This window comes from Phalacrocorax carbo, chromosome 3, assembly GCF_963921805.1.
Source record: "Phalacrocorax carbo chromosome 3, bPhaCar2.1, whole genome shotgun sequence".
Taxonomy (NCBI): Eukaryota; Metazoa; Chordata; class Aves; order Suliformes; family Phalacrocoracidae; genus Phalacrocorax; species Phalacrocorax carbo.
In genome coordinates this window covers 111568806-111640894 of record NC_087515.1, presented here as the reverse complement: position 1 = coordinate 111640894, position 72089 = coordinate 111568806, and positions in this window count along the sequence as shown.

The window sequence follows — 72089 nt, the reverse complement described above, 5'->3', positions numbered from 1 at the left end:
TGTGTTTTGTAATGCTTTATTATATAAATGTTGCTTGTGTATATTGGAAGAACAAAACAAAAGACCCCATACACTTCAGTGTGTTCTTACAATGCATCAGATATAGAAAATGCACCTCATTTGATTACTATTTGCTATTCAAAAAATCCCAGATGGTACATTTGTTCCAAAACAAATTACCCTTAGGGATTTTTATAGATTATAATATCCAGGGTGTTCCTATATATACAGCAGAAGGGTTATTAAAAATAAATCAGATTCTTAATAATGGAATCATTCCCTTGAGAACAAGGGCTGAATGGCATTTGCTAGTTGAAGGACAAAACTTCCTGTCAAAGTGGAGATTCAGAAACTTCTAATCAAAGCCAGTGAGACCCCTTCCTCCTCTCCCCTCGATGGAGACAAACACTAGTTAGCTGCTGCAAGGCAGGCAGGAGGTGTATTTAAACCCACAGTAACTGCGGGTGTGATGGTTTGGTAGGTGACAACCCCACCAGACCACTCCGATTGCATGACAGCTGCCTGCAGTCAGCCACACGCTTGTAGGTATAGATAGATACATTCTCCTGGCGGGACCCTGCAGACAGCCGCATTCTTCCAGTCTTGTGCTATAGTCAGCTCACTTTCAGTGGCTTATATTGTAATCAACTACATTCTTATATTAATATGTTATAGCCCTCCCTCCTCAGGGCTGTATGTTGCCCTGCCAAAGTCACTTGCTGTAGTCAATCAGACAGACACAGCCTGATAGGTGTATGAAGGAGATGCAAGTTTTTACTGGGAGAGAAGCACATACGCTATGGGCTGTTGTAGTGTTATAAACCCATGCTATTACCAGACCTCTGTCCTTTAAAGTATAATAAGGAGTCAGGTGGCATAACCATATGCTGGTTTCCACACATTTTCACTGAAGTCACTTTAGTATCAAGGACTATGCTGCCAGTTCCCGGGGGCCTCTTCTCCATCTGATAAGCTGGAGTGTCACACTTGATTTGTTGTTTGTCCCTAAGGTATAGCTCCCTTATCCACCTGCATACTGGTGGCTGTGTAGATGTTGCCTAATGAGCAGCTGAGGCTTCTTAAAGTTTGCCAGGACTTTTACATTAACCTCCTTCCCCTCTATCCTGCACCCTGTTCCCCAAATCTTTTTTTAATTACAGGAACTGTCACTGAAAGAAGAAAATGGACAATTACCTTTACCAGGTAAAACCAAGTAAAGGGCCAGAATGGGGAAGAGCTACAAACTTCTCTGGCCTCCAGATTTTAATGAGTCTATTAGTATGTGGAAATGCCTAATGCTCAGTGTGCAGTGCTGACAAGCAGGTATCATTCATTAGGTTGCCTTGCTTTATATACCAAGACGTTGTCTACAAAAGGCTAAGAGTTTTGGAATAAAGCAGTTCCTTTTTTTCCCTCATGGGTTTATAAATAAGTGGCAGATTATCTTTCAGGCTGGAAGAGTTTTGGACACGCTTTTATCTTCCTGCATGACACCTCACCCACTCTAGAAGAACCCACAAAAGCCAAATGTCTACCACAGACAGAGTTATAATCTCAAGATACATAAGGTACTGTCTGGGATGCTGCTGCCCTTACACTGATCTAATATAAGGGCAGTAGGAATATGAGAAAATTGCTGTTCATTTGTCTGTTTCTAATTCACCTCTCACTGATACAGTCAACTATTGCTGTTTTGTCAACCATCGCTATTTTCATTCATGTTGCACTTAGGTCATGGCTTGACCTTTGAGATGTCAATGATAGCAAGGTGCGGGACCTCAGCGGCTCCCTTCTGTAGACAACATTGTGCACCCCAATGAATTAATTTTGTTTACCCTTTTTTGTTTAAGACAAGAACCTAGTCTATATTTTGGTTTTTTTGTTTAGCACAAGATACATTTTTTGTACTATATATAAAAATTACCATATATACCATAATTAATAACATAATTACCATACATAACAATTACTGCAACTAAGAGATGATAGTTCTTTGAATCAGTAATACACCTTTGGACCATTATTTGGTGTCACCTCTGAATGACTCAAATTGTCACCTTTAGGACACTATACCAAAGAAGCTGTCTTGTCTATATGGTAATGAGACAAGGCCATCATCAAATATCATCACTAAAGGCTCCAAAGACATTTCTTGTAAGAGTAGAGGTGAAGTGCCTCCATGCTGTCCAAAGTCCTATGCAAGCAATTGTAGTCTGCTTCTCCAAACTCTTTCTGTAGCTTTGATAAAAACTTTTATTGTTGCATGAGCTTTCTGAAGCTGTTGGTTAAGAATTGTTCAATAGTAGATGCTTGTAAATAAAGCAGAGCCTTGTGTAGTGCATCTTTTACCAGGGCACCTGGAGGTACACTGGAGTTGAAAGGTGTTATGTAATTGTAAGCTCACTGTCATAAATAAAGTAACCTAGTGCAAGTGTCCCCTTATTTACACACGGTGTAGCTTCACTGCCTTTACTGCAGCTGCACGTTGTGCAAATTGGAGTAGAATCTGGTTCATTAATTCTAATTCTGTTCTGGCTGGACAAACAGATGATACATCCAGACAGAATTATCATTGCATATGAAAGAAGTGCTCTACATACTTTCAAAGTGTCATTAAGACGCTTATTTGGGCTGCAGTCTAGGAGCATCTCAGAACACAACCCCAATGACATTGCAGCTGTTGTGCTTGGGCATTAAAAAGGCAGTCTTTCCTTTCATTGTAATCATTTAAAAATTACCAGTCATGTGCGAACTCTTAGAGCCTGACCCTCAGCCCATGTGAGTCAGTATGGGAGTCAGGGCCTGTCTTTCCATTGAAGTTTGCATGCTTTGAATCACTCTGCAGATTTCAAGTGCTCGACCACTGACACCAGGTAGTGGACTGTTTATTGAAATAAGCCAAAATAGTCAATATATGAGGACTATGTTCATGATGACAAGTACAGCATATGTGGGAAAAGGGGCTTTTTGAGCACTTTGGTTAGTATAATGTTGGAATTCTTTCTCTCAAGTGAAATGAGGCAACTCTGGTGCTGTTAGCAGTAGGACAACCACCCCCACAGCCTTCTACGCTACAACAGCCCTTTGAATTCGCAGGAATAACATATCGGTTAATCTGTGATTCATTACAATGTGCAAGTGTGCCTGTGTTGGAGGGGTAACGTCTTTCTTCCTGCAAGCAGCAATGCTGTATGAGTGTAATCTTATCTTATGTTATGCTCCAAGCAGCATTCCCTTTTGCCACACGCTGTATCTGTTGTTAAGCGTTGGCTCCTTGCACAGCTTTGTCAGCCCTATTTTTGTCATGGAGGGGGGTCCCATTCTGATACTGCTCCAAATCAGTGTTGCACAACTGTTGAACATGGCTGAGAGCTGTGCTGTTCCTGGCAGTATAGCCCTGGTTGCTGTAAAGCCCCAGGAAAGGCACTTCACGTTCTGCCTTCATGTGTGGGCTTCTGCTTAAAGGATGTAGCACGGTGCACAGACATTGCTGAATTGTCAAAGAGTTGCTTGGATTTTATTTTAGCTTACACTGTCTTCACTAGATTTTGTCGTGCAGGCTTATATAATGAATTATATTATTTATAATTTATAGGTATATAAATTATAAATAAAAATATATTAGTATTTTATGTGGAAAAGCATATTAAAAGAAGGCAATTCACATGATCAGGATGTTAGTTCATGCAGCACCTCACATCAGATGGCAGAACTGTAACAACGGCTTGGTAGTAATAGACAGTAAATCCTCAGGTTTATGCAGTAGGAGCAGTTTCTGTCTCATGTACCACATTGCCACCTGTCATAAGATCATAGGAAAATTCAGGTTTGAAGTGACCTTAGGAAGACATTTAGTCCAACATCTTCTTTGCAATTGTCTTTACGACTTACTATATAGAATGCTCATTCACGACAGCGGAGCAGATCTGAAGTAGTTTCAGGATCTGTTTGCAGTGGTGAGGTTTTGTCTCCCACAGTGATGCTTGGCAGTAGGTTAGTGGTCAGTGAGTTAGTTAGCCTGTAGGAATCAGTGGTCTTTAAAAGAGCTACAGCACACACACACCTCTGCAAATAACTGAACATCCAGAGAACATTGTGGATATAAACACATCCAAAGAAGCCTACCAGTAATATGCAAAAAGAGTTTGGAATTATTCTAGAACAAGTTCTTCACAAAGATAAGTGGTGGTTTAGGAAGTGAACAACAGCGCCTACAGAATCATTCCCTTTCTCACCTGCCTTTATGCAGCTGGATTTTCTTCCAAGATATGCATCTGTCTGAATGAATTATTTCAGTTCTGTCTCAGATATTTACTGTGTTCTATAAGGGTGAGAAAGTACCCTTCTCACAGAAATGTAAGCATTGCGGAGAAAAAATTGTAGTGAATGTTACTGTAAGAAAAACTGACCTTTCAATTTTTTAGTTTGTCATAGATATAAGGTTTATTAAGCATCACAGAAAAATGCTTTAAGTCCACAGATATTTCATAAGTCAGGATGAACACACTGCTGTGCTTATTGGTTCAAAGGATTTCTCTTCATGTCCATTACATGCACAGCATTTTTCTTCTTCTTCACCAGTTTTCAACTGAGGCAACACCTATTGGATCTCTCTTAGATCACTCAAGAACACTGGAAAACAGATCAATCCTGGGCCTACAGGATTGTAGACCTACAGAGGTCTACAAACAGGCTGGTTGCTATAATTTCCTGATACAGCTGGTGAGCGAGCCAACTAGGCAAGGTGTCCTGCTGGACCTGTTGTTTGCAAACAGAGAAGGACTTGTGGGTGATGTGATGTTTTGAGGCCATTTTGGGCATAGTGATCATGAAATGATAGAGTTTTTGATTCATGGAGAAATAAGGAGGGGGATCAGCAGAACTACCACCTTGGAATTCCAGAGGGCAGACTTCAGCCTGTTTAGGAGAGTAGTTGACAGAGTCCCTTGGGAGGCAGTCCTGAAGGGCAAAGGAGTCCAGGAAGACTGGTCATTCTTCAAGAAGGAAATCTTAAAGGTGCAGGATCTGGCCATCCCTATGTGCTGAATGATGAGCTAGTGGGGAAGAAGGCTGGCCTGGCTGAACAGAGAGCTATGGGTGGAACTCAGGAAAAAAATGAGTTTATGACCTTTGGGAGAAGAGACAGGGAACTCAGGAGGATGACAAGGGTGTCATGAGGTCATGCAGGGAGAAAATTAGAAGGGCCAAAGCCCAACTAGAAATTAATCTGGTTACTGCTCTAAAAGACAATAGAAATGTTTCTGTAAAAACATCAGCAAAAACAGGAGGGCTAAGGACAATCTCCATCCTTTATTTGAAGTGGGAGAAAACCAAGATAAGGAAAAGGCTGAGGTACTTAATGCCTTCTTTGCCTGAGTCTTTAATGATAAGACCTGTTGTTCTACAGGTACCCACCCCCCTGAGCTGGAAGGCAGGGACAGGCAGCAGAATGAAGCCCCCATAATCCAAGAGGAAATGGTTAGTGACTTGCTACACCACTTAGACACACACAAATCTCTGGGGCCAGATGGGATCCACCTAAAGGTACTGACTGAGCTGGTGGAAGTGTTCACCAAGCCACTTTTAACCCTTCATCAGGAGTCCTGGCTAACTGAGGAGGCCCCAGATAACTGGAGGTTAGCAAATATGATGCCATCTACAAGACAGGCCAGAAGAAGGATCCAGGGAACTACAAGCCTGTCAGCCTGACCTTGGTGCCGGGGAACGTTATGGAACAGATCATCTTGAGTGCTATCAAGTGGCATGTACAGGACAACCAGGTGATCAGGCCAAGTCAGCATGGGTTTTTGCAGGGCAGGTCCTGCCTGTCTAACCTGTTCTCTTTCTATGATAAGGTGACCCACTTAGTGGATGAGGGGAAGGCTGTGGATGTTGTCTACCTGGACCTTAGTAAAGCCTTTGACACTGTTTACCATAGCATTCTCCTGGAGAAACTGGCTGCTCATGGCTTCAACGGGCGTACTCTTCACTGGGTAAAAAAACTGGCTGGATGGCCAGGCCCAGAACGTTGTGGTGAACAGAGCTAAATCCAGTTGGTGACCAGTCACAAGTGGGGTTCCCCAGGGCTCAGTATTGCGGCCAGTTCTGTTTAATACCTTTATCAATGATCTGGATGAGGCGATTGAGTGTACCCTCAGTAAGTTTTCAGACAACACCAAGTTGGGCAGGAGCGTTGATCTGCTGGAGGGCAGGAAGGCTCTGCAGAGGGACCTGGACAGGCTGAATCGATGAGCCAAGGTCAACTGTACTAGGTTTAACAAGGCCAAGTGCTGGGTCCTGCACTTGAGTCACAACAACCCCTTGCAACACTACAGGCTTGGGGAGGAGTGGCTGGAGAGCTGCCTGGCGGAAAAGGAGCTGGGGGTGTTGGTTGACAGCCAGATGAACACGAGCCAGCAGTGTGCCCAGGCGGCCAAGAAGGCCAACAGCATCCTGGCTTGTATCAGGACTAGTGTGGCCAGCAGGAGTAGGGAAGTGATTGCCCCCTTGTACTTGGCACTGGTGAGGCCGCACCTCGAATCCTGTGTTCAGTTTTGGGCCCCTCACTACAAGACAGACATTGAGGTGCTGGAGGTTGTCCAGAGAAGAGCAACATGGCTGGTGAAGGGCTTAGAGCACAAGTCCTATGAGAGACGGCTGAGAGAACTGGGATTATTTAGCCTGGAGAGGAGGAGGCTGAGGGGAGACCTTATCGCTCTCTACAACTACCTGAAAGGAGGGTGTAATGAGGTGGGTGTTGGTCTCTTCTCCCAGGTAGCAAGTGATGGGACAAGAGGAAATGGCCTCAAGTCGCATCAGAGGAGGTTAGGAAAAATGTCTTCACTAAAAGGATTATCGAGCATTGGAACAGGCTGTCCAGGGAAGTGGTTGAGTCACCATCCCTGGAGGTATTTAAAAGATGTGTCGACGTGGCACTTAAGGACATGGTTTAGTGATGGACTTGGTAGTGTTAGGTTAATGGTTGGACTTGATGATCTTAAAGGCCTTTTCCAACCTGAACGATTCTATAATTCTATAATTTTGATTTCTACTGGCAGAGTGATCGCAACAAGGTAGTGAATTGAACCTCAGCTCTGCTGAGCTAATCTGTGATCTTTACTTTGATGTTCAGATTTATCTCGTTTTGATAGAATGCATGCAAATCTGCAGACAGATGTTATCCAAGAGCAAAATTTTAGCTTCATCTTTAAAAATCCTTGCAACGTTAAATAACAAGAAGTAATGCATGGTTTTAATTATGTGTTGAAGCACTTAAAATTTAGTATGTTTGAATCTGGTATCATTAAGCCTGAATCAGATCTTCAGTACTGAGGATACAGGATGTAGGATTTAACTGCTAGAGAAGAATATGTTTCCCAGAGAGTGACCAGGAATGGCATACACAACATATCTAATGTTAACAGTTTCAGAGCTCAGTTATGCCTTGCCTTTAACAGTAGCAGTTTGTTCCAGACAACCAACCACTTTCTCTCCTTGTTTTGCTTCCTGTAGATAACAGTGTCATGTTCTGCACACAGTTGGAATCTGAAGGGTTCTGAGAAGAGGAGAGGCGTTACGTTATAGCCACACTGTACTTGAAGGAATTGCCCTTGTTTGGCTTTCAAGGATCCTACTCTTCTGTACAAATTTGGTCTTCTCCTACCATGTCATTGGAAATTATCTTCATTAAAGAAATATGAGCCTTAGACAATTAATAGGGGTTTTTATATCAAAGGATATAAAGCAGCTTGTTTATTAAATGAATAATGCTTTGGTGGTTCACCCTTTTGGACTTTTGTCATTGGAAAATGCTATTTGAAGCAAGCTGAAATTTATGGAATCATAGAATCCCTCCAATTGGAAGGGACCCATATGGATCATCGAGTCCAACTCCCTGAAGCAGAGATCTGTATAATTAATTCTTTGGGCTGCATGCAGGTGTGATGATGTTGGTGCCACATGTCTATGTAATGAGGAAGTGGAACTGTACTAACTGTTTTTAATGGGGAAAAAAGGTGGCTAGACACGTTGCCTATCGCCCCTGGGAGATCCTCCCATGGTTCTCTTCTGTAACAGCTAAGGTGACCACTGCTGCTCCCAGGGAGCTACTTAATGTTTGGCTGCCTAGACATAGTGTTGGTCTTTCTGGAGACAGCAAAAGGCTTTTCTCTGTAACTAAAAATTATTTCCATGTGCAAGTAATATCTGATCAAGGACATATGTCTGCAGAGGCCTGTTGTTTTTTGTCTGGTGTGCCTGCTTACTGATTTAAAGTAAAATTCTGCAACATTGTATCAACACAAGCCCATTGTCTCCAGAGACTGAGAACAGAATTTGGCTCTGGCACCAGAGAGGTCTACCACAAACCATGTAATTCCAGTGTATGTATGATGTGCGACTTGTAACCTTGTTCTCTGCAGAATAAGTGGTTTGTACATCTCTTATAGACACACAGTAAAGAATTCCAGCACTGCAGCTGAAATTAATTCTATTTTAAATTACACTCCTGCATTTACAAACAACTGAGTTTCCCGTGCCCACTTCTCTATAAACAATGATTGTGGTATAAATAACCTTGAATACTTTGTAGACTGAGTCTGTGGTGGGATGAGTGAAAGGTCAGAACAAGGCTGAGAGAAAGTACTATCCAAAAAGGATAAAGAACATCTAACACAAAAACTCTGTTAAAAAGAAAAAAATCCCATTCTGCACTGGTGTAAACTACTACTCTTTAAAGAAAGGAGTGATATGTGAATTCCAAACCTGGGCTGTAGATTTAGAGGCTTTCCATTTCAGAACTATTTTTTGAAATGTCAGTCTGGGATGCTTTTTTCAATCAATGTGGTTTTAAAGAGTTTGAAACCCAAATTCTAAGTAGCATTTTCTCTTGTATTCTAAACATCTGTGCTGTTTATGAGGAATGGCATCAGATTTTGGCAATTCAATCTTATTTTGTGTGTGGAGCTTGAAAGACTAGCACCACTCTTTCTTCAGCGCAGTTGCTGGGGTCTAGGGATTTCCTAAAATTGCTACTAGAATATCATCTTGGAAGTAATTTATCTGTTTGGGTTGTTTGTTTTTTTTTTCAAAGGGGCAAGGACACAAAAGAGAGGAAGAAAGCATAAGATACGTTCCTGATTTGTGCAACATCCATACACATTGTGGAAATTGTTTGCCTCTTCAGTTCTACTGCCACTTTCCTATTTTCTTAAGGCAGAAGTGTCATTGTATTTGAAAAAACAGCTGATTTGTAATAATAATTACTGTAATATTACCAACTGTGCTTTTTGAATAGATTTTTAAATTCTCTCTGATATCTTTCTCCTTCAGTTGGGGTAACAGTAAAGAAAGAGGGTGGATATTATTTCTACATTACCATTAATTTAAAGCTGGGAAGCCTCATTAGAAGTTTAGTTCTGTCTGCAGTAGAAAGTGCTATGCATGCTGTGCACGCAAGTGTGAGACATACAGCTCATTATCAAAGACAAGACTCAGAAGCAACTCAGAAATGGTTATGAAAACTGGCTTTACTGTGTCGTTTGTAGTGCCTGCAGTTTAAGTATAGACCTTTTCTTGAAAAACAGGACACAAACCAAATAATATCTGCAAAACATATCAAGATTTTAATGAAGTTTAATGTGTTTTATGCATGCATTTTGTGGAAGCTAGAAGAATCCTGCACAGGATATTGAATCCCAGTGTTTCCAGCTAATCAGACTAATACTACCTCTCCTTAAAGCCTGTCTTATTGTATACCTCAAAGCACCTTTTATTTCTGTATGTAACCTACTTATTTCTATATGTAACCTACTTACCCACTCCTTTCCCCTTTGCACTGTTAGGATGCATTGCAGCCTTGTCTTCATTTGAAAAATATGAAGCTCTTTGAGCTGAAGAAGCCTTGGCACTTCTTAGGTGCTCAACTTCTCACATAACCAGCCAGGGGATGCCTCCTGTGGTATGTGCACCTCAGGAGCGGAGGCCCTGGGAACAGCTGTCCCCTCATTATCATTCACAGGGGTGAGATTTGATGATGAATGATCAGCTGCAAACAATGCGTAACATCAACAGAAAATAAACACATGTCACTCTAATTTCATTTCCCCCCCCCAGAGGTGGGGCAGAGCCCCTGTTGTCTCCATGGCAGGATAACTTCAGTGATGGAGGAAACTCAAAGTCCTGGCCACTGCTTTCCATTGACCCCATAGGTCTTCTCAAGATGTCTCTCAACAGAAGGAGATGAAACAGCAGTGGTGATAGGGTAAGATATTAGGTGCAGACTAGGAAACAGAAATATTTGTTCATGCCTTTAACTTTTGCTGTATTCCCAGATTTTTGGAAATTCATGAAATATTAAATGGGTGACTATTTTCTGGCTGGCTGGGGAATGCCAAGTCACATGTTGTTGTTTCTGCTCTTTGACTGGCTGCCTTCTATAGCTAATCAACACAGTGTCATTTTGAAATTCACATCTGGGAACTCTTTGAGCTAAATATGCACTTTTCATAAGCTCTGGCAACTGTAAAGCTCCAAATGCTTGAATATTCAAGCAAAATAAACACACATACTAAGAACGTGACAAAATGGAAATCTGTGTCAATTTTGAAAGAACACTCTAGGATATCCTCTGCTCTATACTCCCTGCTCTTCACTTGGCTGTACTCAGTACCAGGAGTAGATGGCAGAAACGTATGTCCCTTACGTAAGAAGTGCTTGCAATGCCCCTGAACTTTTGGCATCAGTACAGAATGTAGTGAACTGGATCATGCCAGTTTAAATATATCTGGTCATTTTCCAGTACACTGCTCAGCTGTCTACCTTTCAGAGCCCTAGCTGGCATCTGAGAAAGCTCAATCTGCATTTCTGTGTTTGCTAATGCTACCAGGTTCTCTAGTGGGAAACTGGATATTATTATGTTGAGAGCATGGGACCGGGAAACACAAGATCCGGAGTAATTTTCAGTGGCTACTATGTTTTTCTACAAACTTCTGAAGACATTCTTCTTGCTTTTAGTATTCCGAGCAGATTCACAGACCCCAATCTAATGAAGCACACTTTTAATTTTGAGCATGTGAGCAGTCATATAGCACTTAGACGGATGAGGCTTTGATCTTTTTAGAGTTCAGTACTGAACTCTACTGAAGCACAACAAAGTTTGGAGACTATTAGGTGTAGCCATACAGTCATGGGTCGAAATGACACACTCCAAATTTCTAAAACAAATCTGCAGACTTTTATATTGTTTGCTATTACTTGTACCAGAAACAAGAAGATCCTTCTGAGTGAAAGAAATGTTCTCAGGACCTGCTGCTGACTACATCAGACTAATTCCTTGCTCTGGCCAGTGGACTCCATGAAAGCATCATGACTCTTTGCTTATATCAATTTTTTTCTTTTTCCTATGATACAGTGTATTACAGTATGGACCCATGCACAAAGACTGTGACAAGAATGACCTTCAGTGATGCAACAGAGACAGCTATAGAGAGGCATAACAGTCACTGCCTGCAAAATTTCGCTGTCCTGTGGAGAATAATTCAAATTCCAACCTGCTCTGAGCATCTTCAGTTTTGCTTTTCCACTTTCCTTGAAAGGGTAATACATATAGTTCTTTAATAATAATCATAAAGTACAAGACAAACATGATATCAGTGGAAATGGTTAAGCCTGAATTCCTTGCTATGGCTGAATGAAAGTGCCTGTCATACCTTGACTCCATGGCAGAACACATTCTGGAATTAAGCTGAATAAGTTAATTTTTAGCTGTGGATTCTATAGATCCTCCTTGTATACTGCAAAAAGGCCAAAGCAGAAGGGAGGGAGGAAAGATTAAAAAGACCAGTGCCAGTTGTTTGGGGAAGTCATTGTTTGTCCACATTTAGGAAGAAAGGGACACAATTTGGCAGCATGGGGTGCCACGGTATTGGTTCCAGCTAACGATCATTGTGTGAATTGAGCTGTAAGGAGAGCTGCCCATTGACCAGCGTTGATCGCTGTCGTGGACAGGTGCTGATGTTCAGAGGGCAGATCACAGCTGATTGCACAGGGTTCCTATTATCCTTTGCTGGGTATTGATTCTCCCTGTGGGATGTTTCTTTCCTAGCTGTGTTAATTTTCAGACCACATATTTGCATTGGTCTGTGCTGAGGGGCTAGGCAGAAGTGCCTTGGCTATGTTTAACAGCCTTACCCCCTTCCCTTTCACAGCCCCGATCCCTTGAGCCTTTAGAGACCATGTCTGTTGGGATCCAAGTTTCCTCTTGCACATTAAGGGACAGGCTTTATGAAGAATATCATTACTACTGTTGTAATTGCTTCAGGTGCACTAAAAAATTAATCAGAAAGTACACAATGGGGTTTTTGTTTTGGTATTGGTTTTATTTTGAAACCTCTCTAAGCCTGAAGACTTGCTGTCTATGTGTAGAGCTCATACAAGTGTAACATGGAAGGGTTGGGGAAGTAGTTCATGAGGTTGCCAGGGCTGGGACTGTTTTGTCCCTTCACTACTATTTTGGTGCTGCACACAATTGATTAACTGATGGACCTCAGTTGCTATCAAACCAGAGTGGTAGTATAATACATTCATTTTGCATTGGTATAAATAGCTTTCAGGGTTGAGTGGATATATAGATTTTTCCATTGGTAGGTGTCTGCACTGTGCCTAGAACTGTGCTGGGATCTTGCAGAGTCCTGGTACTACATAAAACTATTTATAAGAGTGCTGTCTTATCTCTCTACTGTAATAAGTCAAAGAAGCCTAAAACAGAATTTTTGCAGAGACAGGAGTAATAGCGGGTAACAGCAAAAATATTCAGCAACTGAGGCTTTTGCTTGTTTTGGCAAGTATAATTACTTCAGTGCAAATGATGCCTCCACATATGAAGAAATGTTATTAATTTTGTCTCTGTAACGTGGAAACGAACAACTAATTTAGGTTCTCTGCATAAAGTATACCTTTGCACTGATAAATGGATCCCAGTTTCCAATCCTTCCTTAAGGCATCTTCGTTTATGTGGTCTGTGCAGAAAGAAAAGGGTACATCTGAACCTAGTTAGACCTAGGGCTGAAATAGTTAGATTGTGGTGTTTCTGTAATCAATAACAACCAAAAGATGTAAGTAATTATCTTCAACTCCCTAGTTTAAATGACCAGGTAGTCATTTATAGCAGAATATCCTTCAGCATGGGACCAACAATTGGATTAAATCCTCTGGAATCGTATCCCAACATTTGCGATTTCTGCATGGAGTCAGCAAACATAGCATTATTATAAAAATAGCTCTTCTTCAAGTTCAGGGTACCAAAGTTGTTACCTCACCCTGGAAGTATGATGCCCGAAAGGTCATATTCCAACACTAGGAATTTTCTTGTTTTTCTAGAACATGTTTCCTACACTGTATGTGCATGGTGAGGTCTATAGATATCAACGCTGGAGTGTCCTTTTTAACCCTGGTATGTTCACAGTGCACCTTTCATAAATGACACATGGGTGGGCGGATTAAAAAAGGATGTGAAAATACACCAAATAAAAAGTACATTTGGAAAAAACAGGTAGGGGATTTCAGCAGCATCTGAACAGCAGGCAGAGGATGTGTTCCTCTTTTCATTTTTTCATTGCTGAAGTTGCTTTACCTCTAACGCACAAGGGTTTCTGCCCATCTTGACTTTCCCAGGACTGCAATCGCTTCTGTGGTTGCTGGAGTGAGTAGCTTGTGCTGCAGTGCATGCAGGATTGAAAGACACTGTTTAATCCTCAGTTGCAGCACATCAGCTCATTTAAGCAGTCGTAGTGATGCAAGTGTGGAGAAGGGTACAAGTCATCTCATTAACTGATAACTGCTGTATGCTGTTGGAGAGTGCAGACCTAAGCTACTCCTGAAATGAAAAAAGCCAGCTGTTTAAGATCAGCTGGGACATCTAATTTAAAAAGTAAAAGAAAAAAAAAAAAAAAGAAAATCCCAGCCCAACAGAGAGCCTGAGTCTGCTCTTGCTTAAGCTTGGATAACTCAAGAGAAATGAAACAGAAGTTAGCGCAGTGAAGCCAGTGTAAAGGCAGTAAAAACAAGATCAGAATCTGTGCCCAAGAGAGACAGCATATGTGAATTTTGTAGGAAGAAGGGGACTGGGAAGGGAAATGTAGTACGGAATGGATAAAGACCAGAAATATTTATTAACTGCTTATTGCAATGCTCTTCCACCTTCCTGGGATCAGGAATGTGAAAAATTTTCCGATTGTTTGTCATACTTTGAACAGTTGTTTCCCAGTCTGTTCAAAAGGAAACATCCTAGTTTTGCTGAGAAAAACATTCCAGTTTTCTTTACTGGATTTGCTTTGTGGCCCCGATTCTTCTCTACACTGGAAGGGTACAGATCTGGTGCTGCTCATTTGGGACCTACAGCATTGCATCGATGTAAAGGAAGAAAAAGGGGAGAAACCTAGGCCCTGTGGCTGGAAAGGAAACTCATGAGTTAAAAAAGAATTATTGGGGGGGGATTAGAAATGCAAAAAATAAATTAGAGATTGGAGACTTAAAAGAGGCAGGTGAAGCTGAGAGACAGAGCTTTATTGAAGGGGGTGGTGAGATAGTGTGCTGTGTAAGACAGGAGTTAGCTGAAAGAGAAGAAAATAATTAAATTCAAATAGAAGGCTAATTAAAAAATAAGAGAGAGAAAAGAATATATTAAAAATTAAAAAAGGAAATAGAAAGGAATATGAAATAAGAAAATGTAAGTACTGAGAGGTAAGAGATGAAGGAAAATATCTTTATCTAAAGCAATTGTACAAAATAAAAAGCAGCAGCAATTTTATTCAAGTCTTTACCTTTGGATTGACAGCCACCCTAAAAGATCTCCAAGAAAAGCAATTCAATTCAAATTTGACTCTAGTTAATTAAAACACCAAAGTAGATTACTGATTTGGGCAGCAATTCAATGCAGTTGTAGTAGAGTTGTCAATCAGTACAAATGCAATCCAAATTAGATACCAACAAAAAAAAAAAAAAGAACTTGATGTTGCTTCTGCTGAAGTTATTAACAAAGCTCTCATTGATTTCAATGGGACAAGAAGAAACCAACCTAAAGAAAAGCCCATTACTGGGAATGAGAACAAAAGACAGGGGTTAAAGTCAAAGAGATGATTTGGGCTGCAAGCCATGTTGTGAAGATGGAAAGTGAGAGCTTCCTTCACACCAGGCCCTTGCTTGTTCCTGGTCCATTCTGCCACTCTGCCTCTAGGTCACGTGGAAAGCTGAGGATGGGGCATTATTTTCATAGAATTATAAACTATGCTGAGCTGGAAGGGATCCACAAGGATCACTAAGTCCAACTCTTGACTCCACACCGGGCAACCTAAAAGTTAAACTAGGTATCAAAGAGCATTGTCCAAATGCTGCTTGAATATCCAAGAAGTTTGGGGCCATGACCAATTTACCGGGGAGCTTGTTCTAGTGTCCAGTGCTTGACCACCCTCACAGGGAAGAATTTTTTCTTCATATCCTCTCTGAGCTTCCCCTGATTCAGCTTTGAACCATTCCTTCATGTCCTATCACCAGACACCAGGCAGAAGAAATCAGTACCTCCTTTTCTGCCCCACCTCTTTAGGAGGTTGTAGACAGTGTTGAGGCCACCCCTCAGGCTCTTCTCTAAGCTGAACAAACCTAGTATCCTCAGCCACTCCCTATTGCCTTTTCGCCATCTTTGTTGCTCTCTTTTGGGCACATTCTAAAATTTTTATATCCTTCATATGTTATTGGGGCACAGAACTGCACACAGTACTAGAGGCGAGGCTACACCAATGCTGAGTATAGTGGGGCAATCACTTATTTCGACTAGTTAGCTATACTATGCTTAATGCACCCTAAATATACAGCTGGCCCTTTTGGCTGCAGACCGTTGACCTAGATTGAGTTTATCAGCAATCAAAACCCCCAGATCCCCTTCCGCAGCCTCTTGTTCCCCAATCTGTATGTACATCAATTTCTCTCTTCTCTTCAAGTCAACCAGCATGGATAGGGTAGGAAGGAAAATGTGCCTTCTTCCTCCAGCTCAGCACACATAGGAAAGAGGCTTGACAGTACCTCAAAGAAGCAATACTGAGCACAATACTTCCTGGAGCTACTTCAAAGATGTTGCAGATTACTCACCACCCATTATTTCAAGCTTTTCCTGAAGATGCAATTTAATATCTAAACATTATGGGATGAAGTGTTGCAAGTCCTTGACCACACAAGTTATTATCCATGGACTGAAATGGAAATAGTCACCTATAGAACATGTCATATACTGATGTCCCTACTGGTTGCAGCAGTAATGGATCTGGAAAACAGCCTCTAGCCAGAACGCTGCTTAGGGCTCAGGCTGCGGGAGGAATTTGCTGTGTGCAGATCATATCTTCTGTGTGTGCATCAGTTCCACTCTGGGGAATTAAGTTGCTCTTTTTCTTCTTCAGAAATGTGCTGTGAGAATAAACCTGTGACATTTTAGGATAAAGTGATAAATGAAGCCGTTTCAATCTACGGCACAGCCACACAAGGAAGTAAAGGTCTGTAAGTGTCTTTTGGACAACTCTTGTTCTTGTGCAGAAGAACATTACATGGGCTATGTCTCAAAACTTTCTACCTGTTAGTCATTAGGTGCAGCTGCAGAGCTTTGTTCTTTGGTCCCTGCTAGTGCCAGGGGAAGCAGGGGCAGGCTGTACAGCTCAGGTACAGAGGTGTGGGAGAGGGCATGCTGATCAGGGGGAGTGGAGCGTACAGGTGTAATTCAGGATGTTATATAACCCAATGAGTTTAACAGCCCTGCTGATGACATCGTTACCATACTACACAAACTCCCATTGAAATTAATGGCATTTCACATAATAAAGTACTGTGCAAATACTCAGTTATGTAGAACATTAATGTCATAAAAACATAAAATCAGTTTCTTCTCTGTAGTTATATTTGAAGTGGGGGCTCAAAATAGAAGCACCAGCACACCTAAAAATGGGAGTCCTCAGCTTCTGAGGTTTGTAGTCATTTGTTCCCAATCACTTTAATCCTGTTAGGGATTTAAAAATAAGAATTCTTTCCTCTCTGTTTTCTTTTTTTTGCCTGTCAAACATAGTTTCCTCTTGGGTTTCTCCAGTGCAAGAGAGGACAACATAAATCTATGTTGTTTTCCTGTGTATACGCCTGACTCGCAAGTGATGCTAGCAATGAAGTATTTTTTGGTTTTGAGTGAATTGAAAAAAAAAACCACAAATGAAACATTTGTGCTCATCCAAAACAACATTTGTTTTTGTTGCCTCCACTAAACAAAACACCAACTCTTTACACTTCCCAAATTTAAACATGCTTTCCTAGAAATCACTACTGGTAAGTGTATTAGCACGCTGGTTTACATTGTAAGTATTTAGGACGGCATGGATGTATTTACTAATATCTTCTCAGAGGGCTCTGTTCAGGTTTTCTGAACTCTTTTGTTCTTTACTTACTAGCACAAAATAAATGTGATAAATCCTATATATATATTTTATTTTTGCCTTTTCCTTATTCCTCTGGTACATCATTTAGGCTGGAAGCAGGTCCTCTGGTATCCTTTTAGATATTTCTTTTGCTGCTTTCTGAATAAGGCAGTGAGTGTTTCCACATCTTGAGCTGATCCATTAGCTATGCTAGGTCCTCCCCGTCACATGAGCATACATGTTTCTTCGTCCTGTGAGTTTTGTGACCCTTATCCCTCACTGTTTTTTTTTTTTTGTGTGTCTAAAATCCTTCTTGGGATTTTTCTATTCCTCATTCCTTTTGGCAGAAAGGCAGTTAAAGCTGTTTCATCACTCAATCTCTTGAGCCAAAGTTGGTCAAATAATTGTTGTTAAGAATAGCAGTTCCTCAGGGTTCCTCATCTTGTGAGAACAGCTGAGGTGAATTCATAGAAACATTTCACAGCCCAACAATTTTCCTTGTAACTTCATCGGTGACCAGAATTTGTCAGCCATACTGGGGCAGATTCACCAACTCATCGCAGGAAGCACCACTGCAACATTATTCGTCACCTCCTCTGCAGATGTTTTTTTTTAACAGAAAACTGAGAACTATAGTGCCTATAATGAGAGAAGCTAATGTCAGAAGAAATGGGGACTTGAAGAAGTATCAAATGACAAATAAAACTAACTCTATGTAGATACAACTAAATCTTTGAAGATTGCATGCTGGGAAGCTGGCATCAGGTCATTCCTGTGACAGGGCACACGTCTGTGATGCAAGTCTCCGGTCCCAGAGAGATGGACTGTTGCACGAGTCTGCCCGATAGCCTTATGAGGCAATTCATTCCTGAATGGAAAAGAAAAAGTAGGATCTGAAGGGAGGAAGACAAGAATTGCAGAATGTGCACCTAAGCACCCAGAAATGCTCCCAGCAGTAGTGAGGTAGTGATTCACTGTGCTTTGAGTCTAATGCTCTAGAGCAGGGCTATTGCATTACCATATTTTCAGTTCAATTATCATCACCCCAGATGACCCACATTTGCATAAAATCAGAAGCAGAGGCAGGGTGTTGCAATGGAGAGAGAAAACAGACCGTAGGGAATTGAGGAGAAAGGGCTTAATGCAAGAATTGAAACAGTCAATGGTGACTGAAAAAATTCTGAGGGAAGAAACATCTAGATAAAACTTTCCCTTGCATTACTTACATATGTATGTACATAGTGTGCAGTGTCACTATGGCACAGGGTTTTTTTGGTGGTTTTTAAAAAATTATTATTTTATGAATAATCTGAAGCATATATTTATGAAGACACAGGATTTTTTTTTCCCTGAGCTCTGCTGGGTAGGACGTAGTGCTCTGCAGCTGCTCCCCAAGTGACCAGGAGACCGGTAAGGATTATTGGATATCCCCAAGGAATTTGGGAAATGCCATGCATCTAGGACCTCACTAAGTGTCTGGGGAAACGTGCTTGCATTCCAGTTCTGATAGCAAGATTATGTAGCCTTCTTCAAAGTATATGCATTAGTCTCCCAGGGCTGTGCCCAGAACTCAAATCATAATCGTACAACCAAAGAAAGAAAATGTTATCCTCCAGGGAATATTTGTCTTGTGTCCTCTGGCAGTGGTGAGAACTGGACTATGGCTGGTTTTAAATGAAACTGAGTTCTGGCAAATAGGGACATGAAACTTCCTGTATCCATCCATGCAGGATGGACATCCACCCATATAGGAAGAACAAACTCCCTTGTTCTGCTGGAACATAATGATGCTCAGATTTTTTAGCATCTATGACACATTAGACATCAGAGTCTGAGTTGGATCATGTATGGGAAATGCAGTAGGCAACAGGGTTTTCCACTTCTTATCACTGAAATGCAAGACAAAGACCACTTTGATCAACATTTTTGATTTTCCGATATTTTAATTAATTCTTGCATTCTTCATTCATGTAATCTTTTAATATATAAAGCTCACCATAGGTTAATTTGGGATTTCTCAGTTGCCTTCTTCTGTGTTTTTCTTCTGTGATTCAATCACAACTGCTTTTTTATCAGCAAAATACTGCTAATTCAGATATTCATGCTCAGATCAGTCACAAGATCTCCCACTAAAACATGCAGCCACCCAGGTCTCTGGCTGCAGGGAGTGCCAGAGCCTTGCTCCAGTCATGGAGGGCTCCCGAGACAGGACCTGCATGAGGTGTGAGCAGGTGGAGGATCTGCTCAGCATGGTGGCAGAGCTGAAAGAAGAAGTTGCAAGACTGAGATGTATCAGGGAATGCAAGAGGGAGATAGACTGGAGGAGCCACTCCCTACCATCCCTGAGACAAGCACACCAGATGGAAGCATCAAGAGAAGGAGTGGCCCCCTTGCCCTCATGCCGCCAGGCAGAGGGAGGGGACTCAAGAGACGGAAGATGGATTCAGATCCCTGCGCAGTGCAGTAGGCAAATCCTCTCCTGGCCGACTTTGCCCCCGCAGGTGCCCTTACACAATAGGAATGGGGCTCTGGAACCCGAGGGCCAGGAGGATGCAGATACAGACAGTGATCCACCCAAGGGGTTGACTAGAGGGAACCAGTCAGCCCCACGCATTACAACGGCCACTGGTAAGAAAAAAAGAAGGGTAATTGTCGTAGGGGACTCCCATCTGAGGGGAACAGAGGGCCTGATATGCCGACTGGATCCATCCCATAGGGAAGTGTGCTGCCTCCCTGGGGCAAGGGTAAGAGACATTACCAGGAAGCTCCCTGGGCTAGTAAAAGGATCTGATTATTATCCGCTAGTGGTTGTTCAGGTTGGCAGTGATGAGGTAGCTGAGAGAGGCACAAAGACAATCAAAAGGGACTTTAGAGAACTGGGGTGATTGCTTGAAGGATCAGGAGCGCAGGTAGTGTTTTCCTCCATCCCTTCGGTAGCCGGGAGACATATGGAAAGGCACAGGAAGTCCCAGCTCATTAACACATGGCTCAGAGGCTGGTGCCAGCAGTGGAATTTTGGTTTTCTTGATCATGGGGCAGTTTACATGGCCCCAGGCCTGCTGGAGACAGAAGGGGTTCACCTATCACAAAGTGGGAAAAGGATTCTGGCTCAGGAGTTAGCAGGCCTCATTGAGAGGGCTTTAAACTAGATATGAAGGGGGAAGGGGATAAAACCAGGCTTGCTAAGAATGATCCTAGGGGTGGCATGCCTGTGTTGGAAAAGAGATCAATAGATCAATTGAAGTGCATTTATACCGATGCACGCAGCATGGGCAATAAACAGGAGGAGCTGGAAGCCATCGCTCATCAGGGAAACTATGATGTGGTTGCCATCACAGAAACATGGTGGGATGACTCGCACAACTGGAGCACTGTAATGGATGGCTACAAGCTCTTTAGAAGGGACAGGCAAGGAAGGAGAGGTGGAGGGGTAGCCTTATATGTTGGAGTGTTTTGACTGTCTAGAACTCAATTACGGTAATGATAAGGTTGAGTACTTATGGGTAAGGGTCAGGGGGAAGGCCAATAAGGGAGACATCCTGGTGGGGGTCTGTTATAGACCACCCAACCAGGATGAGGAGACAGATGAAGTACTCTAAAAGCAGGTGGCTGAAGTCTCACAGTCTCTAGCCCTAGTTCTCGTGGGAGACTTCAACTTACCAGATATCTGCTGGAAATGCAACACAGCAGAGAGAAAGCAGTCTCGGAGGTTTCTGGGGTGTGTGGGAGATGATAACTTCCTGACGCAGCTGGTGAGTGAGCCAACCAGGGGAGGTGCCCCGCTGGACCTGCTGTTTACGAACAGAGAAGGCCTGGTGGTCGGAGGCTGTCTTGGGCTCAGTGACCATGACATGATAGAGGAGTTGATTCTTGGAGAAGTAAGGAAGAGGGTCAGCAAAACCACTACCCTGGACTTCAGAAGGGCAGACTTTGGATCGTTAAGGAGTCTGGTTAACAGAGTCCCTTGGGAGGCAGTCCTGAAGGGCAAAGGAGTCCAGCCAGGCTGGATGTTATTAAAGAAGAAAGTCTCAAAGGCGGAGGAGCAGGCCGTCCCCATGTGCCGTAAGTCGAGCAGGCGGGGGAGAAGACCACCTTGGCTGAATAGGGAGCTTTGGCTGGAACTCAAGAGAAAAAGGAGAGCTTACTGCCTTTGGAAGATGGGCAGTGACTCAGGACGACTACAAGGATGTTGTGAGGTTATGCAGGGAAAAGATTAGGAAGGCGGAGGCCCAGCTGGAACTTAAACTGGCCACCACTATTAAAGATAGCAAAAAATGTTTTTATAAATACTTCAGTGACAAAAGGAGGGCCAGGGAGAATCTCCCTCCTCTGTTGGATGCGGAAGGTAACCTTGCCAGGAAAGATGAGGAGAAGGCTGAGGTACTTAATGCTTTCTTTGCCTCAGTCTTTAATAGTCAGGCTGGTCATCCTCGGGGTTGTCAGGCCCCTGTGCTGGGAGATGGAGCTAGTAAGCAGAATGAAGTCCCAGTTGTTGAATAGGTGGCAGTCACTGACCTGCTCCTTCACCTGGATGTTCACGAGTCCATGGGGCAGGATGGGATTCACCTGAGGATACTGAGGGAGCTGGCAGAGGAGCACACCGAGCCACTGTCCATCATTTATCAGCAGTCCTGGTCAACTAGGAAGGTCCCAGATGATTGGAAACCAGCGAATGTGACGCCCCTTTACAAGAAGGGTTGGAAGGAAGATCCAGGGAACTACAGGCCTCTCAGCCTGACCTCGGTGCCGGGAAAGGTCATGGAGCAGATCATCTTGAATGCCATTATGCAGCACATGGAGGGCACCCAGGGGATTGGGCTCAGTCAGCATGGGTTTATGAAAGGGAGGTCCTTCCTCATTAACCTGGTCTCCTTCTATGATAAGGTGACCTGCTTAGTGGATGAGGGGAAGGCTGTGGATGTTGTCTACTTGGACTTTAGTAAGGCCTTTGACACTGTCTCCCACAGCATTCTCCTGGAGAAGCTGGCTGCTCATGGCTTGGACAAGTGCACTCTGCGCTGGGTTAAAAACTGGCTGGATGGCCAAGCCCAGAGAGTAGTAGTGAATGGAGTCAAATCCAGTTGGTGGCCAGTCATGAGTGGTGTTCCCCAGGGCTCAGTATTGCGGCCAGTTCTGTTTAATACCTTTATCAAAGATCTGGATGAGGGGATTGAGTGCACCCTCAGTAAGTTTGCAGATGACATCAAGCTGGGTGGAAGTGTTGATCTGCTGGAGGGCAGGAAGGCCCTACAGAGGGACCTGGACAGGCTGGATCATTGGGCTGGAGCCAACGGTATGAGATTCAACAAGGCCAAGTGCTGGGTCCTGCACTTGGATCACAACAGCCCCGTACAACGCTACAGGCTTGGGGAGGAGTGGCTGGAGAGCTGCCTGGCAGAAAAGGAGCTGGGGGTGCTGGCTGACAGCCGGGTGAACATGAGCCAGCAGTGTGCCCAGGTGGCCAAGGCGGCCAATGGCATCCTGGCTTGTACCAGGAACAGTGTGGCCAGCAGGAGTGGGGAGGTGATCGTGCCGCTGCACTCGGCACTGCTGAGGCCGCATCTCGAATCCTGTGTTCAGTTTTGGGCCCCTCACTACAAGAAAGACATTGAGGTGCTGGAACGTGTCCAGAGAAGGGCAACAAAGTTGGTGAAGGGTCTAGAGAACAAGTCTTATGAGGAGCGGCTGAGGGAATTGGGGTTGTTTACCCTCCAGAAGAGGAGACTGAGGGGAGACCTTATCGCTCTCTACAACTACCTGAAAGGAGGTTGTAGTGGGGGCAGGTCGGTCTCTTCTCCCTAGTAACAAGCAATAGGACGAGAGGAAATGGCCTCAAGCTGTGCTGGGGAAGTTTAGGTTAGATAGTAGGAAAAACTTCTTCACCGAAAGGGCTGTCAGCCATTGGAAGAGGCTGCCCAGGGAGGTGGTTGAGTCTCCATCCCTGGAGGTATTTAAAAGAAGGGTAGATGTGGTGCTTGAGGATATGGTTTAGTGGTGGACTTGGCAGTGATAGGTTGGTAGTTGGACTCGATGATCTTAAGGGTCTTTTCCAACCTTAACAATTCTATGATTCTATGATTCTAAGATCTCCCACTGTTTTGCTTCCTTTATTTTCCCCTTCAGATCCCAAACAAGTCTTACATATTTTCTTCCACTGATTGTGATGCTTGCTCCTTAAGTAAATTTCATAGTCTGCTCTTCCGGAATTCACTGAAAACTTTAAAAATTGTCAAGTGCATCAGGGCTTGGAGTTGATAGATGTAAGGTAATCTGGTTGTCTTCCTTCTCAATGGCACCTGGTGCTTTCAGAAACCAAAAAAACTGTTGTTTAAAAGCCATTTTTTTCATGTTTCTGAGTGAGTTTCAGCTCCATGGGAACACTTAGCTTTGCTGTTCTTTCAGATTATGTTCAAGCACCTTTCTGAAATGCCTGTACACCAATGCATGCAGCAGGGGGAATAAACAGGAGGAACTAGAGGTCTGTGTGCAGTCGCAGGGCCACCATCTCATTACAGTCACAGAGACATGGTGGGACAGCTCACATGACTGGAATGTGGTCATGGATGGCTACAAGCTTTTCAGGAGAGACAGACCAGCAAGGCAAGGTGGGGGAGTTGCTCTTTATGTGAGGGAGCAACTGGAATGCATGGAGCTTTGCCTTGGAGTGGAAGAAGAACAAGTTGAGAACCTGTGGGTAAAAATTAAGGGACGGCCAAATAAGGGTGACACTGTTGTGGGCATTTGCTGCAGGCCACCTGAAGTTGATGAAGAAGAGGAAGTTGATGAAGCCTTCTACAGTTGGAAGTAGCCTTGCAGTCGCAGGCCCTGGTTCTCATGGGAGACTTCTACCACCCTGCTATTTGCTAGAAAAGAGGCACAGCGCACCATGCACAATCCAGAGGGTTCCTGCAGAGCATCGAGGACAACCTTTTGATGCAGGTGGTGGAGGAGTGAACAAGGGGAAATGTGCTGCTCAACCTTATCCTAACATAAAAAGAAGGGCTGGCTGAGAGTTGGGGGTCACCTTGGTTGCAGTAACCATGAGATGGTCAAGTTTAGGATACTGCGAGGTAGAAGCAGGGCAACAAGTTGGATTACACCTTGTACTTCAAGAGGGCCAACTTCGGCTTCTTCAAAGACCTGCTAGGAGGAATCCCATGGGCTAGGGCTCTGGAAGGCGGCGGGGGTGAAGAGAGCTGTACAATGTTCAAGGACCACTTCCTCTGAGCTCTCAATCGGTGCATCCCTAGGAGGAATAAGTCAGGCAGAGGAGCCAGGAGACCCTCATGGATGAGCAATGAGCTTCCAGAGAAACTTAAATGGAAGAAGGAGGTTCACAATACACGGAAAAAGGGAATAGCCACTTGGGAGGAATATAGGAATGTTGTCAGGGTATGCAGAGATGCGATGAGGAAGGCCAAGGCCCACTTGGAATTAAATCTGGCAAGGCATGTCAAAAATAACAAGAAGGGCTTCTTTAAATACATCAGCAGTAAAAGGAAGACTGGGGACACAGTGGGGCCACTGCTGAACAAGGAAGCAGCCCTGGCAATACAGGATGCAGAGAAGGTGGTGTTACTGAATGCCTTTTTTGCTTCAGTCTTTACTGCTACAGCTGGCCCTCACGCATCTCAGGCCCCAGAAGAGAGAAAAATTTGGAGAAAGGAAGACTTACCATCGATTGAGAAGGATTGGGTCAGAGATCACCTAGGCAAACTGGATCCTTGCAAATCCATGGGGCCTGATGGGATGCACCAACAAGTGCTGAGGTTGCTAGTGGATGGTCTTGCTAAGCCACTCTCCATCATCTTTGAAAGGTCATGGAGGACAGGAGAGGTGCCCGAGGACTGGAGGAAAGCAAAAGTCACTCCAATCTTCGAAAAGGGCAAGAAGGAGGACCTGGGAAACTATAGACTAGTTAGCCTCACCTCCGTCTCTGGAAAGGTGATGGAGCAGTTCATCATGGAGGTCATCTCCAGGTATGCAGAGGACAAGCAGCTTATCAGAAATACTCAACATGAATTCACCAAGGGAAGATCATGCTTGACCAACATGATAGCCTTCTATGATGGTGTGACTGGCTAGGTGGATGACAGGAGAGCAGTGGATGTTGTCTATCTTGCCTTCAGTAAGGCATTCGACACTGTCTCCCATAACATCCTCATAGACAAACTAATGAAGTGTGGGTTGGATGAGTGGACTGTGAGGTGGAGAGAGAACTGGCTCAACAACAGAACTCAGATAGTCCTGATCAACGGAGCAGAATCTGGTTGGAGGCCTGTAATTAGTGGTGCTGCCCAGGGGTCTGTGCTGGGTCCAGTCCTGTTCAACATATTAATCAATGACCTGGATGAAAGGATAGAGTGTAACCTCAGCCAGTTTGCTGATGATACCAAGCTGGGAGGACTGGCTGATACACCACAAGGCTGTGCTGCCATTCAGCGAGGCCTGGACAGGCTGGAGAGCTGGGCCGAGGGGAACCTCATGAAATTCAAGAAGAGCAAGCGCAAGGTCCTGCACCTGGGGAGAAACAACCCCATGCACCGGTACAGGCTGGGGGCTGAACTACTAGAAAGTGGCTCTGTTGAGAAGGACCTGGGAATGCTGGTGGACAACAAATTGACCATGAGCCAGCACTGTGCCCTTGTGGCCAAGAAGGCCAACAATATCCTGGGGTGCATTAAAAGGAGTGTGGCCAGCAGATCAAGAGAGTTTATCCTCCCCCTCTACTCTGCCCTAGTGAGACCACATTTGGAGTACTGTGGCCAGTTCTGGGCCCCTCAGTTTAAGAAAGACAGGGAACTACTGGAGAGAGTCTGGCGGAGAGCTACCAAGATGATCAGGGGACTGGAGCATCTCTCTTATGAGGAAAGACCGAGAGACTAGGGTTTGTTTAGCCTGGAAAGAGAAGACTGAAGGGGGATTTCACCAATGCCTATAAATTTCTAAAGGGTGGGTGTCAGGATGATGGGACTAGGCTCTTTTCAATAGTGCCCAATGACAGAACAAGATGCAATGGGCACAAGTTGGAATACAGGAAGTCCCATCTCAATATCAGAAAAAACTTCTTTCCTGTGAGGGTGCCAGAGCAGTGGAACAGGCTGCCCAGGGAGGTTGTGGAGTCTCCTTCCCTGGAGACATTCAAAACCCGCCTGGACATGTTCCGGTGCCCCCTGCTCTGGGTGTTCCTGCTCAAGCAGGGGGGTTGGACAAGGTGATCTTGAGAGGTCCCTTCCAACCCCTGCCGTTCTGTGACACTTTTGATTTCTTATTACCCCTGTTGCCTTGCCAGTAAGAGCTTTGGGCCTGGAGAGCTTTAAACAACTCTTATTCAGGCACAGGACAGCGAGTCCTCTGGTTAACAGAAGATAAAACCCAAAGATATCCTTTTGCCTGGGTTTTCTGGTGTCTGGATTAAAAGTACAAAATTCTCAGCACATTTGATTTCATAAGAAAAAGAAAACTTTCCTGCCCATAAGGCTGGTAAGGGTTGGGAAGTCAAGAACACTCTGTACTCAGTGAAGTAAAGGAAACCATAGTAATCTGCCTGAACTGTAGCCCTGTAGTGTTAGCTGGGAGTTCACGCTCAGCCTGCTCCCAGCTTCCAGCTAGCCCACGTATTTCATCTAGAGCTATGAGGAATGGCAGCAGTGCTGGCTTTTAAGAGGAAAGAAGTGCTGGTAGGACTTACTCTGAAGGCTGAAAAAATGTGCAAGAATTTCTTCGAATCCTTTAAACCAAGCTATAATCATGATAACACCATTCATCATAGCAGCCCCCCCGCCAAACCAGCCCCTTTAAACACAACTCTTCCTGCTGTATAAAGTCATTCAATGAAAGATTTTATTACTGCTGTCTGTACTATTTTTCCAGGGCGCTACCATAATAGAAATCAACACAGAGAAATCGGTAATAATCACACATGTTTCATATTGGTTCCCATGTGGAAAACATTTCAAAGGTGTCAGTGCCTGGAAAACCTGATGGTTTCATTGAATACCAGAATGAAACTCCAAGGCAAACCCTGAGGAGAGATTAACACTTGGAAGTATAAAATTCAGGTAGTAATGAGAAGCCAGGTGTTCACTGTCAAGGATTCCAAGTTTCCCTAATTATGGGCGAGTATCTGACTTTAACTGCCTCTCTCAGGTGAGCCAGTAATCCTTTGTTGACAAAGATTTATAAAGAGAAAAAAATAACAATAGGAAAAGAAAAAGAAATATGCCTCTGTTTGCTGCTATGGAGAGAATATTACACAGGCAGCCCTATTTCTAACTAAATTAAGACGAGAGAGGGAGTTGGAAGTCATGTTGCACCCACAGTGATCATTCTGCAAATTGCAATATGGATTTAGAATTTCATGTTAATTACATTTTATTTGAAAAGTGCTGCACTACACAGTATTTTCCACAGCAGTGGAGGCTTGATCCTGCTCTCAATTATGTAGGTGTAAAGCGGAGTATCTCCAATGAAGCTAATGAAGTTAGAGTAGTTTAACACTGAAATGAGGAAGATTACAATAAGGCCCTAGAGCCTGCCATATTGCTACTGCAGTTAATGATCATTACTGCAGAATGCTGTAGTCTGGTAATTATTTTGTTCGTGCAGGTAGAAAGATACACAAAACTGGCATTGATTGCATCTGTAAGAGAAATAGTCCAAAACTCTCCAGCTGAATATTGTCTCTCCAAATTGCACCACATATTCCTTTTTGTGTGTATTGTGGTTCTGTGCAAAAGGGAGTGCGTTCAGATTTTGAGGAGGCTGATTTAAAAGGCTGCATGGGAAGCTAAGCATCAAAGTAACAAAACTGCGCCTTCTGTTTCATTAATCCTTTAGGCTGCTGTGATGACTATTGCCATTATGCAGAGAGCCCATTACTTTTGCTGCTTTCAGAGCGTTTTGATACAGACTTTAAACTACGACAGCTCAGTCAGTCCTAGTCAAAATCACTTTCCAAATCTTGGCTTACCAGTTGCATTGCTACATGCCAGCAAGGCTTTCCTGAGCACCATGTGGGGGTGTATTTAGGGCCATAAAGTGGACCCAGGTTCTTGCTCCTGGGATGCTGGGTGGAGCAGGCCCAGCCGAGACCCTGAGTTGGCAGCCCAGGACAACAGTGGATATCTTGAGTTTGTCTCTCCCTGGGCAGGTGTGGACACAGGAGCTACATCTGTGCTGGTAAACTAATCTGGGTTGGGAGTTTATACTCAAGCATTGGTATGTGATTATCCACACTTAAACTGCTATCAGGGTCCCTGTAATGGATTTAACCAGTATGTTATCTCAGCTGGGCATGGTTGGGGACAAAACATACAACAAGAACTATCCCCAAAAAGCGCCTGGGATATGACCATCCTCTTCTGGGGGTTTTTGAGTGTGTATGAATGCAGTCTGGGCCATGCCGCTTGGCTTCAGAGCCTAAAAGAGTTACATAGTTTAAAAAAGATCTCTAGTCTGCTCATGTTTGTATGGTTGTAGCATAGTATAGGTGCAGCTGCATAGCAGCAGCTATGAGGCTGGAGCAGAGATAAGTCACCACCAGTCCATCTTTTTCCTTGAAGCCTTGTAGGGTCAAACTCAGGTACCAACCCAGTAGCCCTGGGGTAACCCAGTGGCTACCATTGAGGAGCTAAGCTGTCGAGGAGCTGGACTGGATATGGTCAGGTCTGGATGCTCTGTGCCTGGTGATAGCATCCAGCTGACCCACTGCCTGAGTGGCTCTGAGCCACCAGCCCAAATATCCTTCCTAGAGAGGCCTCAGCTTCGGGGAGCACCAGGGTGCAAGGGAGCTGCAGGCAGCCTGATGGCAGCATTGATGTGATCTGAGGGTCTCAGGACATGGGCTTCTGTCTGTTCCCGGGACTGTCTAGGTCAAGTACTAGCTCAGTGTAGCCTTGGTGTAAGTAATGTGAAGGGAAGTGGCACCTAGCATTTTAATTCTACTTAATTCATATTTTGACATAGTCTAAGTGTATAGCCAGTGCCAGCCTCTCTGTTAGTACAACTATGTGGTTTATATATATATTCCCCATATATTAATATATTTATTAAAAGGGCCATTTTTGTGGCTGTATCTCTTAAAAAGTCCCACACCAACCTTTTTTCTTCAGCCAGGAGACTGGAGCTTAACATCAATGTTGGTAATGAATTTTGAGCATATGACAACATATCAGTGACAACAGAAGGACAGGTCATTTAAAAAGATATTATTAAAAGATTGCTGACTTCAGATAATCTGTTTTCAGCAATACTGCAGCCCAGGTATATGCAGATTTAATAATAACTGTAACATCAACCACCTTTGAAGAGGAAGTTTTTCAAGGCAGGAGTGCAAAGGTCCTTAGAACAATTCCACTGTGAGAGGGGAGGCTGTCTTTATGTGTGTTTTAGGCTCCTGGAGATTTCCCACCTTCATACTTTACACCAGGGATGGCAAGTCCAGAAATTGTTCTCTAACTGTGCTTTCATAGGCACACTTCTGCCATTCTGTGTTTGGAGGTGTTGAATTGCTGCTGACTTGTTTGTCACAATATTACTCCTAATGCCTTTTAAAAATTACTGTATGTTGGTTGCTCTTGCTTCTCTCTCAAGTGATGGTGAATTAGAGGGGAAGTATGGATGGAGGTGGATTCAAACAGCCTTTGCAATCAGCTTTGGTAGGAGGCAAGCAGGGACAGGGACAGTTTTACACCATAGGTCTTGCGCCTTTGCATTTTTCTGAACAGAAATGTACTTCTTCACCTCTCCCCAAACAGAAAGGCAACACAGAATTTCATCAGGCAAAGGGTTATAAATTTCTCCTCATTAGGCACTTGTCAAGTACCCTGAGTAAATGAATTCTGAGATGCTCCCCCAGAAAGGGAAGCCAGCTTTATCCATGGGATAAAAAGCAGCTTGTCCTCAGGAAGGACATCAGAGTTCAGCTCAGAAGCACGAGCTGGAAAAGGCATACTGCACATGTTCATCATGTAATCTATCTCCTAGGATGCACACCTTGAAAAGAGTTCCTATGTCACTGCAATATGTCCCCTTGTTCATCTTCCAGACAGACATCATGTATCATGTTGATAAATTGGGCAATGCACAGGGCTAGTTCCCTCCTACTGAGGTGAGTGGGAGCTGCCTGGTGCCTGATACCAAAGCTAGGGAATTATTCAGGTTGACTAACATAGCTGAGCGCATGCCAGGCATGTTTTATTTTTCTTGTCAGATCTCTTGGGGAGTTATGGAGCTGAGGGGTGACTGAGTTTCAGGAGCAGACTAGAGGATGGTAACACTACTTGCTTAGCAGCACCCCACATAGTACACACAGTTCAAGACCTGCAAAACAGGTGTGGTCGTATAACTTGGGGAGCAGCCCAACTGCAGGTGCAAGAGGCTCAGGGTCCAGGGAAAACAAAATCCCCCTTGCTCTGCTGGAGCTATTGCTCAGGGTTTATCCTTTTTAGTATTTGTCCTGGAGGCTTGCTTAAGGCACTACTGTAACATAAACAATTATTAATAATGATTCAGCAGCTATGTTACTCTGGGTAAAAGAAAACAAAACCAAATAAGGCTAAGATTTTGCAATACTACTTGCAGTTTCCTATAGGGACTGGTATGTATCTTCCAGCCACAAAATAATTAAATTTCACTGCTTTCCAGTGGTGAAGGAGCTTGAACACACACTGAGGCTTCGATCCTCACATGGCTAATATCTTTGGGGGTCTGGGTTCAAATAGTAAGATCATATTTTACCAAAATGGCTTTCGATTTTTATTTTTTTGTTTGAATACTCTAACAAAGTAATTTCAAAGCCTGTTCAGTGTCAGTGCAGCAAACAACACTCATACACCTGGACTTTGCTGCATTTGTTCCTCACATTTATGGAGTGAAACAGTGACCATTTTCTTCCTCTGGAATCTGAAGCTTAACACTGAGCAGTGTGTACAAGCAGCTGCTGACTGGTGCACATCTCTTTGTGGAGCCCATCTGCTGCACTGTGCTGTATCCGTGCCTGCTGTCTCTTGGGGCTCACATGGAGAAGACCTCATATGCAGCCTCCTGCTGGGGTTTCTCCCCCAGTCCTTGATGTTTGTCCCAGGAGCATTCCTTTGTGGTAATGCAGGCACAGTATTGCCTCATGTGACATATGAACAATTTGCTCCTTTACTGATGAATGTTGTGCTGTAATGGATAGAGCTGTTAAAATGAAACAGACACTGCTGATCAGTGGGTTCAGCATGACTGTCCAGGGTAGCATCCCACTTCTGTGTTTTGCAATGGGAGGTAAAGTAAGTCTGGGTGGCTAAGGCAGGAAGGTTATAGGGGGTGTAGGGTTGTGTGGTTATGTCTCCTTTGCCCCTGACAATGTTCTGGTACCACAGACATATCTCTAACTCAAAAAAGTGTTCCTAGTGTAGCTGTCTGGCCAACAAACACATTAAATTTTGCTTCTGTTCTATCAGAAAACAAGAAGGACTTAACCCAAGTGCTGTCATCATCATAAATATGGAGAGGAAGGCAGCTAAGTCACTAATCCATTCTGAAATCAGCCTGGTGATGCAGAGAGAAAAAAAGTGTGTCCAAGAAGAAAAACACTGTGTATATCAAAACACACATGAAGAAAATTAGCTTTAGAATGGGAGATGCTGAACGTAAAAAGAAGAAAGCAAGAGGATAGAACCAAAGATAATAAGAATAAACAAACATGGCCAGACTCAGATGCCCTCTTTCCCCTTAGATATGACTCAACCAACATGTGTTGCCTCACTGGAAAGTTATGCAGGCAGGTGTGACCCTGGATCAGTCCAAATGCAGCCTGTTGTTCTATCCAAGGTGAACACTAAAATATAGAAGATGATAATAACTGTATTTTGTACCTGAATTAGTAATTGCAAGGGACTGATTCCAACATGCCTTAGGGATTTAGCCATGGAAATCCCACTGACCTTCAGTAGTGCTTGTGCACCTACATTCCTTAGGCGCTTTAGAAAATCTTTCTGTATATACTGATCTCAAGAGAAAAGTCCACTGCTACTATTATAACACGACTATGATTTTAAGATCCTGTAATGTACTCATTTTTATACAAATTTACACAGTAGTGTTTGTCAGGTCAGGGGTGTTGCCATCAAAGTGTGAAGTTCAAATGGGTGTGAATTATTGAGACTTAACATCGTACTTTGAATTATGTCTTTTTATATTTACATGACAGTGTCCTTTCTGAGTCACATCTGGGTTTTGTCCTGTTTACAAACTGCTCTAAAAAGCTGAGCTGAGAATACTTGCAGTTAGTTCAGTATGTCAAACAGAGGAATAGAATTTAGCTCTATTCTTAAACCATGATTATTTTTGTAGCAGGCATGTTGGCCAACAAAAAGAATGAAAGCTGACGGGCATGAAAATAACTGGTTTGCTTGTACATGAGTTTTGCTTGCAGTGGTCCCAGCAGGATCTTGAAGAGGACTGTGCAAATTGTGAAACAAACAGTGCACAGTTAACGCACGCCAGAGATGACAGTTTGTGGGGCTTTTTCATGCTACGAATCCCACATGGTGGTGAGGCTGTGGAAGGGCAGTAAGAACCGAGGAATCTACAGGAGCATGTGTGTCCCTGCTCCAGGAATATGTGACTGTTGGCACTGAGTGTGGGCTGGTGCACCAAATTACCAGTTTAACCTACAAAAGCAGAAGTATAAGAAGACGTAGCTGTTCGGATTATGCACACCCAAAGATAAGTTAAGGGAAGATTAAATTTAAAACAAATTGCAGTTGTGAAATGAGGTAATGAGAAGTGTGAACGTGTCAGTATCATGACAACCACATGCCTTAATCTGATGCCTTCAGGCATACCCATTGGCACATGTACTGTGAGAACTATTACATGATCACATATAATGGTTTTCCGTGGGGTGCCTACCTTGTTTATCAAATGGCATGGACAGAGATTGCTGATGAGACAGATGATCAATAATTTGTTTTAACCTTATTTTCTTAAGAAATGAGCCTTTTGGTTTTTTCTGCCATCTCTCTAATGATTATAAATCTATTGGACAATCTAATCTAAACTTGATGTGGGGAAGGGGGGGTAGTATGGGTAATGTGTGTCCTCAGAACCTTTCTAACTCAGATCAACCAGCATTTAGACATCAGAGAATCAACATTGGCTCACTCAGAGTGAAGCAGGTTAATTCTGCATTTCATAGTCTGTTTGGGCTTGTCACTCATAGTGCTCCTCATATGCTGGTCCAGCTGCAGGCATACACCAGATAACAATTTTTTACAGTGTCATGGACTTTCTTCTGGGAACTGTTACTGCATCAACTGAGTACCTTGCAAATACAAAGTAAGTTTTACAATGATATGCGTTGTTATCTGCATGCTGTGGAAAAGCATGTGGCACACAGTGCCACCAATTTTGAGTGCTTCAATAGCCATTTGTATAAAATGGGACACAACTAGATTTTTCTGATGTGCGAAGCACTGGCAGTTCTCAGACAGATCTGAGACAAGTCAGAACCACTGGCAGGACCATCCATCCCATGGACTCCAGGACGCACATCTTGCAGTACTGCTTTTCTGCACCGCTGTGTTGTATGAGTGTGTCTCTGCTAGAGTATGTGGTGTTTTGTGTGACTTGCCACACTCCATGTAAACCTATTTGACTCTACATAATGCAGTGGACTCTGCTGAGGCTGGAAACTGAAGAAATAGGGACTATATTACTGCATTTTCGACACAGAATGGAAACTGTGGAAAGGTGAGAATCTTGGCACTGAGAGCGTGAAGAACAGCTTACTCCACTTAATAGTGAGTTACAATGACAAACTGTTTGACTGCTGTCAGTATCTCAGAGTGTCTCTTGTTCTTCCTCCCATCCATCTTTCTCAAACTTGCATTCCTGAAGCCCGGCAAACTCCTCGTCTTCCAAGATCCATCTCACAATGCCAAGGCAGGCTGGTGCATTAAAGCAGAACTTCGTCCTTTGGCACCTGTGTTTCTTTTATCTTCCTTCTTCTTTTTTCCCCTTTTCCCCACATGGAAGAATCCTTGTGGCAAATATTTCTCAAGCCTTTCTAATGGACCTGTCTAAAGGGGAAAGGAAAAAGGAATAAAACAGACAAAGCATGAAAACTTTTGCAAAGATAAAACCAGGAGGGTATTTATTACATTAAAAATATGGTAGGATGAACAAAAGGATCAGTTTGGAATACCTTGCTGGTATGGCCATCTTCTTGATGTCAGAGGTTACTTATTTGTGGAAGACTTCATGGGATGAGGATACCGAATATTTCTCATATTTTGGCTACTTCTATTAAACCTGCCAGGTCAAATTTACCAAGATCTATGAAATTATCTAATTGGTCTAGTTCACTTGCATATACCATAGGGGCATCTATAGTATATACTAAAAGATATATATAAAATCTTGACCTAAATGGGCAGTTGGAAGCTGTAGTATGAAGCTTATCTGTTCTGTTCCTTATATAGTAAACTTCTGGTATATGATTCTTTTCATTACCTATATAGCTTTCTGTCACATATAGACTCAAATCAGCAACTTTGTATAAAGTATAACTCTGTATAAAGTGGAAAAGAAGAGAAAGAAGACTACAAATATTTTGCCAATATAGTAATGAAACTGAAACTCTCATAGAGCTGATACTGAGCTATTTCAGGTTTTAGATATACATAACATTATGCAGTTAAAATGAAGGTGCCTCATCTTATATTGCATTGCTCTTGATATAAATAAAATTTATGTGCAATATTTTATTTAATTTCATAAAATTAATCCAAGAGCAAAACTGCATGATCTTGTATGGCAACATAACTTTGTATTCATGGCTGATTTTTTTTTCCCCTAGCACAGAAAAATAATGTGGGTTGATGCAGTGTCCTAACACAATAGGGGCTAATGAATAGAGCTTTCTGCACTCAAGAGACTGCAGTTCAATTACTAGTGGTGCCAATCAGGTCAGAAATATTAACCATGGTAACAGCAGATTCGAGTTGCATGGAATGAGGCAGTGGCTTCTTGGGGAAGATCGCCTCTTGGGAGGGAAGGGGATGCTCACAGCAAGAGTTGCAGAAGGTTGGAGAATGATTCTTTGTGGCAAAAAAGAGCAATACTCAGCTCTTACTACAGGGAGCTTAGTGCTAATTGTGTATGTTTTCATTGCAAGTGCGCCTGAGAGGTCATAACTAGTAAAAGTGACTAACCACAGGGCCCATACTATGTGGATAACCTATAGAACTGTATTTCCTACATATAAGTGTACAACATATTAGGTAATCATGTGAAAGATAAATTTCAGTGCAGATTAGGTCCTAAGCAGGGGTAAAATGTTGCTGAAGTCAGCGTGACTGGGCTGAATTACACCAATCGAAGCTGTAGCCTTTTATGAGGATCTACTTAATACAGTGCATTGTTCTGTTGGCTGATGATCAGAGTGAGGATCCCTTGATTTGATACAATGGCAGTGTTATGTATTAGTAGCATGAACAGGAAACAGCTGGCGTCCTGTTCAGAAAACAATCTCAGTTTTTATTGCAAAGAACAATATTGAAATACTCTGTGTGTGTGTGAGGGGCCTAATCCTTTAAAATGTGGGAGTTTGCATACTGTCCCTTTTCACTGACTAGTCACTTCTGGACTAAGTCTAGATTTGTCTCTTTTCACAGAAAGCTGTTCTGGTATTGGTCCTTTGGAATACAGAGGAAACCAGCTAGAGCCTCAAAATGGCTATTTTGCACCTGCCTGCTGCCTTTCCTTCTCTTTCAGCTGGTGAGCATGCTCAGTTGTGGAGTGCTTTTCCCTTTCTCTTATTCATGAAGAGATGGCACATCTTTTTGGTCAGCATCACTGAAACATTTCCCATTCTTTGTCTTGAATGCCATTAAAAAAGCCAGCTGTTAGGGATGGTTACAGTGCTGTGGGAGCTTAGCTCCACGGTTAACTCAAAATTTGGTAAAAGTATATGACGGGTTTGTTAATAGCTGAGGAGTAAGAGCAGCCAATAAGTGAATTTGAATGTGTGTGCAAAGCTGGTGAAAATAATGTGTACTTAGTACCTTTTTCTGAGGATTTTGGAATGTGCAGTAACTATCATGATGTATCCGTAAGGCAAACAGGTGTAGTGCCAGGACAGGGCAGCTGGGTAATAGAGGTTCCTCTTGCCTAGTCCACACATCTGAAATATAGTCATCCCAGTCTAGTTTCACCACCTTAGGCCCCTCTTGTAATCAAATACTATGCAATCTAAGGGGATGTTTCACCTCAACCACCTCAAACCTGTCCCAGGATGAGAAGAAGAGATGTCTCCACTGCCCAGAAATGGAGCTCAGGGACATTTCATCAACCCATGTTCGGTCTCTAAAGCCAGGTAACATGGAGTGGCTTGCTGCATGTATCCTGACAAGTTAGGAAAAACAGCAGCAAATTAAGTGAGGGCAAGCAAGGTCTTCTAGTGACTGAGGCTGTGTCTGGGCTGCCAGAAGGTTGAATTTTAATCCCACTTTTAACACTATTGTCTATCTGACCTGAGACAGGGTCACTTTCCATCATTACCTCCTTTTTACCCCTCTTCCTCCTCCCAGATGCTTTGTCTCCCTTGAGCATTGAACATTTATTCAGTGTGGGAGACAGTCCCCCTTTTCTCCTAATGAAGACTGAATCCCAGTGTCTTGCTCATAGTAGAACACGTGAACCATCTGGTTAAGATATCCTGGTAAAAATGCTCTTAAGCCATCGCTGTTTCAGTTGCATAAGTGACTTAATCAGTGAAGGAGGATAAGAAGGCACTTGTCTTGTTTCTCAGAGCAATGTCCTAATGACTGGGCTAAGCAATGATTTACTCACTGGATTGACAAATAACCAATTACTGTGAAACACCACCAGAAACAGGTTGAGGAAGCTTGTGCTTAGGTTGATTGACAGTCTGTTAAAACATTTGCTTGAGAAATGCAAGAAACGCATTCAGGCCATGTTATGACTGGTTCAGAACAGTGCCTGAAGCCAAGGCAGTCTACAAGCTTAGTAACCATTAGGCTACTAGGTTATTTTCTTGTCAACTCAAGGTATATTAAAATATTGAATACTCTAAATGCCTAGTTCAATGTCTAGGGCATTCTCTTTGAAGAAAAGTGGTTTGGGTTCAAACTGCATTTAGTGAAGGATGAAAACTGAACCAGTCTCATGTATCTGGGCAGAGCTGTAAACACTGAAAGAGGGTATGAAACCAGAGTGACAGATAGCAGCATTATCAGCATCTAGCTCTAAAACTCTTATTTCACTTGTTCAGTGCAAATCCACAAATAATTTTGGGCTTACTGAAATCATACTTTTTGGCAAATGGTGTATATTATTTCACCTGATCTTGATTTGTCATGTAATCAGCCCACAGCACCTATCAAGTTGCTAGTAATGGCTGCTTTAGTACGCAACGTGTGAAAATACAGGTAACAAAAGATTGGAAACTATAAACCATAAATTGCATCCTTGGGTCTGTTGGCTTCAGAAGAATATGCTCTATTATCCAAGCTCTTAATTCCTTGACTTTCTATTTTTCTCCGTCTCTAATGAATCTTTATCAAATAATCTCAGCAATTTTGGAAGACTTATTGCAATATTCTTTACAGTAAAAGTTGATAATAATTGTAAATGAAAAGGCACCATCTCCAAATTTTTCTTCTTTCCCTCCAACAAATGCAGTTAAAATAACTGTTTTTTTGGAATCTTTCCCCCTCACCTGAGTGGAAGTGCAGGAAAGGAAAACTGTTTAATCTTCGTTCTCATGCTTTCCTGATTCACCTGGCTGCTCTTGGAAATTTAAAGGAAAACAGGTCAAAAAGGCAGAGGAAAACTACAATCTAAGTTTTATGCAATGTTTTAGGATAAATGAGATTCCACTGTTATTATGCCTCACCATTGCCTCTCCTCAGCTTCTGTCTGCCATATGAAGAAATGTACTCCCTTACTAGCAAAGTATTTGTGCTAGAATATGGATTTAATAACAGGGTAAGTTTTATTTCTGACCCAATAAGTAACGTTAGTTGAATGATATTCAGGCCGGATCTATTAACAACAGTATATCCTTTTTTTTAAACAATATTGCACTCTCTAAAAAGAAAATATCTCCATAACAAACAAAAAATCCCAACAGGCTAACCAAACAAATAAAAATTGAGGGTCTTGAGTCTTGTATAAGCCTCATAAATCATTCTTCGTGTTTTTTTTTTCTTATTTAGAAAGGTTAGGATAATAGTTTTCCTTCTGAAAATGTTTGCCATCAAAGAATATGAGCTACTCAGTTATTTCCTTGTCTGAAACCACAGTTCATGATGTCAAATATGATTTTGCCAGGCCTTTTAAACGATTGCAGGTTACAAGCTATCAATAATGTACATCCTGGTAAAAAGCACAGAGCCACTTTAGCTTCTTTTGCAAGTCAACATGAGGTTTCCCACTGTCTTGTGTCTGAGTAGTCACTTACAGTAGAGTCATGCTAGAATGGCAGCAATATGTTGTGTTTGGTGGGAATATGCAGCATATTCCTGTGTATGGAGCTAACTAACTCTTCTAACAAGTGAAAGTGAATCTGTGGTATAAACAAAAAGAACATGGGCTTCACAGAAATGATACAACATAAGCTTAGAGGCTGGTGGAGCCTGGCCTTCAGCTGGCATAAAAAGGAAAGAATTACTGTCTCAAAATCAGCATAGAGAGACAAAGTGAACATGAGGCAGAGGCAGATTAGAAGAGGCTGAAAAAGGGAATTACCTTACTGCTGTGACAGTAATTGACCTGTGCTGCAGGTACCCCAGGTAAATAGTATGTCAGAGCCCCATGGGAAACTGCGTGTCTCTAAGAAAGCAAAGCAGGGTGAATGCTTGAGGCAGGAGTGGGACAAATTACGGACTGCCTTTATCTTACCTTGTCCTGAAATGTTTTCTGCTCCAGAAGAAGCCCCTTATTTTAGCAGGTTTAGTGTTTTCTTGTGTCTTTACCTCACCAGCTGTGAAGATGACATAGACTTTTATGTCCAGTCTACTGCAGAGGAACTGGGAATAGAAGAGAGTTATGACTGCTGTAAAGAGGAGGAAAACAGTACAGCAGACAAACAGCAGCCAATACATATAAGGAATTTGAAGAAGATACGAAATGCTTCAATTACCATGGTCATCATATTGACACAAGTTTCAAAACCATAGTCTTTCCTATTTAGTAGCTAAGAATGGAATATAAGATATGAAGGGTAGTGAATGGAGAACAGAGTTTAGTGCAAAAGTAAATGCAGTCAGAGATCTGTGTGCACGTAGATCTTCCTCAAATACAATATTACTTTGTTAGCAAGGAGAAGATTCCTCAGTGCGATTATACCTCTGGATACAAGGAGTTAGTCAGGCTGTTATTTTATTATGTGCTTGACTAGCTGTTGATCTCTCCAAAACAACAGAAACACCATCTAGGCCTCAGAATAACTCAGGAAGAGTGGCTTGAAGACTTGTGGAGGCGCATAAATACTAAACTGTTGTAAATGCAGGGGAATGATTCAACTTTTAGAAATGTGGCTGCCATTATTATTGTTTGTATAACAGTCATGCAGTTTCTTCACAATTTGTACAGATGTGTTCAATTTCAGTTGTTTGTCCTGTCAGTTTTTCTGATACATGGTACGTCGTTTTCTTTAAGATGCCTAAGTGGTGGTGATTAGTGGTGTGTGATGAATGGACAAGGAAGCTTTACTTTAAAAGGAAGAATTCTGTGTTCTATATGTGAAAGTAAAACCTAGACTCTCCATTGTAAATTATATGTTGCCATAGTTCCTTCTTCATGTTATGTTGAAGTACCAGAGCTCAAACAACATTCAACATGTGCAATGGCTGTCGATACTAAAGTAGAAGTGGAGAACCATATATCAGAATGTCAACATCAGTAACAGTCAGTTAATCTCTAGAGGTCTCTGGTACAAGTTAGATGATTACTCTGGAAGTCTGTGTGCAGGCTCCCTCTTTTAGAAGGAAGTTGATATAAGCACAAGCTTTCTGATGTAAAAACAGAAAAGAGGGGCTGTATTTTAAAAGCACTAGCAATGATGCTGGAATAGTGTACTGAGTTTAAAATAGTTGCTGTTGAAATGTCTAGCTCTGCCATCTCTCAGTGACTTTGCAAAGGAAGAGTAAACCATGATATGGATTTCATGTCCTTCAAGGTGCAAGGACCTGGCTGTGAAGAGCAGCTGATGACCAGTCTACTCAGACTGGAATATCTGAAGGACTTTGGCATTAACTTCTCAGTCAGTACAACAGAGCTGATCTAGGAATGTAAATGGCTGCTAGATGCATATGCTTAGCAATTCCTAATTTCTGTTCTTAAAGGTTTCCTATAGTAACAAGTACTATGAGAACAACTATAGTTTGTAGATTATTTTGGTGGTGATGCAGTTGTAGATTAACATGTTGAAATATTTCTCCATTGTGCCTATGAAACTGCAAGAGTGACCCATAGCACAGATAAAGAGAGAAGCCAAGCTTTGACAGGCTATATCCAGTAATGAAAGGTGGGTAAGATCCATTAAGAATTCTGAAGATTCATACAGGACTTGTATTCCTTTCCTTGGCTTGTCTCCCCTTGCTTTGCTTTCCTTTCCACCAAGAAATCAAGCAAATTAGCAGAGGATGGAATCACAAGATCTAGATTGGAATCAAAATTTGAGCAAAAGACCTATCTGTATGCGTAGTGCTGGACTGAAATTTATTCCATTAAACAAGTCAGGCTGAGAAGTTGAGAGACAGTGACAAGAAGCAAGCCTCTCACTCCTACCTCTCCCAGGAGGTTTCAATGTCTTGAAATAAGTGGAGAAGCATACCAGGACTTATAAGCAACCAGCCCGGTGCTCCCTAAGTGCAAAAAAATCTCACATTGCTTCTCCCTCGATGAAGTTGGTGAGAAATTAAGCAATATGACCTACTAATATCTGGGTGGCTGCTTCCTCTGACATAGCTGTTTCCAGAATGTTACCAGTTTGCAGTACAAAAGATCAGTAGTTTTGTATTCATCAATGATTAGTTGATCAATCAGTGGAGTAATGGGAGGTGGACTGCAGGTGAAATCTGGAACTATATTAAGAATTATTTTCAGTATTACCTTCATGTAGAAGTTAGATTATAAGACTGCAGAGTAATTTTGATTAATTTGAATGGAATGACAGCAATGATCCATTGGTCTTAAATGTTTGGAAACCAGCTGCTGAAAGGCAGTATGTCCCAAAGAAGTGTTGCTGTCTGCATCTAGAAAATGACTGAGATAAGAGTTTGTGCTGGTTTGGGTTAAAAAGCTCACAAATGGCCAAGAAATTTGAAGAAGTGGAGGCTCTGTATTAGGATTTCTGGTTGTGGAAGTAAAGAAAGAGAAATATGGCAAATGAGGATGAAATCCACTGTTTGAGGGACTGAATACTACTAATACTACTATGTCATCTTGGAAAAACTATGTCACCTTTGGAATCCAGGCAGTTAGTCAGCTTTTTTGGCACTGTGCTATTATCTCAGTCACATTGATTTTTGGGAATGAGCAAGATTTATGGTGTCAGCATATATTTTCTAGAACAACTAGCAGAATGCTCATATGTCACTTTGTTTTCTCCTTTTCTTTCTCAGAAATGTCAGCATTTCCCTAGATGAAGTAGTTTATATATGATGAATCTTCTTCAATATTCTTGTATCTCTTCTTTGTGCTTGAGACAGAAGCCATTGTCAGGCTCCACTGCAATAGTAGACACACATGTCTGTTCTGTATTGCAGAACATCCACAATTACAGCTATTGGGCTCCACACTTGAGAACAGAGACATCCACCAGGAAGGAAGAGGTGACACTGCAGAAAAAACCCCTGTCTTTCTTGTCCTCTTTTTAAAAAGGGTATATGATAGAAATCATGTTGGTAAGCAGTTCCTCCATCAGCTTTATTAATATGTATTTTGTTCTCATAACCATGAAGAAAGAGCAAACAACCAATCCCTTAGAGATGGAGGCTTTCACTGCTGCAGTGAATAGGGATTGTATTCTCCTTTCCTTTAGCCTTTTAAAACTATTAATAACTTTTCTAATAATAATAATAATAAAAATTAATACATTCAGCATTTGTGATAAGCCAAGTTTAGGTTTAAAATGAGCCATTCCTTGCAATTAGAGACAATAGAAAGGTACATAGAATGGTAAAACTGCCATGCACACCAGTGTAATGTGGCTTCATGAAAGACAAGTTTGCCTTGCTAAACACTTAGCTATATTGACAGTGGAGCTGAGATGTCTCGCAATCAGGCATTATTTGATCAGGCAGTTCTTGTACTGTACATAGCTAGACAGTTGCTTTAAATACAATAAATAAAAGTAAAATCTTACACAAGGCAGCACAGCTTAGTAATTGCTGTTTTGGAGCTCACGTCGCTGCAGTTATTTAGCTCAGCATTTCATCTCCAGCTGCAGCACAATTTTTGCCAAATATAGATAAATGAAGTTAAAGTTATTGGCAACAACTAGTTCTGTATCCCTGTTTCGAGTTCATAGATTTCATAGGAAAGGCCTTCCTTTATTTTTGTAGCAAGCAATTGTTTTGAACTCTGAATTTCTTCACATTCCAGTACAACGCAGTGTTTTCAGTTCTACTTTATCAGGCAGACACTGGTAAACACAGAGAATGAGGAGGTTCCCTGTTTGAGAAATATACCACATGAAATGTGAGGGAGGAACAAGCTCAGAAACTGAACCTCATTCAGCATATTTTAGGGGTTTAATGTAATCTTGATACTGATTTTGCAGACAGTGCCTTTCAGCATGTGATGTCTAACTCTACAGAGTGCTAATTTCATTACTTTCTACATAATATGAGATGACCTGGTAGCATGGTCTGCTGCAGACCATCCCTTTCGCTACAAACTATGTACAGATGACTTTCCGGTTTCTTTAGACCTTCTGCAGAGAACAACTCCTTCCATCTGAATGTAACAAATAAGACAATACAAATACATGTACATGATTGATACATAATATTGAACATATTCTCAGTCACTATAGAAATATTTAATATTAAATAAACTCAGGAATTGTAAAATCTAGACATATACTCCTGTTCCTTCAGATATGTTCAATTCTGTATCCTCACACTCGCAAACACATTAGATTGCCACTTTTACAGCTATCTTGTGTTTACCTGTAAACAAGTAAGGGGGGGGTCAGGAAATGCTGGTCTTTCCCTCTGACCCTCCTGGCTACATTTCCTTTGATCTATGACCCTTCTGTTAAAATGCAACCAGAAATGTCTTACTCTCCATAAAGCAAACTCATGGATCTTTTATTTTGGATGGATATGCATGGCCACACACTTCTCAAGAACTGCTGTGAAATGGTCTAGATATGAAAAGAAGAAAGCACTAGAGTTTCTTTCCACAGAGTTTCTTTTGTCATACACAACTCTTGCTGAGATGACTTCACTTGGGACCATAGCTTCAAAACTAGTAAACTCTAAAATTACACTGGGACGGTGCCTGAAGTTTGCCAGTGAGATTTTGAAGGAAAACCATATTTCAGAATTAGCATTTTTTTTTCCTGTGAAATTTGTCTGATTCATGCAGAGTGACTGGTTTCAGCCAAAGAGAAGGCTTCTCCTTTTTGTGATTTCTCACCAGCTTTACCGACACTGTGAGTTTCACTTCACAGATCCTCTGTCACCCTTTTTTCCAAATAAAACTTGGGAGGTTCAATGAAGTTTTAGGCTTTTAACTGAAAAAAAACCCCAAACCAAACACACAAAGCCCCCAGACTCCCTAATTAAATAATTGCTGACGATAACACAGCAGCAAATGAAAAACATATATTTGTATTTGCCTGCGTATTATGGAAGATGGCAAATATGTTTATTAGTTAACGCAGAATTATTTTCAATAGATGTTATGAAATTATCCACTTTTCAGATTGTACTCATTTTGGTATTACTTTAGAAAAGTTCAGCTAAGAACATCTCTTAGCTCTTTTGAAATTCATGGGGTCTCACAGCGTAGGGTGTATAACTTCTTCCTATGCTATAAATACAGTATTTGCTCTTATACTGGGCTTTTTAATTCAAACAGCTGAAGCATATTACAAATAGAGTGAATTAGGAATGATGGGGTTTTTCATTTAAGAAATGTTGGTAAAAACAATATTTTTCACTTTGGAAAATATTTTTGTTACAAAAATAAAACTTTTTTAAAGACAATGTCTTTTTCCTTGAAGGCGGTCCCATGGAAAAAGGGTACTGTTTGCCATGGAGAATAAGAAAAATATTTCTGCTTCGCTGAACGGCTATAACACAGCAATAAATTTCCAACACAAAATTCAGGGTTATCTTAACTAGGAGTACTATTTAAGCCTCATGTTCTCCCTGTAATGGGTGAATTATATGTATTATACAAAGGAGTAGACGGACATGTTACTAATTCTTTAGTTTTATAAGGTGAATTGGTGCAGTCACAATGGAACCATAGGTTTTGCATCCCCATCTCCTGTTCACAGTACTAAGACAGCTGAAAATAATACTTTACAATATGAAGGAGAGAAGCTGGAGCTTTTTCCAGTACGACTCCCCTTTCTCATGAGAGCAAAAAGTAATAGCAAATAACAGTTTTGATGTTCCAGCCAGTTTCTATAGGATTGTTATTCCTGTTACTAGTATTGGTGACACTTTTCACCAGTGGACTCAAATAGCATTTTTCTGAGCATTTTATACCAGTATAACTCCACCAAATGCAGCTAACCCTAATCTATACCAATAAATGAGCTAGGCAGAGATCAGGCCCACTGCTCTGTACTGAAAAGGAGATATTTCTTAGGGCTGGATGAGCATCTGGTTCCTACTTCTCTCGTGTTCAAGTTGATTCCTTCAGATAACTGTACTTTCTCATGGCTACTTATACATGTCATTGCCCATGTGGTCCAGAATGTGTTTTGGAATATTTGAGTCTAGCTGGCTTTTGCTGAGGGGCACATCAGGCCATGCTCCCTCCATCTCTGCCAAAACCCATGTATGGCCAGGCCCATTTTGGTGCCTTATGGTCAGAGGGTGAAGTTTTACAGTCAAATGTAACTGTTTGTCATTCTGGTTATTTTCCTTATAATTAATCAACCTGACTAGAAGGCTCATCTGGTCTCATCAGCTATGTAGCTGGAAAGCAGAGCAAAAACCAGAACCTTTCTGATATTGTGGCTGCATTCCTTCAGCATATCCCTCCTGGAGAGTGGTTTACCACAGGGTCTCTTGTTTGTACATATAGGGCTACCCTCCCCCTTTGGGCGGCATAGCAACAACATGATGTGAAAATAAAGAGAAAAACTCCCAGGAATGTTCCTCTCCAAAGACATGTGCACATACGAATGCACACGAGTAAGCTCGTTTACACACTCAGGCAAATGCAGGCATCTGCACGCGCACAAACTCACGCCCTGTCACATTTGGCTCAATAACCAGTGTGGTTAAATAATGTCAATAGCAGAAAGCCTTACGGTGCTGACACTTCCTCTGGCTGTAAAATATTTACTGTTCCTTTAAAACTGTGAATAAAAAAAAGATCAGTCTGTATACTGAACAAGGAGAAAAAAAAAAATCCTTTTTTTATTAGAAAACACTTGAAACTTATCATGTGCAGCAGATGGGAGTAGAAAATGCAGCTTGAAGACAGTTATATAAATATATCCTTGATGTCTGTTTTGCTTTTCAATTTGCAGTGAAAAGTACAAAGGTAGAGTAGAGCGCCAGTCAGGGCTGCACTGTGTCTCTTGATATCCATTCCAGATGTTGGCTAGACTTTGTGGAGCCAGGCTTATGGCACTGAGGCTGGAGCTAGTTGTCTTTTCCTCCAGGTGTGATGCTTCATGCTGATCCCCCCACATGCTAGCCTGTCTTATCCAAACACACTAAGCTCTGTGACAGGCATCTACCACCTTTTTGACCAAAATTCTCCTCCCTTCCCCCCCACCTCCATGCTTTCCACCCACCCCAACTTCTTTCAGCTTGATGGGCTCTGCAGACAAGCCCACTTGTCCCTGCCTATCATTCTGTCACTTCAAAAGCAAGTCCCCCTAAAAAAATGAGCTCTGACGTGGTTCTCAAATAATGCTAGTCAGTTAGTAGCTGCTTTGAATATTCCTCTTTGTGTTTTGAGAGTGTCTGGAGGTACTATTTGACACCGAGTATGTCTGCCAAGCTTCTAATGGTAGTTCTCTGTTTGTGCATGCTTGTAAAGGATTTTACACTGTAATATTTTAACTCCCTGATTAAACATTGCTAAGCACAGAAGTATATCATAAATCTTGCAGGCGCCAACTCCATTTATCTGAATGTTAGTTACTGTCTACGGTGGGTAAACAAATTACAGCACAGTTTATTACAATATATGGGGCCACGATGTAGCTCTATTAATATCTTGTACCCCCTGGAAATATATTGTTGGCTCACAGTCTGAATTTTCTCTCCTGAACAATTAAAAACAAATTCTGAATGGAGGGTGGGAGGGTGCGTGTGAGAGGGAGGGGGAGGCATCAGGCACTTTCAAGGGAAAACTTGCTGGGAGTAACAATAATGAGCTGCAATATCAAATTACTACTATCCTGGGTTTGAGGTCAGTACATATTGAGCTAGTTGTAAGATATTAAAGTAGAAACTTTTCTAGTTTGGAATGCATTAATGCTGCTAAAGCTGCCAGCAAAACAGCTAGAAAGCATTTGAGTTGGAGAGGGCAGAAACAAAGGAGAATGTTAACAAGCAAGAGCATCGGAATCTTTTCCTTTCCTGGCTACACGCAGCACGTTTGCAGAGATCATTCTCATTAACAATAGCAGGTTTGAGGTGCACAGATCCTCCACTTGTTGATAGGAGCTGAGCACTAGAGAAGTTGGAATACTTCTGAAGCCATCTACAAAAATAGTCACTTCTACTTTTTATCAGTTTTCTTAGTCTACACAAATAATCCCAGTTATGTGAATTTATTGCAATCAGTGGAAGCTCTGTCTTCTGAAAGTGCAGAATAAATGACAGATTACAGTAGGAAATTAAACCTTTGGCAATTCTACTGACAGGCTTTTGGGAGGACTGGTTTAACCCTATTTAAGATGATTTGTGATAAGTTTCAATATAGAAGTAGGAGAAAAGAAAGAAGAGCTATAAGTTTTAAGAGACTATTAAAAATAATTAAACTACTAAAAAAACTGGAACAGGAACAAGATCAAAATAGTATGTATAAATCCTTCTTTACTTTTGATGATATAAAGTCATCACTGCTACTTGTCCTCAGGCATGGAGTGGTGGCTAACAGGCCAGCTATTAGTGGAGCTATACCAGCTGGAGATTACTTACAGTGGTGCAGTCATGATGGTAAAATAAAATAAAGTAAGTAATGGTTGCTCCCCTAATTCCGCACTAATGTCTGCAGGGGGGCTGGCACTGAAATCTCTGATACAAACTGACAACCCTGACATCTTGTTCAGTGAGAGCAGGCACAGCTAGTCGCTATCTCCCTTCCAGGAAACCACAAAACACCAACATTTTACAGACTGAGAGTTCATTACTTACTGGGGCAGGGCAGGATAATGTTCCGATGTTCTTAGCTGGGCTCCAGTGGCCAATAACACAAACACCATCCTTCATAAAAGCAATCAGGACTTGGTAAAAATAGAAATCCAAATATTTTAAAAGTTTTTGCATATTGTCAATACTGTAAATCATCACATAAGATTGTATAGCAATTGGTAAAAATATGCCTGTAACTAGAAAAATTAGAACTGTGGACTTTACCTAAGCAGTTTGTCTTCACATCAAAAAAGAAGTAAGGCTAAATTAATTGCTAGCTTTTCCCTACTAAAGCCAATGCATTTAGGCCAGGGCTGAACTCAGTTTTGAGATTCTTAAAGAAACACAAGTGCTGTTTGTGTCAGTTTGTAAAGATCTTGTTTATATACACACTCATTGCTTGATTCAACAATGTGTTTGGCATTCTGGCCTGATCCACCAAAGCATTTAATCACATGTGCAGGCATGTAGGTGATTTCTTTCACATCAGTTAAACTATTTATGTGCTTAACACTAAGCACATTGAAAGGCCAAGCCTGCAATGGAATTATTTAAAAAAAAAAAAAATGCCATGCAGGAAAAGCAATGCAGTCTACAAAGGCACTGTCATGGCACGTACCACCTCATCACTGCAGAGAGCCTGAAGGTGCCGAGTCCTACTTGCTCATGCTTTAATTGACTCCATGCAAGTAAGGAGCTCCAAGTATCTCTCACAAGGTGTTTAGGACACATGCCTTGATCACTGAGATGGAAGGTTCAAATAAAGTATGTCCTGACTTCTAAAAGAATCGGAACATTTTAGGAATAAAATTTGATTCTGCACCCTGAAATATTTTGGGTAATCAAACCAAGACTTTGAAAAGTGTTCTGATCCTGGAAGGACTCACCCTGTACAATCCTGTGAAGCAGGGGAGTGTTTGTCAGAGGGATGCCAAATAAACCAAAGTGTAATTTCCTGTGGTTGAGCATTTGCACCTCAACTGGAACTGATTAGGAAGGTTTGAATCTAATAACTGGAAAAAGAGGGGCAGGAGGGGTCACAGGCTTGCAGAGGTTCTTTGGAGAAGTCAGTTAACTGGTGAAGGGACCCTATGGGGACATCAGAAGGTATTTTGGCAAAAGCTGAAAGCAGGGACAGCAGGATAGGAAATATGAGAGGACGAATGAACCTTTTAAAGCTGAACTAGGGAGAACAGAAGAAAAGGACAGTTAAGTGCAGGAAAAGGCTTGGGCAGGAGAGTAAGAGGAGGGTTTGCCTTGCAGGCTTCTCACTGGAAGAATGGAAAAGCAGAAGGTACACAATCTGGTGTGTTGGCCTCCTCAGGAAGCTCCCCATAGCAGACTATGAAGAGCCACCAAAGGGCTTACATCTTAACTGGTCCTGGAGAGAGAAGGAAAAACATCATGGTGGAGACTGAGGTGAGCAGGGAAAGATACACAGTCCATCTTAAAGTAAGAAAGCGTAAAAGGAAATATGGGAACCAGGAGAAAGAGGTGGTACTTGAGAGACTGTGTTGAAGAAGTACATGCTGAGGCATGTATATGCAAAGGATGTAGACACAGAAAATGGCTTTCTGTTCAGACTTCACTAGCTGTCTGAGAGAGAAAATGAAAAGGCTCCCAGTAAGGATGGCTTCATCCTATGGTATATGATAAAGACACCTTGGAGAAACTAAAAAGGAGGAATGACAAATGGCAGTCTTGTCAGACTGATCAGTTGTGACATGGATTATTTACCTTTCCACCCCATTTTCAAAGACGGAAAAGAGAGTCTTTTAAGATCCTGTTGTCAGATCCTCTGATCCATCTGGTGAATTTCAAGTTGCGGTGTCATTCATGGTACAGAAAGCTGATCTCTTGATTTTGTATTTGCAGACTCAATGACAAGAGACAAGTTTATCAAACACTCAGAGGGTTTGAATGACTTCTTGGACTTTCAGTGATTCTGCTACTCTTTACACAGTATTCAGTGGCATAATCATGGACTGGAGAGAATGATGACGGTTTTGAAAAGGACTGTAATGTTTATAAGTACTATAATACTGAAGTCTGTTCTGACTATATACTGGATTTTTGTGACTATTCACCAACCATTTTAACTGGCAAAAATATTTTGATGCACATTGTGTAATACTCATTCCAAATGTCATTGTCAAATTCACAATCATTTGTATTTGCAATGAAAACACTATTACTTTAATTAAATAATGGAACAAACCCCAGTAATATAGTATCTAATGTTCATTCCCAATTTATAAGACTTCAGAGTTTTCAAGTGCCCTGAGACTTTCTGGTATCTCTTGTACCTAAATCACATTGGAAGTAGTGTGTATCTGACTTAAATCAATGTTGGTTTTTTGCTTAGTCAGCAATGGGGCTTTGTATGAAGTTTTAGAGTTCATGCACAATTTGAAAGATACATTCATTAATCTTTTATTACTTTCCCAGAGGTTTTCTGGAGAAATGCTGCGTTTTAAGATGGGAAGAATCAAATGAAGTAATAGGTAAAAGTTATTTCAAGTGTAGTGGCCTGCATGGTAGAAAGCATGGAAATGCTCATGAGAGAAGGAAATGAAATGAGCCCATGGTCTGAACTACAGATGTAGTGACCAGTTAAAATCACGAGCAGAAAATCAGTCAAGCAGTACTAACCGTGAAGTTACAACATGTGGCTTAGGAAGTCACTTATCTACACAGCACTAGAAGCTGGAGTGATATTGTAGACAAAATATCATATTGTTTTCCTAGTACTTACAGTTTCTTTAACCATCTACTTTTTGCTGTTATTTAAAGACACTGTGCTAGATGGACCTTTGGTTTGACATTTGCGCTGCTGTTCTCAAGGTCAGTCACAGGAACTCCCTGTCACACAGATCTCTTCACAGCGTTTGGTGACAAACATATTTGTAGGCAATCCCCAGAACTTATGAAACTCAGCACCAGCTTAAAAGAAAAAAAAGATTAATTTACATAGATTAATTGTTTGCTGGGAATACTTCTTCAGCTCTACGTTTAACTATGAATTTATTCTGTGTCTTTGTGATGAATTTTCTACAGATGAATTTATTTCATGAGTTTTATTGCTGAAGATCCACACCTGTATTTTCCAGGGGCTGTGTTTGTAATCTTTCCCACTGGATATAATTAAACTGACATCCTTTTTTTTTTTTTTTTTTTTTTTTTTTTTTAATTTCAGGAATTTAAATGAGGTTTCCATGTTAAGACCTATGTCACCTAAGTTCTGCTCGTGCTGCATGCTGAAAGATAGACATGTTGACTGCATGATGCAAGATCTGCAGTGGTTTCAGTATGTCTTCACAGGAGACTGTTTTTCTCCATGAAAATATAGGGAACCCTAGGGATATTGAGGAAAAATGCTTCAGCCAGCACTGGTGGAGAAAGCCATAAAATGCTGCTCCACTGGTGCTACGGTGAGAGGTGTCCCCAGTGCATACAGGCAGATTGAGGGAGGGATGGTTGCTGCACCCCTGATCTGTCTGGTCATGTTTCCATGTGGCTGTGAAATGCCACAGGATGCACTCAGTGGTTTCCCCACTGTGCTCAGGGAGTCCACAGACTGCTTGGGTCCCTGGCGGATGCTTTAGAGGAGGCCAAAAAGACTCCTGCATGTATTGTACCTTGGCATAACCCACATAAGCAGCTAAAATTCAGGCCTGTGTGAAGACTGCCTGTTGTAAAAGGGAAAGCATGTGACAGAATTACTCTCATGACTCTAACAAGGGGAGCCAGTGTGCTAAGAAAGGAACACATAGCTTCAGGCTAGATAAATTAATTTTTCTAGGACTGCATGTTTCACAGCCTTGATAAAACTCAGTTCTCTTTGTACACTCCAAGCTGATGCATTTGGGTAATATTACAAGATAACTAAATGTTTTAAGCTTTCTTATGTCTCAGTAAGATTTAGCCTCTCTTTCTGGCAGACGACTTTGATATGGGTTTTACCTACTATTGTTTCAGAAAAGCAAGACTCCTACTTCTCCACGCATATCTTTTCCCAGAACTCCACATTATGGTCAACATAAACTTGAAGCTTCTCCTCTCAAAGATATGGGATAGCTGAGTTGAACAGATGGGTAGCAAAAACCATACATCTTACTTCAGCCAGCATTAGCAGAACATATCTGTGGACAAAACATTTCCATATTCAGCCTCCTGCTTCAGTTTCCTCTTCACCTTGGATGGTTTCTGTCCTTGGGTCTGAGTTTTCCGGGTTGTCAATGACATTTCTCCAGTTTCAGGTATGAATCACTGAGTTTTTCTCAGTCCAGTCTGCTCCCTCTTTCTTTCCTCTGAAGTGATCTCAGGGAAAACAACTTCTGTAAGTCCCTTTCCTATACCTCAGGTGATCTTTAGGTAAGGTGTATCAGATGATCTGTTTCTTGGTAACTAATCTGTAGTTCAATTACTATCTTTCCTGGGAATCAGACTTGAAATAACCGTTTGCTCTGGATAGTTGCCATCTTTTATCCAAGTGTGCTCGATTTAAATGGAGGATCATCAAAGTTTAATGGCTCACTATTTTTAGCCGTAAGCCAGGTGCAAGCAACTTTTCTGTCACCTGCTGTGGGTTTTATGTCAATATGGAAGCAAAGGATCGGAAGAAGGAGCTGAGTGTGCCACATTGCTGCTGGAACTTGCATCCTGACAGATGTCCATAAGAAAGATTCCAGTGTCAAAAAGAAATCATAGGTAGAGAAATTCCCCAAACTGTCTCACTCTGAAATGCTGTTTAACCATATGTCTCGTTATAATTAGCACCAGTAGGATGCATATATTCCAGATCTGAGTTGATAAAATATATTCATTTTGATGGGATGATCTTATAGAAATCTAAAATATTTTCTGCCTGAGTGTGGAATGCAACTGTCCTTGCCAGCGATCTGAAGTCAGTCTCTTTGAGATCCAAGCACAGCCGCAGAAAATGGTGCCTAACTTCACTGAACACAGTGATCTCCCGTGGCTCCACCATAACTCCATCCCTGCCAGCATTCTGCAGGACTGTGTCTAGCTCAAGGTCCATCAGCCAAGAACAGATCTGGTTCCCTTCTATCATCAGTGTGAGAGGAGATCCTGTCTGTTGCAGAACCGATTATTTCTCACTTCACAGGAACATGCCTGTTCTTTATTTATCAGTGATATGAATCCCTGCAAATCAAACTAGAATTATTCCTGGTTGAGATAGGAATGGTTTCCAAATGAAATTATGAATTACCTAATCATTATATATGCCTTGCACTTGAATGCGTGCAAAGCATAGATCCAAGCTGGATGGGCAGTCCATGGACTCTGAGGGATTGGAATTCACATCTTTTTCACATACAAGGTTTGGAAGGAATGAACTTCAGAAATTCTAGTTCAGCAGGTCCAAGTCCTGAAAGATATTTCATCTGGGATTATAGTGGAAACATACTGAGTGAAGAGACCAGCTAATTGTTATCACTGTCATTCTTATATAAGAATTGCCTTCGTCTGCTTATGTGAATGGAATTAGAACATAAATCTTGACAACTTTAACACATGCTACCTGAATACCCATCTGCTTAGCTTAAGAACAAAAAAGGGGTTCATTAATATAGTATTGAATAAATTAGCTATGCTGCTCTATGTGTTGAAATGTGTTACAATATTTAGCACCGCTTCATTTTTTTTTTAAACTGTATCTTAAAAAGTCTGCTGTATTTTTCATATGAAAGCTAAACAGCAAATTGGATCTGCATCTGACAAAAGAAATTCATGTTTTGAAGTTGTGGAGTGGTGACTGACCACTCATACACATGGGCTGACTAGAAATGTTGCTTAGAAACACCACGTTATCAAAGAGAACCCAACATCAGGTTGGAGTGTTTCCCAGACAGCCGGTTAGTGGTGATAATTTGCAATGGAAAATTCTAATATCTGTTCCAACACTTCTTTATTTTCTAGATCTTCTTTCTTTTCCCTCTTCAGATTATTTGTCATCTCACTTTACAATTTTCTTCCAAACTCTGATTTCAAAGATAGCATAGAGGTATGTGAACTATTTTTTTGGATTGGTAAATGCAGCAAGTATTAAGAAAACGTTGTTCAGCAGAGAAAAATATATGGAAAATCCATGATGAAGGAACTGCAGTGTAAATTAATACTATTGACATGAGGACTGACTTAGCTGGATTTAAATGTATTCTTTTCTCTGTATACCTTAACAGTAACCACTTATTGTGGACTTTTGTTTCTAAAGATCAGAAAAGAATTTACAAATTATGTACAAATACAGGAATTATCTATCCAAACATTGCAATCATCTCCTGGGTAGAACAAGAGGATGATTATATATTTTCAAATAGAAGAAGTTATCCAAGCAGGGCAACTAAAGAACTAGATTTGTCTTGTCCTGTGCAAGCAGGAAGATTTAACAGACTCTCCTCACACTCCAAGGCAATTTCATGTTGCAATAACCTCTTGTCTGCTCCTCTGGTCCATGCCAGGACCCACAGCATCTGTCACTCCAACCACCACAGCTGGTGTTAGGAGGAAATGGGACACAATGGGACACGTAGAGAAAAGTAGTCTCCAAGGAAGTTGCGTCCTAGACTGTTTAAGTTTTATACATATTTACAACTTGAATATATATGTTTTTGTGCATATATATATACAATCCTATATCTTATATAAGAGATTTTGCCCCATCTCCCTTGGAAGAATGGCTTTGAACCCAAACCTGAGCCCCGTGTTGACTCAAGGGGAGGAGTGCCATCTACTGAGTCTCCCACATGTGTTTGCACTTCATCTGCCAGGGTTTCTTTCAGGGTCCTCAGGGGAAGCGCCCAACCAGAGTACAACAACTTCTCTTTTTCTTAAGAAGAAACTTTTTTATTAAGCATGCACTGTAAGTGGATTTCCCCAGCAGCCCTTTTTACTGCCAAACCCAAGTCTCTTTTAGGTATTTCCCTACGTGCTTTTCTCTCTCTTTTTTTTTTTTATTTCAAAGGGAAACATGCAGAGTAGTGCCACAATATTAAAGCTCTTTCCCTGATCAAAACAGGTGGCAAGACTTAGTGACATTTTTGCTTCTCTCCCATCTTAAAATAGAGCAGTTCTCTTCCTTGAAGCCACCATTAAATCATGTACAGGCAGACCTCAGCCCTCTTTCAGCCCTTCATTTGCATTTCAAGTTTGTTCTGAGGAACAAAATAGAAGTTTAAGTTTTATGGGCAAATGGGATGCTAGAGAATGGCAGAAGTGTGTACGTGGGAAGTTTAAGGGATCGTAGGTCCGTTGTACAATACATTGTGTTTTCAAGGCCACGCAGGGGCATGCATTTCCCCATCGCACTATGACTACTGCCAGTTTCAGTGTAGTAAGCACAAACTGAAATGTTCAGGTTACTTACAATATAACTGTCCCCTGCCAGAGATATCCTTCATGTGGGAAGGTGAAAATGAGTTGTGAAAACAGAGAGTAGAAAACGTAGATGACAACAGAATGTGAGTGAGAGAGATACCACAGAAAAATAGTAGAAAAATGCAGATCCACATTTAAGATTTCTATATACTCTAGAGTACTAAAATGCAGTTGGTACAGTCTACACCACAGATTAAGGTATATTAATGCTCCCAAAGGAAGTAAGGGGAGGTGAGTTATCTGAAGGAGAACAATCAAAAAGTTGTGTGTCTGCACAGGGCAGGAGCCCGTATATCTCTCATAGCTTTCCATAGAGCTCATACTTTGTCTCCAGCATCCAAGCGCTGAGTCCCATGATCACAGAGGAAAATGATCTTTATTGCTGTTATTGCCCACATAGCTCTTATAGCCCCGTATGGGTACTGCAGCATGAGCAGTCACTGCCCTGGGGCCACATCCTGTCCTTGTGGTGCTCAGCCGTAGGATGAAGAGCAACTGGCATCATACAGCCACCACTGGCTGGCAGCCAGGCTGAAGCCGTTCCTGTAGATGTCACAGAAAATGATGGAAATTGCAATAGTGATGATGATTTTTCTTTTCTCAAATTAAATAAAGCAACTGGGTGATATCAGAGTGGAGAAGATTTCACTGTATAGTACTAGTACTATAAGCTCACACTGCCAACTGGACCATGGGGCAGATAGGGTTGAAGTGGCGGGATCCAGAATAGCTTCATGATTGCATGTAGTGCAGCAAAGTCAGTGCTGTGCTAGTCTGGGATTAGCAGGTATGCCAATTAGTGTGGTACTGATTCTGTTTTAACTCTTTCAGATGACGCATGGACCCTTTCATAGTGCTGTGCTGCACTGAAGGAAATTTCAGCTTAGAGCTGTATTAGTTCAGGCAAATTTGCCCTGGATTGATGGCATGATGTAACCATGTCTTAGGTTTTATTAAAGAGGGGTTATCCAGTCAGGGAAGAAAAAAACATCATATGCACTTTAGATTGCCATTGACCCAGCTCAGGTTCTCGCTCTTACCACTTACCTCAAGGCATTTCCAGTGAATCTTTGGATTCAAAATTTTATGTTAAGACAAAACAAACCCCAAGCATTTAAAACAATGGGCAAATACAGGGGGAATAATTGAAATCTATGTACAAGAAGATGCCAAACAGAGATAAGGAGACCAAAAGTCAAACTGACGACAGCCGTGCTGACAAGAGATAGTGTGGGTGACTCAGTCCTGAGCACGGGACTGCAGTGAGCAGGGGTGCGGCAGCTACAGTCCTGCACTTGCCAAGGCTCTGGCCCCATCCGCTGGCCTTAAATAGCTGCCCGCCACTGCTGCAGATTGATTTATCTCTGATGCCGGTTAGAACTGCTGTCAAGAAGTAGGGTTTAGGCATTTCTTTTGTTTAAAAGGGTAATCTTAATTATTTTTAAAGTTTTTTTAGCACGTTGTGACATCTACATAACTTTGGATTAGTAAAGAAGCCCTTTGTGCAATCATCATCATAGCATTTTTAGAGGGCGTGATTGCCTCTAAGGTCAACCTACACTTACATACTTGTACACAGGAAAATAAATGCATACACACATGTAAGGATATGTATACACACACAAACACATACATATGTGCACTTTTGAACTTAGTTTGGTTAATGAAAGTTTTCCATTGGCTTCAGCAGGGGACTTTAAGGACTTAGAACATATCTAATCCTTGTGTTCATTGATGTTAACCTTTCTTTTGAAACTTAAATTCTGTGTATTCTATATATGCCCAAGTTTTGGTACATCTGAAATGTCTATGTTGGTAAGGCCATATTCAAATAGATTGAGTAAAAGCTCCTTGTACAGACAAAAAAAAAAGTGCTCAAGAAATAGCTAAGATATTTCAATACTTGGGTTTGTGACATATTCAAAAAACGTGGGTTTTTTTGGGGGGGAAGGTATTCCTGGCAATATATACCAACCTAGGAACTTTGTGTTGTGTACAATCCTACCAGTTTTTTACATTTGCAGAATATACATCATTGCAAATACTTCTTTGATCACAAGCAGGCCAAATTCCTCTTAAACCATATACATTTTTTCAATGGAATTAGTCTTTTTGCTGCAAGGGATTAATTTAAACAACAATGGTACATTTTCAAGTAAGTGATTAAAAAATATAATCTACCCTTTAAAAGGTTAAGCATTGGTGAATTTCTTAGTAATGCAAAAACCTTCTTTCTGGTACTTTCAATTCTGTTCCAAAAATCTCTGCATCTCCTGTGAGCTTGCTCATGAATCACTGAAATAACACATTATTCTAAGAATAATTCTTTTTGAAACAACTTGCAAATAATCTAAAATGTACAATAGATTATGTAGATTAGCATCACTGTTTAAATATTTTAAAGCCCTTCTGCCTCACATAATTTTCATATCATAGTACCAGTGCTGCAATAGCACGTGGTTCTTGCAGGAAATCACTAGGTGGTGCTATTACACATAGTCTGCCGAGTTATTTTTCAGTGTTTGAGCAAATGTTCAGTCTTAAGAAGAAATACATAAAGCACGATACTTTATTAGGGGGACTTATAGGAGCAAAAGAGGCATTTGTTTTATGCTGCTCTCATGCCCTAAAGTGTTCAGACAAAGTTGCTTGCGGCCAGCCAGGCTTTGGTGTTAGACAAAGAACTCTGGAAGAAGAGATGCACAGTACCTATATTCAATTCAGCCTCTCCTCTTTCAGTGTTCATGCATATATGGAAATAAATTTGTAAGATAGAATATTCCCAGATTGGCCCTGGCTTTTTAATTCTTATTTAGTAGGAAGCTGACCTATAAAACCTTAAGACACTAGTGCTTAGAAAAGGGAAACATCAATATCACAGTAAGACACTGATGGCCTTTCTTCTTAAACTGAATAATGCTCCAGGTGAGCATGGATTATACACAGCAGCAAGAGATAGATGTCTTTTCTCTAAATGGATATCAAATTCAGCACATAGGAAATGGCAGGTATGTGCAGCTACCTTTCTTTTGCCCAGAAGATTAGCTATGGAGAGAACTGGAGCCCTGGTTCCAGTTCAGGCACTGGCTTGCCCTATTGCTGGAACCATAGGTAGAATGTTGCAAGAATGACCCAGGGTTGAGTGGGTGGACAGAACGAGGGAGAGAGAAGACATTTTCCTCCAAAAGTTTGACTAAGCTCAGTCTTGCTGAAACTACATATTCCTTTGCTCTGAAATGCCCTTGTAAAATGTGTATAGTGTTTACATAGAAAATATTTACTGTTGCTGTTTAGTTAACTGTTTAGGTTAAATGAAAAAAAATCGTCACTGTGGATTTGCCAAGGACCATATCAGTAACCCGTTTTGTTCCCTATGATAGAATTATTGGTTGCAATTTTATCTGTGGGACATGGGAGAGAGAGGAAGAATTTTAGCATCCTAAATAGAAGGACAGAAATGGAAGAAAACACCATTTTGAAGTTTATCTATCTACCTTTAATTTGATCTCTTTCCATACATTAAGAAAGTCTGTATCAGAGCTGACTAGAAACCAAAATGCCTGTCTCTTACAAAGTTGCAAATTTTCAAAGAGAAATTTTAGCTCTGGTGTTCAAAAATACCCCAATTTCAGAATATTATAGAAAAACTATTTACAATTGAAACATGCTTCCATACCAGTAGATTTTTTTTTCCAAAATTGATATGGTATGATGGACAATGTTTAATTACAGAGTATTTGTATCTTTTCTTTTAAAAACACTGTCACCTCTGCTCTTTATTTAAATGAGTATGTACTTTTTAAAAATTATTTTTGCTTCAGAATCACTGTTTTACTTAGTCCATCACACAGGGAATGAACTTGCTTGAAGAGTGTTTGGTAAAGAACATTCTCTGAAGGACCTTGTCTTATAAGTGTGCATGGACAAAGAGCTTGGGAGTTGCAGGAAAGATGAACAGCTTTCTGGCTCAAGAGGTACAATGCCATGCAATTTCACTCTGTGATTACAGCTCTCCACAGAGTTCTTTTGTGACTAAGCAAACATTATTTAAACCTACAGTTTTACTCCTGGCCATTAACTGTGCCTTCCTTATTTATAGGGAGCTTAACATAGGATTCTGTTACAGATTTACAGGAATGAAGACTTCTAACACATACAACTAACACTAATTGTTGCTGTACTTGAATACATGAAGAGCTCTGAACCATCAAGTATTCTGAGACACTAGGTTCTAGATGTCTCAAATTAGACTCTTCAGTTGGCATACTCTTCTAATAGAAACTTTTAGCTTTAATCTCTCATTTATTCCTAACTTGTAAATGATTATTAATAACAATAATAATAGCAGCTAATGTCCTAGAGGTATCAGGCAGATATAATCACTCATGTTTGGGAATAATTCAGTTACTGTGGTGGCAGGCTGGACACAATGCCCAGAAGAAATTAAGAATCCCATACTCAGCACATGATCAGCACTTCATGCCATCATGTATTGAGTGAAGAAGGGAAAGAGAATGAGAAGAATGAGTCAAGGTCTTGTGCAAAAATAGGAGCTGGTACAGTTATACCATCCTGTACTTCTTCAAGATATATTCCCAAAGGGGGATGAATTAAGGTTTCATGGACAATGCTAATTCTGTGATTTGCTGTTTTTTGTGTGGTAGGTTGTGTAATACTGATGTGTTTTGTATATATTTGAATGTATTCTTTAAGAAAATATAAATCCAGATCTTTTACAGTGTATGTGTGTGTTCAGTCAGATGTGTGTCCATAAACATTACAGAATGCAGTGTAGAATCAGAATTACATTTTCTGAATGATAACATGGAAAATCTAAGCATAAAACATTCCAGGAATAGTACTGGTTTAATGCTTTTGTCTAAAATCTAATTTCATAACGAATGTTTTCTGTTCAAAGAAAATTTCTGAGTGAAAGAAGCATCAGTCTCTGTATGAAGAAAATAAAAATCTTCATGCTAATGAGGAAAAAGCCCAGCCCCTTTCCTTTGGACTGAGGAGGAAAAAACCTCAGCTGGTATAGATCCTGAGATTTCCAGCTTATTGAAGCAAAGAAAAAACTTTCAGACATGACTCCTCTCTCCACACACCTTATTCATTTTTTTTCCAGATGCTTGTAATGGAGAGGAAAAATGAGGAGAGGAAAGATGTAGTTATCTAGCTCAGTGAAATGTGGCTAGCTGGTTCCAGATTTTCCTCATTTCTGCCCTTTCATTCCGATAACACTTGCACATTCATTTGTATTTCACACAGGCCCCGGAGACCTGTAATAATGATATGACTATATTGTGCAGCTGATGGAATTTTTTTTTGAGTGCAAGATGTCTTGTTTGCCCTACACAAAGTAAACTCTGTTCAAATAAATGTGTGTTTTAAAGTATTCAAGCCATGCTACGAGTGGTAACAATTTGAACAGAGACTAGCAGCCTGAATGAATGCTTAAAATTTCTAGCTTGTCATTGCTATTGTTATTTGAGACCACATTTCCAGAGGTTGGCACTTATTAGTCAAAGTATTAAGGACTACATTGTGTTGTCAGGAGTAACTTTAATCTATTATAGGAGTAGTCTTAGGGAGCACTACTATTTAGAGAGACAGTTGTGAGATATCTGTCTCCTGATTTGTACTAACTTCTAGTAGTAGTAATTGATTGCTGGCCTTTATATACATGGGTAACTGTACACATATGGTTAGCTATTCTGGCATGCAAGTGAAAAATGGATCCACTGCTTGTCTGTATGCCTCACAAAGGGAATATGGAGTGTAGTCATGTTACAAAATACTCTGCATCTGGAGTTAAGGCAATAGTTGCTCACAAAGGGGTGCAAGTCACACAATAGGCTACTTTTCAGTAATTACTCTTGAGTTATTTAGGCCCCAAGTGCATATAAAATGAATTAAAAGAAATAAATTTGAGTTGAAGGTATTATATCCCTCTCCTCTTAATTTCTGTGGAAACCTTTAAAAAATCCCAGCACCCTGCTGTTTTGGAGAAACAAACCTAACAGCACTGAGCTAATATACATGAACCAGAAAGAGAGATTGGCTGGTTTCAGTTCAGTCAGAGGCTGAAAGCTCTGCAAAAAGTGGATGAAAATAGACCCAAAAAGAATATAACTGAGAAACATGGAAGATTCCAAAATGCTTTCTTAGTGTGGCTTTAATAGGTAGGATTTTCCTCTTCATCTTTTTTTTTTTTTTTTAAGGCAATCTTCATTTTTATCATTCTCTAAAAAGTGCCAAACCTGAAGAGCTGTGGGCTAATTTTTTTTTGCCTACTGCCTTACTTCTTACTTCACATAATCTATCTTGAGCCTGTGGTTTTCATTTAGATTACAAACCTTTTGAGACAAAGACTTTGATTCTTAATCATCAACAAAATGTTCAGTGCCATGTAGATAGTACACATTTAGAAAAAGATTTTGTAAACAGTGTTTGCTTGCTTGAGTAAGTGTCACACTACCATAACAATATGCTTCCGCCTGAGTGATTACAAAATTATAGCTAGACTTTCATCCTGTGCTTCACTGTATGTCTGAAACATACATTGCTGCAAAGAAGACACAGGAAAGTGCTGCCTGACTGGTGGAAGTGAACTGTCACAATCCAAGAAGTGTGGCTTTGATGTGTGTGTGTGCGCACCTTGGTGTGCAAGCCTGCTTGACATGATACTCTGGACGTCATACTGGAGACTCTTACTGTGCCTCAGCAAGTCCAGATCAGATTCCTGAAAATCAAGTCATTTTTTTTTTCTTCCCATAATTTACTGCCAGCGGTGAAGGTGCCGAGGTACCTATGCCAGCAGGCAGAACTTTTTTCTAGGATCCCCCAAAAATGGTCTCAGGGATGGTCCCAGGTTGAAAGGAGACCTTCTCATTCCCCATGGATCCCATCTTCACACATGAAACAAACTTTGTCTTGCCTATGTGTATTACTGGGTTACAACTCCGCCTTCTTCTGGGCAGCCTGTTCCAGCCAGAAGCCAGTTTTACTTGAGACATGTATTTTCATTCTAAAAGCTATTTTTCCCACAAGCCTACAATAAGTGACCAGAAATGGAGGAAACCTGTAATTTTTGATGAATGTTCAAGTTAATACCTCATGCTATCATCATCTCCTTTGCCCTTTCGCTGCATTTCTCCCCACTTTTTTATTCATGAATGATATTTGTCATGTCCTGTCAAACACAAGATTTACATAGATTTTCTAGGGAGGAATTTTAGCTTTACTCAACTGTGCAGTGAGCACTGTATTTTTATATACGTAATATAAAATTGCATAGCATTAAAAATCTATGGCAATTCTTCTCACTAGGTCCATAATTTGGTAGGAATATGAACTTTTACTTTGAATGATGATATATATGACAAAGCAAGAACTTGGGATCCCTGTCATATGCTGCCATTTCCAAAATGGTCGGCTTGTTCTGCTGGCCAGCTGCAGAGGGAAGGGCCCTTTTCTTTCTTGCATTTTTCATGGCTCTTGTAGAGTTTCTTACCTGAAGGTAAATTCTTTACTTAAGCTGCAATTGTGGTTAGTCAATTTGTGAAGAGGAGTAAGAAAACTCCTTTTGTTTCTTCACAGGCCTGTGAAAGATTTTTCTGTGGAACACTGAAAACAATTGAGTTATTGTGGACTTTTGTAAATGCCACTTAACAGCTTTGAGAGTTTTGCTGTCTTTCCTCATTCTAGCTATAGGGCCACTATAAAAAACTGCTTGCACTAGAACTCCCAAACAGAACTAGGTTCATCTCAGTTGGGATTTCATTTCCAGCACAGAAGTCAGCTTGGTTTTGTAATTCCACAGTTCTTCTGGCTGGGGGAAACTGAGTTGTAAACATGAACCAACAGATCCTGATCAATTCCTGGAAACTGCATTGAGTTTTATATTAGGTTTTTGAATCAAGGTAAAAAGACAGATATGTGTATTTTCATGAATGAGGCTGAAGAACAGCTCCTGGGAATTATTCCACCCTTTCTCTCTTCCTATATATGTGGTAGGCTCTTGAATGTGTTTTTGAATAGCAGCTAGGTGCCCACGTTTAGTCTTCCAAAGTGACCATCAAATACAAACCATTATTAAAATTATCACTATATTTTATCCGGTGAGGTGTATCCTGCAGGGCAATCATTAGATATACAGCCCATGCAAATCAACTAATCTGCAGTCTGTGCTGGCTTTGGACAGGTTCAGCGTGGGATTTTCTGCTCTCTATTCCCTTGGAGCCCTGGAGATCAGTGTTCAGAGACACCTGCGTGGGTCTGTATGGAGCTGGATGAGGTCCAGGTCTGGACAGGCTTACATATTTAGTTTTAATGCTACCTTTTGCACAGCCGATAGCAGAAGTGATTTAGATAAATAGAAGGCTCTGACACCCGTGGAGCTGGTGAGCCCCATGAGGCACTGAAATGGCAGGTTTTCTAAGTGAAGCTCCAGCACTGAGAAGTGGGAAACATTGTTTTCCATGATGTAATGCATAACAACTGCAAGTCATTATCCATTTACAGTCTTCCTCTGTACAGTATTGTAATTTCACAGTATATGTTAGAAGGTTAGGGTCAGGAAAATAATAACATTGAAATAACTTTGATTTGATCAGGACAAATCTAAAGGCAAATTTTATGATTTTTTAAAAAAAAGTGTTTCAAAGCTTATAGTTAATGGTTTAATTTCAATTAGAATCCCCTAAGATTTTGTGCAGAGGTGTTTATATACATTAAATATGATTGATGGCTGATGTTCAACAGATTATAAAAGGAGAGTGAACTAAGTTCTGTGAGCTCTTTTGAATAGAAATATGAATTCTAGCACTAGAGAATGGATGGATGCTTATCCAGGCAGTGCACTTCATGCCATTGGTGATGAGACCCTTGCCTTAAAACTTCCATGGTGAGTCTCTCACTTTTCTTACAGAAAAATGGCAGATTCCAGGACTGCCTTGTGACTAGGACATCTTTGTTTTCCAGAACAACCTGACCAAAAAATCCCCTATGAGCTAGTATACCTGAAGCCTGTTTGTTTCCTAGCAAATTAAACAGATTCAAAGTACAAAGCCAGGTACCAGAACTCAGTTACCCATGCTGTCAAGTTGTTAGGTTGGTCACAGGCATGGTATTTGCCTGAGCTAACTGGCACTCTCTCAGACAATTTCCAGTCAGAAATGGGCAGCTGACTTTACCCAGAGAGCATTTTAGATGAAACCCCCTTGCTTTGGAGGGTAAGAGTGCTGAATATGGACACAGACCATTCCAAATTTGTTGTCCTCAGCATGCTCCCGGGCATGTTTGATTTTGCAGAGATGTCAGTTGAGCTAATGAGTAGAACTCACCTCCTGTGTTGAAACTGTGCTTGGATACCTTGATGCAGCTTGGTGTGCCTGAGAGACCACACCTCCCAATATGCATCCTACACTATGGCTTTAACTTTAGACAAAATGCGTGATCAGCAACTTCACTGCACATAGAATGGGATTCAGAGGTGCCTGAGGCAATATCAACTCTAAGTGATAAATCCACCTTACTTGGTATCCCATATTGTGAGGCTATATAGCTATATAGACTGAAATTAGGTTAAATCTTTATTTAGTGACACTTCCAGTTCTTGAATTTTTTTCACCTGGTGTTGTCTGTCTTAGATATGGCTATACTCATGACATAGGCATGCTTTAACTATTCCTCATGCCTCTTGTCAAAAGACAGTTACTGCACTGTTTCTGCTCAAGGAATTACCTGGCACACAGTGGTCCAGTAGGAAAGCTTTGTTGACTTTCTGGAGGGCAATTGCAAAGACTTTGATGCATATTGCATGAAAGATACAACAAGTCAGGGTTGTATCCCTCCTGCTATGATTTTTGGGGTTTTTTTTTTGGATCAGCTGTGACCTATAACTGATTACAAGTAAAAGCTTAGTAAGCCTAGCATACTGACTCTGATCTCTTTGAAGAACAATATTTGTTTCCCATTTGTCTGATGTTGACAGGACATCCTCAGATAAAACCCTGTGTATAGAAACACTCAGGCTTTAGGCAGTGGGTTAAAAAGGCAGTGGGGTTGGATTCAGATCTGAATGTTTTGCTTGTTCTGCCCCTCATAATGTTCAAATTGAAGCTTGAAGTCCAAACAAATGCCTCCATACTTTGTCAGAGTATAAAGTGGGTCCTGAACTTTGCTGTTCAGACCCGCCTCTAGTTAAGAACACAGTTTATTCAGGGAGTGTTGTGTATGAAATCACTCTTGGAATATGAGACAAAATCAGAGGAAAATTATATTATTTTAAATACAAACTGGGCAAGAAATAAATTGTTCCTGACCTGTTTCTATTAAGGAGCTCAAACTTGATTAATTTTTTGCCTGGATGTTCTCTTACCTCCAGCAATTACATGCCACTATTACAGTGATTATTTTATAAAAGCTAATAAACACTATCTGGAGTTAATATTTGCTCCCAAGGAAAGTATGCCAAGAGCTTAGAAGAAGTTTACAGAAGATTTTGCCCATTAGGTTTGTGTACAACATTTGAAATGCCAAAATCCTTTTAGCATCATTAATCACAAAAATGCTATGTAAAAACAGTTGTACCTAATAAAGCTGTAATCTGATACAAAAATAGGCAAGCCCTCAGGAATTTAACACAATAGGCCAAACATTGTCCATTCCAAATGAGTTGCAGTAATGCCACTATTGACTCGGCTTTGAATAGCCTTCTGCTCTTTTAAAACAAATATATATATAGATAAAATAGGATTTTATTTTCTACAGTGCAGACGCAGCTGTTATTAATCAATTCTTTCACAAAGGATACTGGCTAATGCAGTCCAGGAAAGCTATTTTGTCCAGCTTGCTGCAACTTCTTCCTTGTCCTCCAAGTTTACAGCTTGCTGTCTTGATGTCACTGGGGTTCTGGCTGCCCCTGACTGATGGGTTCATCAAGTGTAGGGTTCACTAGGGGCTGAGTCTGCCTTGCCATGGGCGAAAATGAACCATCTCTCCAGATTTCTGACCATGGGATCGAGCAAGTGTTATGGGGGACTGACAGTTGTCACGCTATGGTACTGACAGAAAAGGGAGCTGGGGTGGTGGTGCAAGGGAGCTGGGAGGTACAGTAGCAAATGTATTGTCTCCCTGCAGTTTGAACCCTGCACAGTAGCTCCCAAAAACCTGGAGCTCCAAATGTCAGAGGGGAAGTGACATTTTAGCCAACAAGGCATCACTCCCTTGCCTTGGTACTCACCTATTCGGTGGTCATCTCAGCTCAACTGAATACTGCCTGCAGTGATAATTTATTATTATGTATCCTATTTTTCAGTTTTACATGGACTTGCCTATTAAACTAAACACACTTAAGAATGAAAGCAGTACAAGTTTATTCTAGCCAGGCAACGGGTTATGCTCTTAAGTAGAAAGTTGGAAAGACATTTACAAAAAGTAAATAAAACAACAGTTCAGTTGTAGAATACATGGATAGTAAGATCAGTTCTTATTTGTTTAGTCCCCTTCATCTTAAGCTGTGTCTCAACAGACCACTGTTCAACTCATTGTCTCAATACTGGACCTTTTCAGGATCTAGATTTAAAGGTAGTACAGATGCCTGACTGAGCTTCTCTTCTGAGTTAATCTTTTCCTTTCAAGATGACAGTCTTTCTACCCTTTTCTTCCTCCCTCTCTCTTGCTTTTTAAATTAAGTTTCCTTAGATAGAGAGCAACATACTTTGATAACTCACATTTTTTCTTAGCCAATGGCAACATAGTTTTGACAGCTCGTAAGCCGAATTTGGTTTTAAGAGTTATTTTGACTTGGCTATCTTTCATTCTCAGATTCTGATTCTCCCTGCTTCTCACCTTCTCCAAGTCTGCTGCTGAAGCCTTAATTAGCTCATTTTTCTCTGGTGAGGGTAGTTTAAAAACTGTCTTCACAACATTCCATGAACTAGATATGATAAAAGTTATTATTTTTGCAATACGGCTGTTATTCCCACAGTTCAGATATTGGAGGCCACATGTGACACATTAATAATGTGAATGATAGACTTAACAACATGCGTTGTCCAAGCTAATAGCTTCCATGCCTTTTTTTCTGTCATAAGGATTTCCTGTCATTTCAAGAGAGATGGGAAGACTGGATCCCTTTCCTTCTGATACTGACAACAAGAATTTGGGAGCAATGCTGCATTGCCAGGTTCTTCTTGCATGAAGAAGGAAGTGAAAACCTCTTGTTTGGCCGAGGAGAAGGTTGATACAGGCAGCTACAACCCTTATCCTTTTTCTGTTTGCAGTCACAGTTGGAAATACCCGTTCTGAGGAGCTTTATGGCTCTCCTCTCCTGATAAACATGAGAAACTTGATGCATGGGAAAATGGGACTTGATGATAGCTTGACACTTTCACACCTTGAGAATCAAACTCGGATCTGTCAGAGGCGCATGCTATGAATATGCTGATGAAACATATCCCACACAGAACACATCACAACCCTAGTTAAGAGGCTTTATATTTGTCTACTACAAGTTATTCTTTCATCCAGCCCTCACTGAATTGCATCAAAGAGTTCTATAATAAGGCTCTGACCACATCATAAGGACAACATGGAGCAGACGATTTGACACGTGAGAATATGACAACACGTAAAACCTCCTGCCACGTTGCTGGCCCTGGGACAGCAACAGTACAGTATTGACACTTGCATATCCCACACACTCTACCAGCGTTTCAGGCTTCATAGCGACAGGTCTTCATTTGCAGCTTTGTGGTTATGATGAAATCTTCAGACTACCTGATGTGCACAGAGTTATCTGTATTACTTGTTCAGCTGGAAAGGCTATCCAGTAGTCATCAGTAATTGACGCTCACCAGCAGTTATGTAAATTCAGCTGTCAGCCACAATCAAAAAGAATTGATAGAAAGCTGCTCCATTACAATTCCCCCATTCCTAGCATTTAACATTCTTCTGTGGAGTTGGATTTTGGTCTGGAGCAGTGCAGTAATGTGAGTTGATAGCAAGCTGGGAGTGAGCCAGAAAGTGAGTGCTTAACCCAGAACCAGCACCTCTGGGAGTAAAGACCTCAAGAATCAGATGGTCTGCATTTACATTGCTTCCAACTTCATATTGGGGGAGGGAGAAGGATGATGGAAACCATCAATAAGGTATATTTTAATTTCTTCTTTAACATTTCTTTTCCCATACTTTATCCAGTTGGGAATTTCACACAAAACCTAGGACCATATTCTTAGCCTCACAAGCTGCAGACTAAAAAGTTAATGAAATGCAGCTCTAATTTTAGAAATATCAGTTCATTTGGGGTCTGTCTGGCAGGGACAATGGTGCTAGGAAGCTACAACTGGAATGAACCTGGAACAGACAGCAATGATGCTTTTTGTTTTCTGTGTGTGAGACTTGAGATTTCAGGGCTGCCAAATTTCACGCATTCCCACATCTTAACTAAGTGCCATACACTCAGCCATGCTTCAGGGTTTGTTCGTGTTGGTCATCAGCAGATTGTGTGGTTCTTGCCCAGTCTTATTTGAGATATGGTCTCTATCAAGTTTTTAATAGCACTAATCCCTTAAGGGATTATTTTCTCTGAGATTTTACTCCCCACATTGCAGGCAACATACATCTTGTATCCTCACTGAGACATATTTCTTTTTCCCCCTTAATTTAAACCAGAAACCATTTGATACTGAAAGGACATGCTTGCTTTTAGTGCATGAAACATAATAGAGAAACAATATTCTTGTTTTACATAATACATTTCTCTATTTGAGTCCCTTACTCTGTGCAGTCCTGTGGATGAAGAAATATTGCCCTTTTTGTTATTTGTATTGTTGTGGCACCTAAGAGTGCTAGTTCTTGACTCCATTATGCTTCACTGCACAGAGAGAATAGGAAGATCTCTTTCTCTAAGAGCTTGCAATTGAAATACAAGGCAAGAGGCAATGGGTGGATACAGATGGAGGAGCCAGGAGGAATGAGAATAAAATACTGATTGGCATGATGGGGAAAAGAAGGGAATATCACAGCTTACCCAGTGCTTAACTGCCATCAAGTCTTTGGTTTCAAGGAAAGTAACCAAGTCATTTTTGGATGTTTACTAGGAGATCCTTTCAAGTTAGACAGCATTACAAACCAGGCACCAGAACACTTTTGTCATCCTATCATTGTGTTTAAGACTGTTTGTCTAACGTGATTATAAGAACTACTTAACGCTTTCTGAAATCCATGGTATAGCAATGAAGGAACTGCTTTAGAGGTGGTGCAGCTGAATGAGAGTATTTACATTGCCCACTTGTAGCTCTGCCTCCAGAGGCACTCTGTATAGTCAACAGACAAATGAAAGGTCCTCCAGGGAGGCAAAGCACCCATGTTGAATGTGTAAAACCAACCTGAAGTAGAAAGCATGAATAACCCTTGTAAGAACTCATATTAAAGGGTATTGGCAAATACTGGAATCTTCCACATATTTCCCTTTCAAATCCTTCTAGGAATATCTCACCAGAATATTTATAATCTGTTCAAGGTTATAAAAATAAGATAAATTAATAGCAACTTCTAAACCAAATTAGACTATTTAGTTTACCTGGAATATATTAAAGTGATTCTACATGATTTTAGCAAAGATGTTATTCTACTTATATCACTTCTGTTCATAGGGGTTTTTTAGGTTATATATAGGGGCCTGCTTGCTGCTGTCTTCTTTCAGACATCTATTTTGGCTGATTTAAATGTGAAGAAAGAAAAAAAAACCACCATAGAAATTCCTACAAACAAAACCTTGTTTTTGAAAAATGAGGTGTCATGTATAGTTTAATTTAATCTTTGTGTGGTTTTCTTTGGCATGTTGCTCACACTCATATGGTGTATCACAGCAGTTCAGTTTACAAACCCACTTGTTGGGCTACAATTGGTTATAAAAATTCTAAATGCTGCAAAAGAGCAATCTTGAGAGAAGTAAATGACAAAGATGTTCAGAAGAGATAAGACTGGATTTCTGGAGCACATACACTGTGGAAAGACATTAGACAGTATTTTTGCTAAATTATAGATTGTCTTTTTTTTCCTTCTGCCAATACTTGCTCATTTCATTTCTCTATTTTTTGGTGTCCATCAGCAGAAGTGTCAAGTCACACCTCTTACATAAGGAAGACGTCACACTTCTGAAATTCATGTATATGCTGTCAGCTCCCTTTCCACCCAATAACTTGGTAATCATGTTGCACTGGAGCCGAGGGCTTGTTTTCATGATGGCTTTCAAGCAATACCCCCCTGAAATACATGGCCTTTTGTATATGAAAAAGGTAGTTTACACAGTTGTGTAGCAAAGACCGTATTTTCTTACATTTAGGAACAAAGACATGTCAGGGTTTATTGAGCACATCACTAACTGTATAACTAGCATTAAACACTCTATTTGCAACTGTTGCTGTGTATTTTGTGTGTGATTATCACCCCTAGATCTGCATCCTATAAAAAGATATTTCTGTTTGCTTAATTATAAAGCTCTTTATGAACAGGCTCATCTGTAAATAGCTTGGTGCAGCTGAAATAGAAATATAATTATAATGAAGGCAGATGTTTCTGAGATACTTCTCATGAAACTTGTTCTGAATATACAATGGAGGAAGGCTTTTCTAAGCAGTGGAGTGAAGGCCAAATGTCGCTTAACATCCAAATATGATGGGGGGGTTCACTTTGGGGGCAAAATCTAGCTAATAATATTATATTAATAATAATAATAACAGCAGTAACAACAACAACAACAACAGCAATAATAATCTTTCTAAAACCATATAAAACTGCCCTCTCCTTTGGTAAACATATTCCTTCCTAGACCCTGAAGGGGCAAAAAAACCCACTTTTGTAGTGTATCTCTATGGACTAGTTGCCAGAAAATGCTGGACTTTTCTCCTGTAATACTTTGTCAGAGACTGATAAAACTTTATTGGAGCCACAAAGTTTAGTGTCCCTTGTATACAAATATAGCACCTCTGTCTGCCTCATTGTCTCTGCACGAGCTCTTAAATTATTTAAATTCTGCCCATCTTCCCCTTCCTCATCTTGGTCTGCACGGCTGAATGAGGGAGTGTGGAACTGGATGCCTTAAAATGGGGAGATGAGAGTGTGAAGCAGAACAAACTGTTAAGGGTGATCTGAACTGAGGAATTAACACTCCTGATATCCCTGTTGTGACTATTTTTCAAACATAAACTTAGGCCTCTTATTAAAGTTTACAGAAATGGAATACGGGTATTTGTACCATCAGACATCAGGGATTTGATTTAAAAGGAACTCAGTGATTTTAAAGGATTGTGAATTAGTTTTGAATGTGACTTTGGGTAGCTTGTAGTAATTTGTTTTAATTCGCCCCTTCGGTGGTAGATTGCTGCCTTAAGGTAGCCTCACCTGAATGTACAGAATTGGAGACCACATCTCCTTTGCAGGCAATGTATCCTTGAGCATATGGAAACTGTATAAGGGAGTTCAATCCAGTTCAGAGTGATTAATCTTGGATGTAAACAACAGTACTTCTCTGTCTTGTGCTGAACAAATTCACTGTGTCAACATCAGCTACACCTGCCACACCATGACCTGGCTCCTGTGGTTATCATTGAATAGTCCACTGTCACTGCTCAGGGCTTTGGAATAAGCTTTC